Source organism: Copadichromis virginalis, linkage group LG3, assembly GCF_057382275.1.
Source record: "Copadichromis virginalis isolate Kocher_CV1m ecotype Utaka linkage group LG3, C_Virginalis_male_GT1.1, whole genome shotgun sequence".
NCBI lineage: Eukaryota > Metazoa > Chordata > Actinopteri > Cichliformes > Cichlidae > Copadichromis > Copadichromis virginalis.
In genome coordinates, this window is record NC_140620.1 from 15,447,708 (window position 1) to 15,519,796 (window position 72,089).

At 42.6% G+C, this 72,089-nt stretch overlaps 2 protein-coding genes and 1 long non-coding RNA gene across 4 annotated transcripts in view; all 3 read right to left on the reverse strand.

Moving 5' to 3' along the window:
• Positions 1 to 14,948: 14,948 nt before the first annotated feature.
• LOC146713012 (uncharacterized) lies at positions 14,949 to 37,013 on the reverse strand. Its single transcript, XM_085446386.1, has 3 exons — positions 36,711 to 37,013; positions 21,329 to 21,431; positions 14,949 to 20,066 (listed from the first exon to the last, which is right to left on the reverse strand). The coding sequence occupies exons 2-3, from the start codon at positions 21,344 to 21,346 to the stop codon at positions 19,080 to 19,082; spliced, it is 1,005 nt and encodes a 334-aa protein (XP_085302512.1). The 5' UTR covers positions 21,347 to 21,431; positions 36,711 to 37,013; the 3' UTR covers positions 14,949 to 19,079.
• A 9,121-nt stretch (positions 37,014 to 46,134) lies between these two features.
• LOC146713013 (paraneoplastic antigen Ma3-like) lies at positions 46,135 to 49,293 on the reverse strand. Of its 2 annotated transcripts, XM_085446376.1 has the most exons (3): positions 49,157 to 49,293; positions 49,024 to 49,082; positions 46,135 to 48,692 (listed from the first exon to the last, which is right to left on the reverse strand). In XM_085446376.1, the coding sequence occupies exon 3, from the start codon at positions 48,022 to 48,024 to the stop codon at positions 46,408 to 46,410; it is 1,617 nt and encodes a 538-aa protein (XP_085302502.1). In that variant the 5' UTR covers positions 48,025 to 48,692; positions 49,024 to 49,082; positions 49,157 to 49,293; the 3' UTR covers positions 46,135 to 46,407. The 2 variants fall into 2 exon arrangements, with proteins under 2 accessions (XP_085302502.1, XP_085302494.1); XM_085446368.1 differs by having other exon boundaries at positions 46,135 to 49,082.
• Positions 49,294 to 65,123: 15,830 nt separating this feature from the next.
• Positions 65,124 to 72,089, reverse strand: part of LOC146713014 (uncharacterized) — an 8,834-nt gene continuing 1,868 nt past the window's right edge. Inside the window, exons 2-5 of the long non-coding RNA XR_014917588.1 lie at positions 66,511 to 66,679; positions 65,908 to 66,152; positions 65,671 to 65,779; positions 65,124 to 65,552 (exon numbers count right to left, since the gene is read on the reverse strand). This is a non-coding gene — a long non-coding RNA (uncharacterized LOC146713014). The remainder of the gene's footprint in view (positions 65,553 to 65,670; positions 65,780 to 65,907; positions 66,153 to 66,510; positions 66,680 to 72,089) is intronic.

The window sequence follows — 72,089 nt, forward strand, 5'->3', positions numbered from 1 at the left end:
GTTCCTTCTTTTCCTTTTAAATGGTCTCCTAATGGATTTGTGTATTTGGAGATCTTTATTACCCCATCTCTCGACCAATTGTACAAAGCCAACTTCACACCCTTATTTGGCAAACTCAAACAGGACCTAGAGCGGTGGGCGTCACTTCCTGTCTCCTGGCTAGGACGCATTGCCCTGATCAAAATGAATATGCTGCCCAGGCTATTGTATCCTATCCAAATGATCCCCGTCTTGTTCTCTAAGAGAGTACTGAAGGACATAAATGGTTGGCTTACCTCTTTCATCTGGAACAAGAGCAGACCCAGACTCAAGATGGCAGTGTTGCATCTGCCAAGCTCCAGGGGCGGCTTGGATCTACCTAATATTAGATTGTATCAGCTTTCTGCCCATTTAAGATTTGTGAGCGACTGGGTTAGGGGTAAAACCTCAATCTGGTCGGATATTGAGACAGCTCTGTCACAATGCAAACTGAGCGATCTATTATTTTGTAATGATTTTAACGGAATTAAGGCCCTTTGTACAAATCCTGTAACAATCAACACCCTAAAAGCGTGGCGAATTGTCCGCCGTCTTGAGGGAAGATCGAGAATAACATCAACCTTTACCCCTATAATGAATAACCCTGCTTTCCCTCCGGGTTCCTTGGACCCCGGCTTTCAACGATGGTCTGATAAGAATATTAAGTCTCTTGGTGACCTTTTCTCGGGTGGTGAACTCATGTCGTTTGAACAACTTACCAACAGTTACGGCTTGCCTAGACAGGTTTTCTTTCGTTTTTTGCAAATACGACACTATATCACTCACAGTACAACCCTTGCTGAGCACCCTGAAGTATCTGATGTTGAGAAGGTTTTGTTTAGGCAACAGCTGAAGGTGTCTCTGAGTTCATTTTATCATGTGCTTAATGCTTTGACTACCACTGATGCGCAGGGGATTAGAGGTGTGTGGGAGAGGGAACTGTCAGTAACCATAGATGAAGATAAGTGGGATACCGTTTGGTCTCTCGCAAAAAGGATTTCAATTTGTACTCGGACAAGAGCAATCCAATTTAAGATTTTACACAGATTACACGTATCCCCTCACCGCAGACACCTCTTCAACCGCTCTCTTTCCCCTGTGTGTCTTAAGTGCAAAACTGATGTAGGGACTTTAACTCACTGTTTTTGGTCCTGTTACAAGCTTCAAGAATACTGGGCTGACATTACAGGTGAACTGGGGAAAATCTTCCACGTTGATATAGAGATGGACCCTTTATCCCTGATTCTAGGTCTTCCAAGTGACCGCCTAAAAGCGGCGGCCAACAAAAGATTGTATAACACTCTAACATTTGCAGCCAGGAAAAATATCCTCTTACAATGGATCAACGATAGGACTCCCACTGTCTGTGGCTGGCGCAAAATAATTTTTGAACTGATTCCTCTGGAATACCTCACACACGTTATACACCACAGTGTGGGTCAGTTCTATGGGATGTGGCACCCCTTTTTGGACTATATTGGACCGGACCTTTCCGCTATCTTATTCAAAGGACTACTATGCACATGATCACCACCCGGGCGCTGTAAGACTGACTCACCACCTCTTGTATGTTATTTTTTGTATTTTGTATCTTGTATTATGCCTTATTTAAGAGCTGTTGTGTACGTTTTGTGTTTGTACTGTTTTGTTGTTCTGTGTCTAATGTCAAGACACTGTCGTGTTAAAGGAAAATCTGCAATAAAAACAATGATGAAAAAAAAAACTGCAATAGCCGGTGGCATGACAGCCACAGGAAGCCGACGGATAAAGAGTTCGGTTGTTATCGGATTACGTCGTTGAAGAGAAATTGTTCGAGCCATGTTTCCGAAGTAACAAAGAGCCACGGATGGCCTGGATTGCAGGCGTTCGAAGACCAAATATAACGTCCCAGACCACTCCAGCTCACATGTTAGTCTGCTCCAAGCATTTCCACAGAGGTCAGTCTGCTGTTGTAGTTAATGCGTCATTTTTCTTAACATAATTGGTGATATTGTTTACAAGCAAGTCTGGCGCTGAACAGAAATTGTCGCGCTTTGCTCCTTTGTTTATTGCGCGTAAATAGTGAATTTCCTGACACAAAATTGCGTTTCACTTCTGTTATTACCATGGTACACTGACAAAAACATATACTTTTATTCACAGGATAAAACAGGGTTTTTTTTGTATCATTAATTGCCCAGTACGATTACAGCATACAATATTATTGTCACTGCTACATTTCTGTAACACGTACTGTTAGAGTGAATTGTTAAATGTTGTCATTTCTATGCTTGCCAATGTAGCCGGTCTGGCCTTAAACTCTTATTGCTGTTAGTTCTCTGCGTTGTGTTGTGCGAATGACCAGAGGAGTCAGCTCTCACTTTGCCAGCTGGGTGGATTTATTCTCCCAGAACTGTTTAAAATAAAAACAAAACAGTACAGCAACTTCACTTTACTGGACTTCTGCATGAACACCTCTCCTCAGCGGGGCCTCTCGACGACTGAGGTGCAACATTACAACAAATCCAATTACCAAATAATACTGCTAAAATGTATTTATATTCATATATAACAAACAAAAATGCACTGCATCGTGAACATATAGTGACAATTACCTCATCAACAAAATTATACTTTAGGGAGACTTCATTTACCAGTGGCAATTTTACATATTTACAGTAAGTTGAAACAGTGAACATGAATCACAAACAAGCAGAAGATATAACCAGTTCACATGACACAAAAATAAAAGAGGGAGCTCACATACCTGTTTAAAATAAAAACAAAACAGTACAGCAACTTCACTTTACTGGACTTCTGCATGAACACCTTCAAGGGAGAGAGAAGGATAGCGGACCACATGAGAAGCCACGTGCATGCTCCTATGCTCTCATCTGAGACATGCTAACTAGCATGTTACAATAAAGTGCTGTACTCGACAGACAAACAATAATTCACGCTAAAACATCAAACAGAACTATGAGACAAAATGCACAAAGGGAACGAGCAGTGTTTGAATTACTTTTAGTTACTTTAACTGTGTTTATTCGCTCTGTAACTGAGAACACTAGCGTACGCTCACCTCTCCTCAGCGGGGACGACTGAGGAAAATAGCACGCAGCTACAGGAAGTGACTTCGTGGGAAGTCAAAGGTCACACAAACAAAATAAAAGCTCCCAAAATATAAATACAGAAAATAAACATATATAAATAAACACATATACATAACCAATACTGACAAAGCGAGATAACACTGCAGGATGGATCTTTGGTGAAATATAAATTATTTTTTAATACACCCGTTACACCAACTCTGATGAAAGGAATTCCACTGTCCTTCCCCCCAGATTCTCGAGGTTCTGGGTGGGGGGCTGTAGTGTTTTATTGCAGATACATCCTATCTGGAAGATCTGCTTCTTGTGATGTTGCTCCTGCTTTTATGACCACACGCACACTGTTTTGAGTTTTGTTCAAAAAAGAATTACTTCATATAGGGAAAAATATATATCACATATGCAGGACACCTTAAACTAGTTTTTTAATTAAGCAGCAAGGCGGAACAAAGTTGGGGCTGCATCAAGACACGAGGACTAAACCCCAATTCAACCAGACCCAGAACTGATCCGGAATTAAAACAGGACTACAACAGTTCGAAATCAGGACCACTTAGGATTTAACCAAGACAGAACCAGAATCAGAACTAGATGATAATGGATTGGATTGATATAGCGCTTTTCAAGGCACCCAAAGCGCTTTACAATGCCACTATTCATTCACTCTCACATTCACACACTGGTGGAGGCAGCTACAGTTGTAGCCACAGCTGCCCTGGGGTAGACTGACAGAAGCGAGGCTGCCATATCGCGCCATCGGCCCCTCTGGCCAACACCAGTAGGCAAGTAGGTTAAAGTGTCTTGCCCAAGGACACAACGACCAGGACAGAGAGCCCAGGGATAGAACCGGAGACCTTCCGGTTACAGATGCGATTCCCAAACCCCTGAGCCACGGTCGCCCCAAATGATGATAGTAGCACAAAAAATCATCATAGACCTGCACTTCACTTATTTTTTTAATTCTACCAAAGTCCACTATTTAGATTGAGAAAAGTTTATATAATTATTTACCCTTGTTGTGCAAACAAGCCCCCCCCCCCCCCCCCAACCCCCCCAAAATAAATAAATAAATAAAATAAAAACATCCCACATGCATACTACCTTTAGGGCTAAGCCCCGGGTGTTTCAAATGTCTGGCTCTGCCTCTGATACAAAATATGAGTAAATGTATCCGTTACAGTTACCGCTCAATAAGTGATATTGAGAATGCATTTACTTTGTTGAAATAAATGGATTACATGGCGGTATTTTCCTGTTTCATATGTTAGGCTATGGCCTCTCTATTTTTGGTAATTCCACACCGGTTGAAACCCAAACAAAACACGCAATAAGAGCCTCTAAAAATTATTATATAAAAGTGATTTAATATGAAGGCAATAGCAGAGTGTTACAGGCATCGCCCTAAACAATGTAGCCTCATGGGCAGTGTAGTCCGTGCTGCAGGGAGAATGGACTGCCATACACGTTATGTGTCTGTGAGCGAGGGAGGGAGAAAAAGGAAAAGTATGAGCTGTCACGGAGCAGAAACGGGAGCTGGAAGCATGTAAATATAATAATAACCACTAAAGCCAAGAAGAGTGCCTGACGAGCCCAGCTGTAAGTAAGCTGTTAAGATTCGACTGTACACCGTGTTCATGTTTTCCTCCGAAACAATAAGCAGCCTTTCAATGCCTCTCTCTGTCTCTCGCTAGCTAACTTGACCCAGACAACAAAGTAAAGCTAGTTTTCAGCTACGAGCCCGACACGAACCCGACGTATCAGCCAGAGGTCCCTTTACGGTTTGGAGCCGCTGACCTGTTTTATATACGCGCTGAATAGTTTTCTACACGAGATCGCTGCAAAAAGTGCAGCCTTACCTAATGTCCACCTACTGTTACTCATTTATATTAAGATTTTAACATCTAGTTGGTATTGGTATGGCGAGTAGCCTTCAGTAATAGTAATAAATCACACAGCAATAGGACATTCATGTAGTTGTAAAGTATTCAGAATACATTACTTCTATAATCTTTGGTGGAATACATTTTAAAATTAACCTTCCCAACACTGTCAACAGGTTAGCACCTCATACCACAGTGCATCAAAGCAGTCTCATGAGTGCTGGGAAGGACGAGCCCAGAGCCCAAAACAGACAGTGCAGGAGATGACAAGGTTAGTAATTGAATGGTGAAAATTATACTTTGTTATCTTGATTGGCAAAAGAAAAGTAAATACAAAATCTGCTTCTCACATTTAGGGCATTTCCAAGATTTTTTTTTCAAAACTTCTTCAACTTCTTTCATTACAGCTGTCCTGTGCCAGAAGTTCTGTTGACCCACAGTGAGAGGCATCATTTCAGAAACACCAGGAAGACTGAAACTCATCGCCAGGATCAAGCAGGGCTCGTGATCTTCACCAGCAGCTCCCTCACAAGAAGGATAAACCCAGCATTTCATGAACACTGATGGAGACCATTGCTTTGTGTAATGTTAGAAGTACTCAGATAATCCTCAGAGGGTCTGGACTTTTACATAATATAATAGCTTTAAGTCCTGTAGAAAGTTAAATATATGTTTCCTTCTGGTTACTCTGGTATTTATGACTCTGAATTACTTACTAAATAACAAACTATTGTCAAAAAACAGCTTTGTGAAACACCAAACTGAGATACTGTTAATGCTGATGTATAGTGACACAGTTACAGGGGTGATTAATCCTTTTGTCTTTAAATTTATCAATAAAACAGCTGCAGCTTTCACTGACAGCACATGTGGTACTTTAACCTTTGTACTGTTTTCTTCAGTTAATTTTGGAGTTACTACAAAGATTGAAGATATAGGATGATCTGTCTGCTGTCACTGGGTGGTGCTGAGGTCTGAATCTGAGGACAGCTCCTGTAATCACAAACAGAACAGAATCATCACAAACTGAAATATAAAGTTTATCTATCAAAACTGAAATAGAGCTGATCCTTCTCTGTCCTCACACACTTGGGATCTGAAGTTGTTCAGTCCTATAGTTCTGCCAACAGCTGTTTATTTTTTTATTTGTTTTAAAGGCTTTACTAACACATTTTCTAATATCATGTTTACCTTTGAGTTGTTGATGCTTTATAAATGGACATCTGCAAAGATGAGATGATGGAGCAGGTTTCAGCCGAGGTTCAGTCTGCTGCTGCATCCTGGTCACAACATACAGAGGTGTTATCAGCAGTGGTATTGAACAAGAAATATTAATGTTTCAAATTATTTGTCCTAAAGGATGCAAGCTGTACAGAATACTGCACATGTGACTTTGTGAACATAATTCATTAAAAGTAATTTGGACAGTTTTTTAACCTGAATATTTGTAACAAACTCAGTAAAAAAAAAAAAAAAAAAAAAAAGCTGAAAAAAATAATCAGGGGAAAAATGTAACATTTTAACTTAAGCTGACAAGCGGAAGTAGTTGGTTTCAGAGGGGAATTTAAAAGTTGGCGTTAATGTCCTTGCACATGTGGAAAGCGACAGAAAACATGCTGCTGTTTGCACATATTTAATAATCAGCTCTGCACAGGAGCAGAAGCAGAGTCCAGCCTGTTGCTCTTACAGTATAATAAAAGTACAGTAACAGTGGTTAGTCACTAAGCAGCCCGGTGCGTTTCTCTTGACTTCTTTAGTCAGGGTAAATTCATTCCCCTGCACGGGTTAGCTAAACGAACTTTACAAAACATGTTTCCCCTACAGCCAAGTGCTCATCTTATCTTCCAGCGCCGCTCTGAGCTGGCAACCAGCAGCTCCAACCTGACCGAGTCCTTTTTTCTCTTTAATATATGTTTCTCTGTTGTTTTGTGTTTTTGTTTTTCTATTGTGGACTGCTTTCTCCCACAATGGAGCTCAGAATTCTATGGACAATGGTATTCTTAATTACATTTTTTACGGCGTCTTTGTCCGGAGAGCGCGTGGAGGTCCGATCTCCCAGATCACAATCTGGTTCATCTCCAGCCTGTGTATAAACCTCTAGTACACAGAGAACCAGTTGTGAAACGCACAGTAAGGAAATGGTCGGCAGAGACTGAAGAGGCCCTGAGGGACATTTTCTGTTCTACTGTGTGGGACAACCTCTGCAGCCCCCTGGAGGATGACCTCAATAGCATCACAGACTGCATTACGGATTACATGAACTTCTGTGTGGACAACACCGTAACCATCAAAAAGGTATGTTGTTTTTCTAACAACAAGCCATGGATAAATCCTAAAATTAAGGCTCTCCTCAAGCAGAAGAAGAGAGTCTTTAGATCTGGAGACAAACAGGAGCTGAGAGTTGTTCAGAAGAAGCTGAAATGGAAGATAAGGCAAGGAAAGGATAACTATAGGAGGAAGATGGAAGAGCAGCTGCAACAGGACAACATCAGAGGGGTTTGGAACAGCCTGAAGACAATCTCAGGACAAAAACCAACCCCCCAGGCTGAAGGAGACTTGGGGTGGGTGAATGACCTAAATAAATATTTTAATAGGTTTGATCAAACACCCACCCCTTCCACAGCACCGTCCCCCCCTGCTGCAATCTCCTTCATCTTCAGGTACTGCCTGTCCTTCATCTCAGGACTTCACACCTCCCAGCTCCTAGTCATTACACCCACCCCCGGCTTCTGTGGACTCCAACATACACACCCCTCCCCCAAAATCCACTGTTTCTATCTCAGCACTTCAAGTGAGGAACGAGCTTCGCAAGATCAAGGTGCGGAAGGCTGCAGGTCCAGATGGTGTCAGCTCCAGACTCCTGAGATGCTGCGCAGATGACCTGTGTGGCATCCTAGGTTATCTGTTCGACCTGAGCCTGTCACTGGGGAAAGTACCACAGCTGTGGAAGACCTCCTGTGTGGTACTGGTACCAAAGACCCCCCATCCCAAGGACCTCAGCATCTGATGAAGACCCTCGAGAGGTTGGTTCTAAACCATCTGCGCCCCCTGGTAGGTCTTCATTGGATCCGCTGCAGTTTGCTTACCAGCCTGGCATTGGGGTGGAGGACGGCATCATCTACCTCCTGCACCGAGCTCTGACTCACCTGGAGAAGCCTGGAAGCACTGTGTGGATCATGTTCTTTGATTTCTCCAGTGCTTTTAACACCATCCAGCCACGACTTCTGAGAGACAAGCTGGAGCTATCAGGAGTGGACCACCACATGTCCCAGTGGATACTGGACTACCTCACAGAACGTCCACAGTATGTGAGGTCACAGGATTGTGTCTCTGACAAGCTGGTCTGCAGTACGGGGGCCCCACAGGGAACTGTGCTGGCACCGTTCCTCTTCACCCTCTACACTGCAGACTTCTCCATCAACTCCCCACGCTGCCACCTACAGAAGTTCTCTGACGACTCTGCCATAGTCGGCCTCATCACAGGTGAGGACGACTCAGAGTACAGACAGTGGACTCTGGACTTTGTTGACTGGTGTCAGCAGAACCACCTGCTGATCAGCGCCGGGAAAACGAAGGAGTTGGTGGTGGACTTCCGGAGACACAGACCCACCACACTGACACCGGTGAACATCCAGGGAGTGGACATTGAGATAGTGGACTCTTATAGGTACCTGGGTGTTCACCTGAATAATAAACTGGACTGGAGCCACAACACTGATGCTTTACAGGGAGGGTCAGAGCAGACTCTACCTGCTGAGGCGGCTGAGGTCATTTGGAGTCCAGGGAGCGCTTTTAAAGACCTTCTATGACTCTGTGGTGGCATCTGTCATTTTTTTACAGTGTTGTATGTTGGAGCAGCAGTTTATCGGCAGCTGAGAGGAAGAGGTTGGATAAACTCATCAGGAAGGCCAGCTCTGTTCTGGGATGCACCCTGGACCCAGTGCAGGTGGTGGGAGACAGAAGGACTCTGGCCAAAATAACATCTCTGATGGACAGAGTCTCCCACCCCATGCCGCAGAGCTCCTTCAGTGACAGACTGCTGCATCCTAGATGCATGAAGGAGCGTTTCCACAGGTCCTTCCTCCCTGCAGCTGTCAGACTGTACAATCTGAACTGCTCCCAACAAACATAGATGTTTACATCAATGCTGTAACGGCAATAAGTTAGTTAACCAATTCACACTACAACCTGGTTTGCCTCTTAGCTGTAATTATTTTTATTTAATTTAATAACTATAGAGTAGGCTACTCTCTGTTTATAGTAACCATTGTCCTTAATGTAAATATGTAAGAAAAATTGTGTATGTTTCTGTTCCGTGTCCTGTGTACTGTTTGTTTGTATATTTGTCTTTTTGGCTGCTGTTACAACCAAATTTCCCCTTGTGGGATAATTAAAGGACTATTCTATTCTATTCTATTCTATTCTATTCTATTCTATCTTAGCTAGCTGGGTAGCTAGAGGACCTTAATTACGGATTATCTTGTGAATGTGAAAAAAGTAACACCCCTGCTTGTGTCAAAATTTGATTGATGACCCTAGCCTTGACCTTTTGACCCTACTGGAAGTACTCCGGAAGTGTCTAATCGATTCCATATGTGTGACTAATCGCATCCAGTGGGAATCGCGGAAATGCGAGGCAGCTGCTGAGTTTGGGCAGGCTGGGCTGATTATAGTTTATCATTTTAATGAATTATAGTTGATATAGAGGAGTCCGCGGGAAACAGCTTCATCACATCATCACTGGAGACGTTCTTACCATGGGAACATCGGACGTACAGCTCACCTGTGAGAAGCTGTGGTGGATTTTTTGTCGAGCTTGTCCAAGAAGTTTGTGCTTTGGTTTTGTGAAGTGCACTTGAGGCTGCAGCTGGAGTGCAACTTAACCCTGAAAAAAGACCGGGCTCCTCCACCAGCCTGAGAGGCTAGCTGCAAGGCCAGGCCGGGCTCCACCACCAGCCAGAGCAGCTAGCTGCCAGGCCAGGGCAGGCTCCACCACCACCAGCCAGAGAGGCTAGCTGCCAGGACCCGCCAGGTTCCACCATCAATAGGTGAGGCCAGCTGTCAGAACATGTCAGCCATGAGCACCAGCCAGTGAGGATAATCGCCTAACCCTACCAAGCTCAACCACCAAACAAAGCTCAGAGGCAGGCTGGGCCACGCACCACCAACAGCCAGTGAGGCAAACTACCAGGACAGGCCCGGCTTAGGCAAGCCACAAGGGTGCTTCTCAACTAATAGGCCTTAACACCGAAAAGATGGAGCAAAGTCAACAAGGAGGAACTGGAGGACATAAAGAAATCCCCCATTGAAGCTTCTCGGATGAGAGGTGAAATGTCTTCAAGCAACTTAAAGAAGTCCAGACGCTTTTCTTTCCAAGCTATTTGGAGGACATAAAGAAATCCCTAAACTTTATGTCAGAAGAACAACATTTTAAAACAACAAAAACTGATACTTAATTTAATGGAGGACATTAAAGAACTAAGAAGGCAGACTGAGGAAAAAGACAAGAAGATTGCTATGCTGGAAGGAAGGGTGTCAGATCTGGAACAATATTCAAGAGTAAATGATGTGATACTGACTGGACTAATTAATTAAAATGTGAAATAAATAAATAATCATAAATATTTATGTAATTAATTATTTCCAATTTTAATTTATTATTGCCATATTTAATTAATTATTTAATGGTGTATTTAACTAATTCATTATGGCAGTCCTGCCGTTCCATAATATTGTGGTGGGGCTTGTTTATTTGTTTTGTTTATTTATTTGTTTATTTGTTTTGTCTTTGTTTTACTTTTCCTTTATATGTTGTTTGTTTAATTTAAGGTTAAAAGAAAATAAAATCAATGAGAGGTAAAATTTGAGGGGTAGTGACTAATAAGTGTATACTTCTGCCTACTCCTTTTCAAACAAAAGAATGGAACTATATTTGTAATGATTGTGAATGCACATGTTTGAAATAAAAATGAATTGAACTGAACTGAACTGAAAAAAGGAGGGGTTGTTCCTGGGGGGGATGATTCTGATCAGAGAGGGAGGGGTTCCTGGGGCATGGAGCATTCGGAGGGGTGACGCAGCAGATTTCTGTTGAGTCAGTCTGTCAAAAAGACAGAGCAGCAGTTAGTTTTTCCACAGACAAACTCATAGTTTGATTTCTGTTAAAATGTTTCAGTATTATGACAATGATCTTGATATCCTTTTTTTCGGTAAAGAGCTATTTCTTTTTTCAATAGAAATAGCTTTATTTCAATAGCTTTATTTTGCTTTCTTATATTAACCTTATTACAGACGCAATAAAATAAAACCTTTAAGATTATCCGACTAGTAACGGATTGCATTAATATAACGCTTTGTGGAGGCAAGCTACATCCTTGTATGTGTTAAAACAATAATATCCCTTAGTGAAAAGAGCACCGCGCACATATTCAGAACACTGTCCTACTTGAACAATTAAAACACCCTGATGAGGTATTTTGGTTTTGTGCAGACACTCCTTCCCAGACCAAAGTAAAGAGTTTTTCTTCATTTTTGAGCTACTTTTACAACAGGGTTTCTCAATAGAAAGAAAAACAGAAACCCTAAAAGAAAATGACATCAAGATGTCAGACGACCGTCGGTTCATCCCAGTCAATTACCTCCGAGTCCTCAGGATGCTTCAACTTCCTCCATAGGATACCATAAGCACATAAGAAAAAATCCCCAGAAAAATTATTATTTTTCAAGACACACAGAGAGAGAGAGAATCAAGCAAACTTTTCCACAACACGTTATACCACTCCGGGTCAGGAGGGGCGATATAGCACAGACCACTCAGACGACTACGCCAGATGGAAGCATAACCGGAAGCGTCCCGAGGACTGTCCTTTTGATCCTGCTCCATGATAAGCCGTTAAATGTTTCCTCAAAATTGCTGTAATGTAACAACAAAGTTCGTTTTTTAAGAACAGACAGGGTTACAGTCCCAAAACATTCCTTACACATTCCCACAGTCACCTAATTAGCATCTGTGAGACAAATAAGCTTCAGGGACTGACTTTTTTTTTAGAACCGACCTTAAGAGGCCTTTGACACATGGATGCTGGCTTAATTTTTCCCCAAAGAGAAATTTGACCCCAATGAAAAAAAAAAAACCCTCGATACTGTGGTAACCACTTACCTCAACTTTGATGGATTTTTTTCACAGCTATTTATTTTGAAAAAAAGTGAACATGTTACAAGGACACAATGCACATTGCAGAGTACATGAATAGGATGTAGGAATTCCTCCTCTCTGTACTTACACTCCTCCCTAACAATTGCCAAGTCATCATTTCTATATTGTGTGTCCCACTCTTCAAGTTTCATTGGAGTATACTCAAGTGCACAAGATGTAAAAACAATGTATTAGTTTTTTAAGTCATTCACCAAGTCCCTGTCAAGATGCTATTCATTTAAGAGACTAATAATTTTTTGAATTTAAATTGTGCCAAATTCAACGCAGTAACATTAAAAATAAAAAAATATCAGAACCCATTTTTGTTGGACACAAGAACAACTCAAGCATCTTTTTCATTTGTGAATTTACTAATTTGTTTTTTAACTGCAGTTTTCACAAACTGCAGATGATGAAATCCTCTGTATTGTAGAAAATATCTTTAAACTATCGCTCTTCCTACTTACTCAGTTTCTGAGCTACTTCTTTACTATGTGAATAAACAATTTGAACAAGAAAGGATTTAAAGACACATCTGAATTGAAGCAAAGGCAAAAAAATTGTAATGAAATTTATGTGACCATTCTTCTGAAATCCGGCAGAGAGTGAAAGTCCAAGAGCTGCTGCAATCCCCTGCATTAATGATCTTTCTGTTTCTCTCCTTCTGCGTGTGTGTGTGTGTGTGTGCGCGCGCTCTCACAGAGGGGAGGTCACGGCAGGAGTTCCCTGAGTATGAACCATAAAGTCAGTTTGGACTGAGGAGCATTTGGTAAACTAAATTTAGTGTATACAAAATTACTTTTTTATCCAAAGCATGCACAAGACGGTGGAAAAAAGATGTATGTCTCTAAGGAAGCTCTTAAGACTAGCTGGAAAGTCTATCAGAGAGCAGTAAAGGCTGCCAAGCACTCCTATTTTTCCCAAAGTATTGCTGCCAGCTCGCATAACCCTCGTGGTCTATATAACACTATAAATTCTGTACTTAATCCGGAAGGCTATATTCTTTTGCACTCTTCTGCGGTTATGTGCAATAAGTTTCTTACTTATTTTGTGGACAAGGTTGCTAGTTTGAGACATCCGACTCTATCTATTGCCGACCCAGCCATGCATGGTTCTTGCTCAAGTTTGTTCTCTGCCTTTCTACTAATTGTTTTATCTGATTTAGAGAAACTTGTGTTGAATGCTAAACCGTGTGGCTCTCCAAATGACGTTGTTCCTCCCCGTTTTCTTAAAAAGGTATTTCCTATCATCGGACCACACATTCTGAACATTATTAATACTAATCTTTTGTCTGGTCAAGTAATTTAAGCATGCAGTCATACATCATTTACTTAAGAAACCGGGCTTAGACAGTTCAGTCATATCAAATTTGTTGAAGCCCCATGTCCCCACTCGTTCCCTTCGGTCAGCTGAGCAGTTGCTGCTTTCGGTGCCAAAGTCACGGCTGAAACTTAGAGGAGATCGAGCGTTCTCTGTTGCAGCACCGATGCTTTGGAACAACCTTCCTCTCCATGTTAGACAGGCTACATCAGTGCCAGTTTTTTTAAAAACTGGCACTGATGTAAAAACCTATTTTTATTCTCTGGCTTTTAACTCTGTGGGTAACTGATATATATATATATATATATATATATTTTATTGCTATGTTTATCGCTATGTCTGTTTTTTATTACTATGTGCATATTAGTATTGTACAACACTTTGGTCCACCATGTGTGTTTTTTAAAGTGCTACATAAATAAATAATGATGATGATGATGATGATGATGATGATGACAAGAGTCCAAATCTCTGTATCACAATGATTTCAATAAAGCCTTATTATTTTATGGGGGAAATATCACAAATTACCGTAGTTCATTAATAGGGAACAGAAAAGGAGGATCACATCAGCAATGGGAGACAGAAGTCTTGACACGTGTTTATAACTTAAAACACAAAAAAACCCAGTTACACCTGGTAAGATTTATGGTATAAAGCAGACTTTCACAGTCTGCATCTTTACAGGGGGTTTTCTGCTTTTGTTCACTCCTGGTGTGATTAACAAACAACAACCACAAACACAGAGCCCGCTAACTATTAGCCGTTTTCTCCCCTAAACAGTCAGTTGACTGAGAGAAATGCAATCCATTATTCTGAACGCTGAAGGAGATGTGCTCCATAGTCAAACTTATATTTCCTTCTTGTTATATTTATTATTATCACAGTACCGTATAAAACCGTGCGCTCACTTCTTAATTACCTGGAAGCACCTTAAAGACAACCAGCCCCTCTCAACAGCTGGGACAAATCATCTGGCAAACAGATAAGCATAGGAGACCAAACACTGAGGAACAAATCCTCATTACATCCTATGATAACAGCATTTTCACCATTTCAGCCAATTCCTTTCGCACAATTTGTCTCTTCTGCTCTGGCAACTTGTAGGGCCATGAACGCACTTTCACACCAGGCTGGGTTTCAAATTGGTGCTGCATGAGAGTCATGCAGACACGCAGGGGGGACAACACATCTGCAAATGGCTCTTGCAATGCATGACCTTTTTGTCCTTGAAGATCATTTCAGAGTTTTTAATGAGCTGCAGGAACCGTGTTCACTGTGAGTGGAGAACAGCCAAGTCTCCTCCTCTGATAAAGCTCCACATGTACCACTGAAAACAGTTAAATTAGTTTGAATCTGAAATCATGGCTCAAACTACTTGTTGTGAGATCATTTCTTTATTTTTCACACCAAACTGTTTAATAAGACAAACTATACACCGAGTTCATCAAATATAAGTAACACTTTAATATTATCAGGATTTCATTATAAAAACTTCAAATCAACAGGAAAACAGCTGCAGAACATGTGGATCAAAATGAATTCATTAAAAACAACACGTGGACTTCAAAAACACAGTAAATATACTAAAGTGAAAGGAGGAGTCAAAAATAGAGCTTTAATAGAATTTGAATTAACTAAGAGTAGTCATCTGTGATCTTTAAAATGGTCCTGATGTGTGCTGCTGTTTTTAACTTTTAACAGTTCTTTGCTGCCACTGTGAATAAGGTGTTTTTTTTCACTAATTAAACAAAGGTTACACAGCCTCACTGCTCCATCTTCTGGTACAAACTGGTATTACATGGAAATACAGCCCCAAACCAATTTAGCTTTTGTGGACATGAAGTCACAGCAGGTGTTGTTTCAAAGATGGTGGACAGATTTAGTTCATTTTAGAAGTTTTAATTGCAACTGCTGTGTAATTATTTGCAGTTTTTGGAGAAAAGGATTTAAGAGAAGATTTTACCACAGCAAAAGTTTAAATATGAATGAAGGATTGAAATTTAACTTAGGTGAAACATAAAATGAATACATACCAAAAGAAGTTAATTTGGAAAAAATAAGAATGTTCAAATAAAAGAAATTGACATACATATCCATATCTGCAATTTTGATACAGTATCAGTTTGGTAAACAAGACATACCTATAACTTTAATAATACAGTAAGTACAACTACAAAAAACTACTGTGTCCTAAGGGAACAAAGATTAAACTGTAATAGGGATAAAATTTTAGAGAATTAAAATCCCTCAAAGGAAAAACCATAAACTCGATATACATATCTATACATGCAGGTAGGGCTGGGCTATATCATACCATTCACGGTAATACTGGTGTAATGTTGGGCAACAATAAGAAAATGAAATATCGTAATAGAATATGGGTAAAACGCGCATGCGCAGTGTCTTTGTTTACATACACACATGGCGGCGACGCAGAATGAGAAGAGTGAAAGCGGATCGTTGAATGAAACGGATGAACTAGAATTGGTTTGTAAAAATGCTGCAACTTCAGTGGTGTGGAACTGGTTTAGCTTTCGTCCCTCAGATACACAACAAAATACTATTTTTGGTAGAGCATGCTAGCGGGCCATCATTATTACAGTGTTTTTTGGAAAATACGGCACACTTAAAATCAATCCTTTGATTTTTCTGAAAATCGACAGTGCCCCTTATAATCCTGTGTGCCTTATGTATGAATTCTGGTTGTGTTTACTGACCTCGAAACGATTTTATGTACACGGCGCTCGAAAATCTGTCAAATGTTTCAGTACGACTCTGCTAAGCTACGAAGCCGCACCGCTTGATGGATTGTCGGAGCATTACGGCTATCGTAGGCAGGAGCCTCGCGGAGTGATACGTACTGTGCTTCAACATACCGTATTTTCACAACCATAAGGCGCACTTAAAAGTCTTAGATTTTCTTCAAAAAGTACGGCGCGCCCTATAGCGCAGTGCGCCCTGTGTGTTGTAATGAGGACGTAGTAGAGAACACCATGAGAACGCTAAAGGGTGAAGTGCGTGCGTTGACTTCATCGCACATACCTGTATAAAAGAACAGGTATGTGCGTTATGCAGGACATCGTTGTTTTAACAACCCTGAAAATGGCAAAGAGACACGCTTATGAAGCACAGTTTAAACTGAAGGCCATCAGCTATGCGGAGGAACATGGAAATCGAGCAGCGGCGAGAGAATTTAAGATTAACGAATCGATGGTTCGCAAATGGAGGAAGCTAGAAAACAAGCTCCGGCAGGTCAAGAAAACGCAGCTGAGTTTCCGCGGACATAAGGCAAGGTGGCCCGAGTTGGAGGAAAGACTCGAGCGGTGGATCATCGAGCAAAGAACGAGCGGGAGAAGCGTTTCGACGGTCATCATTCGGCTAAAAGCAGTTTCACTAGCTGAAGAGATGAACATTGAACATTTCCAAGGAGGTCCGTCTTGGTGCTTTCGTTTTATGAAACGGTGCCATTTTTCCATCCGGACCAGGACTACGGTAGCGCAGCAACTTCCAGCGCATTATAAGGAAAAGCTGGCCATCTTCTGCTCCTACTGCAGCAAACACATCGGCACAAAAACATCCAGCCCAGCCACATCACAAACATGGACGAGGTCCCGCTCACTTTTGACATCCCAGTGAGTCACACTGTGGAGAAGAAGGGGACCAGCACGGTAGCGATACACACAACGGGGTATGAAAAGTCTTCTTTCACTGTTGTGCTTGGCTGCCATGCTAATGGACAGAAACTGCCGCCTATGGTGATTTTTAAGCGAAAGACTTTGCCTAAAGAGAAGTTTCCAGCAGGAATCATCATTAAGGCAAATGAAAAGGGCTGGATGGATGAGGAAATGATGAAAGAGTGGCTGAGGGAGGTGTATGTAAGGAGACCAGGTGGTTTTTTTCCACGCATCACCATCGCTCTTAATCTGTGACTCTATGCGTGCCCATCTCACAGCCGATGTGAAAAAACTAATGAAACAAATGAACTGTGAGCTTGCTGTCATTCTGGGAGGCCTGACAAAGGAACTCCAACCGCTGGACATCGGTGTGAACCGCCCGTTCAAAGTAAGGCTGCGAGCGGCCTGGGAGCGATGGATGACCGATGGAGACCACAGTTTCACCAAGAGTGGAAGGCAGCACCGGGCGAGTTACGCCACAATTTGCCAATGGATTGTAGATGCTTGGGCTAACATGTCTGCTGGCACTGTTGTTCGAGCTTTTGCAAAAGCCGGCATCATTTCCGAGGAGCCGCACGGCACGGAAAGTGACTCTGACAGTGACGAAAGTGAACCTGGCATGTTTGATGGAGATTTAGCGCAGCTGTTCAATTCAGACACAGAGGATGAGGACTTCGATGGGTTTGATTGATGATAAAAATGTGAGTACCAAACTTTGTTTTGCTCCTGCTTAATTTTTAAATACGCACATTTGTATGCTTGTGTGTTGTTGATGATGGCGATTACCGGTAATAGAAATGTGAGTAAAGTACCGAACTCAGGATTGCTCCCGCTTTATTTTTAAATACGCATACGGTACTTGTATGCGCCCTATAATCCAGTGCGCCTTATGTGTGTGTTAAATACAGTAATGGCACACATAACTGAGACTGCGCCTTTTAGTACAGTGCGTCTTATGGTCGTGAAAATACGGTAATATTACCGTATTGTGTGTGTGAATAACCTCTTTTTAAGTTTTGTGGATATTATACATGGTTATGCTGAGGATATGTCAGCCAGTTTCCACTTGAAATGCCTTTTGGTTAAACTGTCAGCAAGGAATTTGTGTTTGCACTGTTAATTTTTATATAATTTTAATGCAGATAAAAAAAAACAGCTGCTTGTTTAAGTGAAAATACATTGATGGGGTTTTTACAATACCACTATTCATTCACTCTCACATTCATACACTGGTGGAGGCAGCTACGGTTGTAGCCACAGCTGCCCTGGGGCAGACTGACAGAAGCGAGGCTGCCATATCGCGCCATCGGCCCCTCTGGCCAACACCAGTAGGCAAGTAGGGTAAAGTGTCTTGCCCAAGGACACAACGACCAGGACAGAGAGCCCAGGGATCGAACCGGCGACCTTCCGGTTACAGATGCGATTCCCAACCCCCTGAGCCACGGTCGTCCCACTAATCACAGATGTGCTTCATCACCACACTGTGGAAGAATTTGTGTATTTTAATGTACTTGGTGTGTGGAAGCCTCTGCCACATTCTTTGTAATTGTTCATTTTGTCTCCAGTGTGTCTACATTGATGTGGTTTTAGGTCCCATAATTGATTGGACGGTTTTCCACAAAGCTTACAAAGAAACTCTTTCCCACCACCACAGTGACGACAGGGTTGAGAACTGGATCCATCTGTGTTGCTCTGCTTCTAATCAATATATTATAACACTGAGCTTACCGGGCGAAAATGACTCTTCATGTTTCCAAACAGTTCATTCAGTATAACAGTTCATTCTGTATAACTCCATAAGTTTACTGATCAGACTTGTTCCAAACAATCAGGTTAAAATAACAAGATAAAAAAAAAAAATCCATACCTCACAGTAACTGCACTTGTAGAGTTACTTTCAGGAGTGGATCTGTTGGTGTTTGTTCAGCTGATGTGGAGCTTTAAACGTCTTCTCACACAGGTCACATTTATAAGGTCTCTCCTCAGTGTGGGTAAACATGTGTTGTTGTAACTGTGCATCTGTTGCAAACAGTTTCCCACACTGATCACAGAAGTAAACATCATTTCCAGTGTGAATCCGTAGGTGAATATTTCGGTACCGTTTGTCGCTGAAACTTTTGCCACAAAAGTCACAGCTGTACGCCTTAATTCCAGAGTGGGTAACTAGATGCCTCTGTAAGTTTCTATTTCGAGCAAAAGACTTTCCACACAACTTACAGCTGTAAGGTTTAACTCCACTGTGGATGAGTTGGTGTATTTTTAAGTCTCCAGCCTTGGTAAAAGACTTTCCACACAAGTCACAGCTGTAAGGTTTAAATCCACTATGGATTAAGTGGTGTGTTTTTAAGCTTCCAGCCTGGGTAAAATAATTTCCACACAAGTCGCAGCTGTAAGGTTTAACTCCACTGTGGAGGAGTTGGTGTCTTTTTAAGCTTCCAGCCTGGGTAAAAGACTTTCTACACAAGTCACAGCTGTAAGGTTTAACTCCACTGTGGATGAGTTTATGTTTTTTTAAGTCTCCAGCCTGGGTAAAATACTTTCCACACAAATCACAGCTGTAAGGTTTAACTCCACTGTGGATGAGTTGGTGATTTTTTAAGTGTCCAGCCTGGGTAAAAGACTTTCCACACAAGTCACAGCTGTAAGGTTTAAATCCACTGTGGATGAATTGGTGTGCTTTTAAGCTTCCAGCCTGGGTAAAAGACTTTCCACACAAGTCGCAGCTGTAAGGTTTAACTCCACTGTGGATGAGTTGATGTTTTTTAAAGTTTCCAGCCCGGGTAAAAGACTTTCCACACTCATCACAGCTGTAGGTTTTCTCTCCCTTTCTTCTGTGAGGTTTGTCGGCCTCCTGAGAGCGCTGACTTCTTGCTGCATGTTGGTCCTGCAGTGACAGAGATACAAACAGAGGCAGTGAGTGAAATGCAGTCGTGGAACAAACTGAAACTCCCTCCGTTGGTGGATTCAAACATGTCAACAAACACATTGATTGTGTGTTACCACCACCTTCTGGTCATAGTATCACATTACAATGATGTGCTTCAATGAGAGTTGAAAATGACATTATTGAAGAAATATTGATCAGTCGAGAAAATCTTTCAATTCATAAATAATTGTGAGTTGAACTGATGATATTTTTTTATTTGTGTGCTGATAAAATATGACCTTTGTATGTTCTTTTAACTTCTGCGGTTTTTGGTTGAGAATGTAGATTCAGTATAGAGATTGAAAATACGACATAAAATGGGAATCCGACGAGTAAAGAGATCGGTTTTTATCAGATTACATCATGGAAGAGAAATTGTTTAAGCCATGTTTCCGAAGAAACAAAGAGCTGACGGGTGGCCTTGATTGCAGACCAAATATAACGTTTCAGAACACTCTAGCTCACATGTTAGTCTGCTCCAAGCATTTCCACAAAGGTAAGTCTTCTGTTGTAGTTATTACGTAATTTATAATAACATAATTGTTGATGTAGGTTACAAATAAGTCTTATATTGATTTGAATTGAATTTGTTGCGCTCTGCTGCTTTGTTCACTGTGGCTTTGCGGGCTAAAGTTTGTTGTGTTTTGTTGGAAAACCAGCCTACAAAGTGCAGGAATGTACAAATCACCAAAGTAAACTGGACTTGGGCTTGTTGCAGGGATCTGAAGTTACTAAACATTTTGTGAGTGTATGCACTCACACTTAGGACTATATAATAATAAATATGTGCGTGATGAAAGTTGGGCAGCACAGTAACATCCTTATTCCACTCTGTATGCTTGTATGGGTCTAACCCTTTCATTCAGATATTTTCCTTGTACTTTTTTTTATGCCTTTTCGTCAACTCTGTCTTTGTACAGACCTGCCGTGTTCACCATCATTTTGTACATAACTGTTTTTGAGGCTAATAAAATGCAAGTTGGGATTAAAAGCACAAAATTTATGATTACAGGTGCTGGAAATGCTAGTGCTTGATGCGGTGTATTGATTTTATTGCCACTCGTACCCACAATGAAATGCGCAAAAGTCACATGGTCTGTCAATCTCTATATATGGATGAGCCCAGGATGGAAATATAAAGCTGGTGTTAAAGGGTTTTTAAAAACCAACCAGCTGTGCACACAGTTTCGATAACAATGTAACTGTGATATTTTTCTCACCTTTTGTGTTGAAGTCATTGTTTCCTCTGTAGTGGCTGAGCTGAGTCCAAATGGCTGAAATTGTTCCTCTGCTGCTCCACCAGACTCTTCTGCTGTTACTCAGCTGGGGCACAAAAAAGTATATATATTTATTTTATTCCTGATAAAAAAGAAGCAGAGCAAATAAACATTACTACACTCCTTAGTGACAACAATACCTATGAAACTTCAAGGTGAAAGCCCAGAAGCAGCTATAAAAAGAAAGTCATTGTAGGCAATTGATGACTTTTTCTTGATGACTTTTTCCTTTTCAGGTGCTTGTAGGCCCTACAAGCACCTGAAAGGATAAAAGCCACTGACTGTCCTGTATGTCACCGCCTTTACCCAGGGGATGCTACACCCTGTATATACGGACTTCCATAGTTCCACAAAGGAGTCCCGCTCAGACTCATTGGTAGCAGTATAAACTCAGCCACCTACAACATTTCCAAGCACCTCATAAAACATTTCAAAAATCTCTTTGCTAATGTGGAATTCAAAAATGACTTTACAAATGCAGAATTTATTCTACAATTCATTATTTAAGCACAGAATTCTGTTTTTGAAGTGTGTGGCTATTGTATTCCTCCATATAGGGGGAGCAAAAATCAGATAGGAAGTGGCACACATCATGAGGGGGTACCTGTTAACAACAAACAGTGTGGTTGGCTAAGTTAACTCGCAAACAGGAGTTAGCTGTGCCTGACTACGATAGAGACTTCTTTCTTTTTTAATGTTAATGAAACAACAAGCTAGCAGTAGAAACTTAATTCGAAATAAGAAGTTCTGCTATCAGCAATAAAGATATAGAGACTGACTGGACTGATAATGGGGACAAATGTTTGACTGACTTTACACTGATATGCAAGATTGCAACTTCTCCACCCACACAAGGAAAAGGGTGGATGTATGCATGTTTTTCAGGAGCAGGAAGATGACAGCAACATCCTAGGGTCGCATGAGCTTGTGGGCCATGCAGACTTAATCTTGTAGTTGTTCATTTCTGTCTGTATTTACCAGCGGTATGTTATTCACGGGGCGATCGTGGCTCAAGAGTTGGGAGTTCGTCTTGTAATCGGAAGGTTGCCGGTTCGAGCCCTGGCTTGGACAGTCTCGGTCGTTGTGTCCTTGGGCAAGACACTTCACCCGTTGCCTACTGGTGGTGGTCAGAGGGCCCGGTGGCGCCAGTGTCCGGCAGCCTCGCCTCTGTCAGTGCGCCCCAGGGTGGCTGTGGCTACAATGTAGCTTGCCATCACCAGTGTGTGAATGGGTGGATGACTGGATATGTAAAGCGCTTTGGGGTCCTTAGGGACTAGTAAAGCACTATATAAATACAGGCCATTTACCATTCATGATGTGGTGGCAGATTTCTTTTCTTATGTATTAATCAATTTTCACATTAGTAATAGTGCTATTATTTCCTCACTTTAGTGTTCACCAGTTGTATTCATGCATGTAGAATGCTATCACAAGTGGACCCCTTGTTATTGCACCTTCACGGTGGACCCATTGTAGACTGGAAGATCTCCAGACATCCTGCTTTAAGTGAGGTTACGGGTGGTCATAACCTTTCTAAGAGATGGAGAAGGTCAAGGATGAGCTGGACTGAAAAACCCATCTCCATAGAGACTGTGTCAGCTCCCAAAAAGACAAAAAACAAACTAAAAACCAGCAATAAACAACTTAAACATAAACAATTACAAAGAAAGAACAATACAGTATCCACATCTGAACCAAAGAGTAAAACAGTGAAAAGTGGATTATTAAATATTAGGTCTCTCTCCTCCAAGTCTCTGTTAGTACATGACTTAATAATTGATCAACAAATCGATTTACTCTGCCTTACAGAAACCTGGTTGCAGCAGGATGATTATGTTAGTTTAAATGAATCAACACCCCCGAGTCATTCTAACTACCAGAAATCCCGGGGGGGGGGGGGGGGGGGTGTGGCAGCAATTTTTCACACCAGCCTATTAATTAATGAAAGACCAAGACAGACTTTTAATTCATTTGAAAGCCTGATGCTTAGCCTCGTCCACCCCAGCTGTAAAACTCAGAAACCAGTCTTACTTGTTATCATCTATCGACCACCTGGGCCTTACACAGAGTTTCTGTCTGATTTCTCAGACTTTTTATCTGATTTAGTTCTCAGCTCAGATAAAATAATTATTGTGGGTGATTTTAACATCCATGTAGATGCTAAAAATGACAGCCTCAACATGGCATTTAATCTGTTATTAGACTCAATTGGTTTCTCTCAAAATGTAAAAGAACCCACCCACCACTTTAATCACACTCTAGATCTTGTTTTAACATATGGCATAGAAACTGAACATTTAACAGTGTTTCCTGAAAACCCTCTCCTGTCTGATCATTTCCTGATAACATTTACATTTACAATAATTGATTACACAGCGGTGGAGAGTAGACTTTATCACAGTAGATGTCTTTCTGAAAGCGCTGTAACTAAGTTTAAGAATATAATCCACCCACTGTTATCATCTTCAATGCCCTGTACCAACATAGAGCAGAGCAGCTATCTGAACGCTACCCCAACAGAAGTCGATTATCTTGTTAATAATTTCACCTCCTCACTACGTACGACTCTGGATACTGTAGCTCCTGTGAAAACTAAGGTCTCTAATCAGAAGTACCTGACTCCGTGGTATAATTCTCAAACACGTACCCTAAAGCAGATGACTCGTAATCTGGAGAGGAAATGGCGTGTCACAAATTTAGAGGATCATCATTTAGCCTGGAGAAATAGTTTGCTACTTTATAAGAAAGCCCTCCGCAAAGCCAGAACATCTTACTATTCATCACTGATTGAAGTAAATAAGAACAACCCCAGGTTTCTCTTCAGCACTGTAGCCAGGCTGACAAAAAGTCAGAGCTCTTTTGAGCCAACCATCCCTTTAACGTTAACTAGTAATGACTTCATGAACTCATCCCACAGATGTAATATTATCTACAGCTACTCTTAGTACCATTGATGTTAAGTTAGACTCTTTTTCTCTAATTGATCTTTCTGAGTTAACTTCAATAACTACTTCCTCCAAGCCATCAACGTGTCTTTTAGACCCCATTCCTACAAAACTGCTCAAAGAAGTCCTGCCATTAATTAATTCTTCGATCTTAAATATGATCAACCTATCTCTAATGATCGGCTATGTACCACAGGCCTTCAAGCTAGCTGTAGTTAAACCTTTACTCAAAAAGCCATCTCTAGACCCAGCAGTCTTAGCTAATTATAGGCCAATCTCCAACCTTCCTTTCATATCAAAAATCCTTGAAAGAGTAGTTGTCAAACAGCTAACAGATCATCTGCAGAGGAATGGTTTATTTGAAGAGTTTCAGTCAGGTTTCAGAGCTCATCACAGCACAGAAACAGCTTTAGTGAAGGTTACAAATGATCTTCTTATGGCCTCTGACAGTGGACTCATCTCTGTGCTTGTCCTGCTAGACCTTAGTGCAGCATTCGATACTGTCGACCATAATATCCTATTAGAGCGATTAGAACATGCTGTAGGTATTACAGGTACTGCACTGCAGTGGTTTGTATCATATCTATCTAATAGACTCCAGTTTGTTCATGTAAATGGAGAGTCCTCTTCACACACTGAGGTTAATTATGGAGTTCCACAGGGTTCAGTGCTAGGACCAATTCTGTTTACATTATACATGCTTCCCTTAGGCAGTATCATTAGAAGACATAGCATACATTTTCACTGCTATGCAGATGACACCCAGCTCTATCTTTCCATGAAGCCAGATAACGCACACCAATTAGTTAAACTGCAGGAATGTCTTAAAGACATAAAGACCTGGATGGCCGCTAACTTTCTGCTTCTTAATTCAGATGAAACTGAGGTTATTGTACTCGGCCCTGAAAAGCCTAGAAATATGGTATCTAACCAGATACTTACTCTGGATGGCATTACCTTGGCCTCCAGTAACACTGTGAGGAACCTTGGAGTCATTTTTGACCAGGACATGTCCTTGAACACACATATTAAACAAATATGTAAGACTGCTTTCTTCCATTTGCGCAACATCTCTAAAATTAGAAATATCCTGTCTCTTAGTGACGCTGAAAAACTAGTTCATGCATTTATTACTTCCAGGCTGGACTACTAGAATTCATTATTATCAGGATGTCCAAAAAACTCACTGAAAAGCCTTCAGCTAATCCAAAATGCTGCAGCAAGAGTACTGACAGGGACTAGAAAGAGAGAGCATATTTCTCCTGTTTTGGCTTCCCTTCATTGGCTTCCTGTTAAATCCAGAATTGAATTCAAAATCCTGCTCCTCACATACAAGGTCTTAAATAATCAGGCCCCATCTTATCTCAATGACCTTGTAGTACCATATCACCCTATTAGAGCACTTCGCTCTTGCTCTGCAGGCCTACTTGTTGTTCCTAGAGTATTTAAAAGTAGAATGGGAGGGAGAGCCTTCAGTTTTCAGGCCCCTCTTCTGTGGAACCAGCTTCCAGTTTGGATTCGGGAGACAGACACTATCTCTACTTTCAAGATTAGGCTTAAAACTTTCCTTCTTGCTAAAGCATATAGTTAGGGCTGGACCAGGTGACCCTGAATCCTCCGTTAGTTATGCTGCAGTAGACATAGGCTGCCGGGGGATTTCCATGATGCATTGAGTTTTTCCTTTCCAGTCACCTTTCTCACTCACTATGTATTAACAGACCTCTCTGCATTGAATCATATCTGTTATTAACCTCTGTCTCTCTTCCACAGCATGTCTTTTATCCTGTCTTCCTTCTCTCACCCCAACCGGTCACAGCAGATGGCCGCCCCTCCCTGAGCCTGGTTCTGCCGGAGGTTTCTTCCTGTTAAAAGGGAGTTTTTCCTTCCCACTGTTGCCAAAGTGCTTGCTCATAGGGGGTCATATGATTGTTGGTTTTTTTTCTCTGTATCTATGAAGCGCCTTGAGGCGACTTATGTTGTGATTTGGCGCTATACAAATAAAATTGAATTGAATTGAAGTAACTGAGAACAAAACACAGAAAAACATGAAGGAGACTGGCCTGACTTTCTATAGCAGATAACCGTACATTCTGCAATCTTCTGCATAATTTTAAAAAGTTTAAATTTGTTCAGTATTGAACAGCAGAAAAATTAGGCTTTCTTGTCCGAGGCCATTTAAGTGAAAAAAAGAAAAGAAAAAGACAGTGGCTGACAGCGCTGTAAACAACGGTAGACTGGTGGGTGATAAGCGAATGAATAATGCAGAAAACAGAGATTTGAGATGGGAAACTGTTCTTGAAGTACAGAGAGAGAGAGAGCTGTGCATGAAGTGTGATTTTTACCGTGGTGGAAAAAAACTCAGAGGCAAAACTCATGACGACATTGATCAAATGTCAAGCGCAGTTTGCTGCTTCTTTTGCTGCTGGCTTGGTGAATTTTGGTTGGAGAGAGACAAAACCTGCAGTTCAGAATCTGTGTGGAATCCGTGTACCTCATTTGCGGTGTGGTGGTTGTAGTTCATTTGCTCATTTGCTGTGTGGTGGTTGTTGAAATAGTTCTGTGAGCTTTAACCTGAGAATCTGGTGTTTCTGGTAAAACACAGTTATATTTAAAAGTCAATTCAGGATTTAATGAATCGATATCACTTTATTCAAACTACTCACCTGCACTTTCAACTGGACCACGGCCAATCAGAGAGGTTCCGCCCCTGACCCTCTCTGATTGGTTTATGCCACAATAGGGGAATAATGTGTGTCTGTTGTTGACCACACGGAGAGTTGCAGAGATTTTTTATTTATTTTTATTGTTTTTACCCGAACAGTTGGTCGCACCGGTGCAACCAAATATTTTTTTTAGTTGCACCACAAAAAAATTTGGTCACACTCTAGAGCCCTGTATATATATGTATTTTATCCCTGACAAAAAGAAGCAGAGCAGATAAACTACACTCCTCAGTGACAACACTACCTGAAGCTTCAAGGTGAAACCTCAGTACCAACTACAAAAAGAAAGTCATCAGGTGTATTCAAGAACTTGAAAGGGAAGAAGCCACTGACTGCCCTGCACATCACCGCCTCTACCCAGGGGATGTTACGCCCTGTATATATGGACTTCCATAGTTCCACAAAGGAGTCCCGCTCAGACTCATTGGTAGCAATATAAACTCAGCCACCTACAACATTTCCAAGCACCTCATTACCATCCTAATGAGGTTTTTAAAAAAACATTTCAAAAATCACTTTGTTAATGTGGAATTCAAAAATGACTTTACAAATGCAGAATTTATTCTACAATTCATTATCTAAGCACAAAATTCTGTTTTTTGAAGTCTGTGGCTATTGTATTCCTCCATATAGGGGGAGAAAAAATCAGATAGGAAGTGGCACACATCATGAGGGGGTACCTGTTAACAACACACAGTGTGGTTGGCTAGGTCAACTTGCATGAATTTAGTTGTGCCTGACTATGATAGAGATTTTCTTTTTTAGATGTTTCTAAAACAAGAAAGTGTAGAAAACAGTTTTGTTTGGGTAAAAAAAGGGGGGGGTAATTAAAATTACATACATGAGCACAAAACGTATCAATCCTACTAACACATACACACATGCAATGAAGCTCATGAAGACCAGATGATTTTAAGCATGTTTTTCTAAATTTAATCATCTTGCTCGGTTCACTTAGTGCAGGGGTCTCAAACTCAAATGAGCCATGGTCCACTTCTAGCTTAATTGGAGGGCCACTTTAGTGTCCAAGTAGTACAACAAACAAACAAACACGAAAACACCCACAAAATGTACCACCCATTCCTAAAATGTAGTGTTTTGTTTGTTTTATTTAATTCCAAATATTGTGTAACAAGACAAAATTGCAAACATGAGCACAATTTTTTTCTCACTCTTAACTATCTGAAGCCTTTAAGTTTCATTTGTCATATGCAAGTTAGCACAGGGTAGGGCTGGGCGATATGGCCTAAAATTCAAATCGCGATATAATTTGAAGCATGTGCGGTAACGATATATATCACGATATATTCTTTTCTTCTTTATAACGTATTTTCCACACTATAAGGCACACTTAAAATCCTTTAATTTTCTCAAAAATCGAGAGTGTGCCTTATGTATGAATTCTTGTTGTGCTTACTGACCTCGAACCGATTTTGGCTGCAGAAATCTGTTAAAAATGTTTTAGTACAACTTTGGTAAGCCCCACCGCTTGATGGATTGTCAGAGCATTATGGCTGCCGTAGTGAGGAGCTTCGCAGAGTAATCTGGGTCCAAAACTCCGTCCAATTTAGGTCCCAAAGTCAAACGAACACTAAGAGTTAAAAACAGTCTAAATTATTTCATCTTTAATTAAATCATCAGCGTTGCTGCTTTATCGAGTGTAACAATTAAGTTAGCACAGTGAAGCTGGAGGATGAACGCCAACTTTTTTTCCACTCGATAAAAGTTAACGTGACGGATTCTGGTGGTTAGGGACAAATGATATCACATAGCAGGATGCTGTACATGGGCCAAACTGCAGTCAGGAGAACAACTGAAATTATTCATCCACAATATGAGGTTAGTTATTAATATACTGCAACAACATGGGAATAGAACAGCTGTGAGAGAATTCAACATTAATGAATCAATGTTACGGAAGTGGAGGAAGCGCAGTTTTTGGCTTTCCCCATATTTCAAAAGTGCTTCATGTCTTTGCTACGACTGTTGCCCGGCATAATTTGCAGATGATAATGGTTGTAGCTGCTGCGATGCTTTCGACCAAAACAAGCGCAGCTTGATGCCATCGTCAACATGCGCTATCGCGATATAGTCAAAATCTCTATCGTTGGCCAAATTTATATAGTTTCTATCGTATATCGTTTATATCACCCACCCCTAGCACAGGGTCAACATTGCAATGAAATGTATTTGGCGAGCAGATGACAGTCACTCAGCAGTGCAGTACAGTAATTTCATTGAACTACCAAATAAACAACTCTTTCTGGCCAGACATGCGGCAGCACTTTTGCTACAATTTTGTTTGTATTTAACAAAATAAAACTGCAGGGATAAGCGTACACATTAGTTTTCAACTGTAAGTGAAAGCTGTTTTCTTTCCAAAAAAACTCTCAATGAACTAACACAGCCAATCCCTCAACATGTTTGCACTCTCTTGTTACCTCGGCCAGGTCTGCGGCTCCTAACTGTGGTAAGGAGATCTCGGGCTAATACGTTTGGTTCCGTGTCGGGCTCGTAGCCGGGAACTAACTTTATTGTCTGGGGCTGTGTTCAAATTAAGAGATCGCACGCTTGAAGCACGCATTTTCAGCCCTGTTAATTCACAGCGACACAACGACGGCTGTCCCAATCTGAGGTATATACCAAATGCGTACTCAAAATGAACCGTTGATTTTCCCCAAATATCAATATTGTGGTCCGGCGCACGCTTTGTGGTCCCATACTTCCCGCAAATCATAGCGTGGCCGTGAGTGTGGATAATTTTGCCGCAAAATAGAGATTGAAAATGTGACGTCATTCAGGGGTAAAACCGCACAGGATTCTGGGAATGAGTGGCAAGCGGTACTAGCGCAAGGAGGCTTTCACATGAAAACAGTCACACAGCGATAAAAAGAAACACAAAAAATGGCAAGAAGCTGTTGTATTGTTAACTGCAATAGCCGGTCGCATGACAGACATGGGAAGCCGACAAGTAAAGAGATCGGTTGTTATCGGATTACGTCGTGGAAGAGAAATTGTTTAAGCCATGTTTCCGAAGTAACAAAGAGCTGATGGATGGCCTTGATTGCAGACACTCCAGCTCACATGTTAGTCTGCTCCAAGCATTTCCACAAAGGTAAGTCTTCTGTTGTAGTTATTACGTAATTTATAATAACATAATTGTTGATGTAGGTTACAAATAAGTCTTATATTGATTTGAATTGAATTTGTTGCACTCTGCTGCTTTATGGGCTAATGTTTGTTGGGTTTTGTAGGAAAACCAGCGTACAAAATGCAGGAATGCGATCCAGGCTGGACACCCTCTATCAAGCTGGGTCATACAGAGTTTAAAGCTGCTACCACAGTGAGATTTGATCGGTTAAGAGAGAGCGCAATATCAACACAGCCACGAAACGTCCCGCATATATGTGCCCAAGTGTTGTATTGAATCAATCAAGTGATGAATAACTATTTTCCAGTATGTTGTTTTGATAGGTTTTTTTGGCATTGTTGATTCGTCTTTTTAACCAATGTAGCTAATAAAGCACAATGGAATACAATTTTGTCTCTTTCTTGTAAGATTCTATAATAGAATGAAATAATAATGGCAGTTATAAATAAAGACCATAAATTGAATGAATTATGAAACACTTATTTTATTTCTATTAGATCTGAAAATTTTGTGTAATACTACAACCTGAAACGACAAATAGATAAAGAAAAAAAAATTAACAACAGCTGTGAAGTGGAATAGTCCAAATCACCAAAGTAAACTGGACCTGGGCTTGTTGCAGGGATCTTAAGTTACTAAACATTTTGTGAGTGTATGCACTCACACTTAGGACTATATAAGAATAAATATGTGCGTGATGAAAGTTGGGCAGCACGCTAATGTCCTTATTCCACTCTGTATGCTTGTATGGGTCTAACCCTTTCACTCAGATATTTTCCTTGTACTTTTTTTATGCCTTTTCGTCAACTCTGTCTTTGTACGGACCTGCCGTATTCTCCATTGTTTTGTACATAACTGTCTTTGGGGCAAATAAAATGCAAGTAGGGATTAAAACTGCAGAATTAATGATTACCGGTGCTGGAAATACTAGCGCTTGATGAAGTGTTTTGATTTTGTTGCCACAGGTACCCACAAAGTTTTGCGCGAAAGTCATGTGGTCTGTCAGTCTCTATACGAGAAGGGTCTTGTCACTACCCAATCCGGAGATGAGATGAGATTTATTTGTCAGTTGCAGTTGGCCGCAACTGAGATGACAATACACAAACATCATATTGGGGAGACAGGTCAGGCTAGGTAGCAAGGGGAAAAAAAACATCGAAATGTGTAACACAAAAGGATAATACAGGAATGCCCAGATATCAACACACCATAGCACAATAAACACAGACAAGCAACATGGGAGGGTATTCCAGTGTGTACAGGTGATCTGGGACCGCTGCAATCTTTGATTGCGCCTCCACCTGATCCGGTGTCCAGATCGGATGGAAGGTAAGCATGGGAGGAGGAGTTGGATCCGGGGTAGGGAGCGTGATAGTGAGGGTGTATTAGTGTACGTGTTTCGTGCGTGTGCATGTGGAGGGGGGATGAGTGAGTGCTTATTCAATTAAATTCAATTTTATTTATATAGCGCCAAATCCCAACAAAAGGTTGCCTCAAGGCGCCTCATAGATACAGAGAAAAACCCAACAATCATATGACCCCCTATGAGTAAGTACTTTGGCGACAGTAAGAAGGAAAAACTCCCTTTTAACAGTGTCAATAGGAAATTGTACTTAGTAGTCAGTATAATATTTTAATGATATAAGTTTGCATATGGTAGAATACTGCATGTAATCATTTGTGTTTAGAAGCATATAGTTGGTGACATATTGAAAGAATGTCTCATCCTAGGGGGCCTGAAACATTCTAAGGTGTTCTAGCGTCCACCCCCACATCCTGGGAGCATGGGAAGAGGTCGTACCTTGTCTTATTGTTTTACGGTAGGATTAACGTAGCTATGTCAGTTTTAGTCTAAGTGCTTTTTTACATATACAGGGAGTGCAGAATTATTAGGCAAGTTGTATTTTTGAGGACTAATTTTATTATTGAACAACAACCATGTTCTCAATGAACCCAAAAAACTCATTAATATCAAAGCTGAATGTTTTTGGAAGTAGTTTTTAGTTTGTTTTTAGTTTTAGCTATTTTAGGGGGATATCTGTGTGTGCAGGTGACTATTACTGTGCATAATTATTAGGCAACTTAACAAAAAACAAATATATACCCATTTCAATTATTTATTTTTACCAGTGAAACCAATATAACATCTCCACATTCACAAATATACATTTCTGACATTCAAAAACAAAACAAAAACAAATAAGCGACCAATATAGCCACCTTTCTTTGCAAGGACACTCAAAAGCCTGCCATCCATGGATTCTGTCAGTGTTTTGATCTGTTCACCATCAACATTGCGTGCAGCAGCAGACAGAAAGAAGGACAGACGCAACAACATTTTCTGATACACCGGCTACATAGGGGATGACAAACTCAGGAGGGTTTTCTCCAAGCAAGACATCCCGGTGCATTTCAGACCCAGCAACACGCTCAGACAAAAACTGGTTCACCCGAAAGACAAAACGCCAAAACACAAACTTAACAACGTGGTGTATGCTGTACAGTGCAGCGAGGAATGCCCAGACCTCTACATTGGAGAGACCAAACAGCCACTTCACAAGCGCATGGCACAACACAGAAGAGCCACCTCCACAGGACAAGACTCAGCTGTCCATCTGCATCTTAAGGATAAAGGACACTCTTTCGAGGATGCCAATGTTCACATTTTGGACAGAGAGGACAGATGGTTTGAAAGAGGAGTGAAAGAAGCCATTTATGTCCACTGTGAGCGACCATCTTTGAACAGAGGCGGTGGTTTACGACACTAACTTTCTTCCATTTATAATTCAGTTTTGAAATCCCTTCCCAGACGCCCACTCACATCCTGGGCCATCTGATCTCAGGAATTTGCATGATAAGGTGGGGCCAGGTTTCACAATGAACTCACCCAAAACTGTGGCTGATTGGGACCCACACCCAGTTTCACACCTTGGCTCCGGCGATTAGAGGATCATCAGGGGGGTCCTTTTGTCCCTCTGTGGGGGGATACTCCCACTAGGTTTATATCTGGGACTCTCCACCATTTGACCTTAGAATTGAAGAAGCTTCTCGGATGAGAGGTGAAACGTCTTCAAGTAACTTAAAGAAGTCCAGACGCATTTCTTTGCAAGCTCCTTTGACTACGATGACCTGGATGACTGAGAACCTTCACAGACAACGCATTCTGTACTGTACAGCAGCGGTGTCCAACCTTTTTTGCACCACGGACCAGTTTAATATCAGAAAATATTTTCACGGATGGGCCTTTAAGGTGTTGCGGATAAATACAACAAAATAAAATGATACAGACAAAGACAAAAACTGTGGTATTTTGTAAATATAATGAACGCAAATTCAGCTGTGTAATTGGGCAACTTTATTAGCATTGTTCTCCTGAAATGCACCAACAGCATCGAGAGTAACATCCTCCTCTCTGCTTCTTGACGCTCTCTAGTCACTATAGTAATGCGTAAATAGTTCTTTCAAAATAAGATACACAACTACAACACGGGAAAAGACCCAGGGAACCAGACTTAACGATTAAAAACCCTGAAAACCATACACTTCACACCCGAGCCTCAACTCTCGCGACCCGGTACCAAAGGAGCCCGGATGTTGCGGACCGCTGCTGTACAGGAGACATGGCACTAGATTGATTGACAATGGTCTACAGCAATCAGAATGCACAACACAATGTGCTGTAAAATCCAGTTAATCTAAGCGCCAGATCTACTGCCGTTTAGATCGACTGGCGTTGGTCGAACAGATGTGTGGCAGACTTGCGTTTCAGGAGCTGCTACCGACAAATCAGCAAAAAAAAAAACAAAAAACGCCAAATGTGTCATCTGTGACACTTGTGAGGTTATCTCAAACACACTCTGTCAGTCTTGATGCTGTTGAACAACACAATGTTTAAAAATGTGGCGACTTTACCTGCTAATATCCTCATGCGCGACACAATCACGAAAACAGCAAACAATTAACACCACGCCGATGTTGTTCACAGGACAGCAGGAGTAAACGAGCGGGAAACTCTTGTCGTCGTAATCGTCCCCCTCGCACGTTTTATTTCTCCGGTTTCAGCGTTTTTGCTTCACAACTAAAGCGAGCAGTTTACTTTGTGCACTAATATGGACTCGAGTCAACCAGCGCCACCTCTGGCCAAGTGCCACAGCCTACAGCCAGAACAACTTGTGACACACATCTGCAGCACGTTTGAATTCGTTTCTTGCACAACACATTTGATTGCCTATATTTCTCTGGAAATGAATATTTCCAGCCAATATAGGCAATCCTTCAACATGGCTGGAGAGTTGGTAGTTATATACAGTCTGTATAAGTGTGGTTAATCTAATGAACATTTGTAAGGAGATGGCAGTTACTGTGAATTCACAGCAGTTACACAGTGATTAGTACTAAACAGCCAGAAGAAGAAAGAAGAAGAAGAAAGAAGTGTACTTTATTGGTCCCCGTGGGGAAAATCCCTCTCTGCATTTAACCCATTCACTCAGTGAAACAGTGGGCAGCCATTGGGCGCCCGGGGAGCAGTGTGTAGGGACGGTACCTTGCTCAGGGGTACCTCAGGGTAGCTGTTCAGGGGAATCGAACCCCCGACCTTCCGATCATGGGGCCGCCACTCTACCCACTGAGCTATCCCTGCCCTACAGTGAGGGTGAGTGGATATAAGAAAGTCAGTGACTCAGGTGTGTCGCTTGGTTTGTCATCTGTTTGTGAGACTGGAGGAGACGTAGAAATCTTTTGTTTTAAATCTTAGGAAAGTTCCTGTTTTAAAACAAGCACTTTTTGTGAGAAATGCAAGAAGTACATCTACAGAAAGCACACAGTTACATTCTGTCCATCATGTCGACAAAACTGAAAATGTTGAACATTGAAAAACTGAGAACGCTGGGCAAGTTCAAAAGAAATGTGTTTGTAAGAACGAAAAACCAAATTGTTCCTAAAATAGTTATGGAAAGTCTAACTGTTGTATGTCTTTGTTCTACATGTTTATCTCATGGGAAATAAAGTTGCTATTGTTTCAGTGCAGTTTTTTGACAATTCTGAGTGGATTGACACAGTACAGGTCAAAATGACCCGCAACAAAATCAATGTCACTTTTTTGTTCTTCAACATAATACAAGGGTTAACCCTGGTACATCCAAATCTACCCACAAACATGTTGAAAGATGCAATCCCAGCAATGTGGATTGTCAACACTAAAAACAATCAGTAAGCAAAGACAACAGGGATCAATTTTCTCTGTTTATTTAGCACCCGCAACATTTGTAGTTGCCTTCTGCACAAGGGAAGTCCACACACACTGTGTGGTACCACTTTACGCAGAAGGTGCAATCAGTCTGCAAGATTGAATGAGATTGTCAGAGTCATTGTCTGGCTGTTTATTACTAATCACCTGCTGTACATTCACAGTAACTGTCATCTCCTTACAAATGTTTATTAGATTAACCACACTTATACAGACTGTATATAACAACCAGCTCTAAAATGTTTGTTCGCAGAGAAAAGACGCAGACAGACTGCGCTAACAGCATGTGATGTTACAAAACTAGTGAAATATTAGTGTCATTTTCAAAGGTTTATTTGCATGACGCACAAACAGACACAATTGAAAGGTACAAATGTGCATGAAACGAATTCAAACGTGGTGCAGATGTGTGTCACAGGTTGATCTGGCTGTAGGCTGTGGCACTTGGCCAGAGGTGGCGCTGGTTGACGCGAGTCCATGTTAATGCACAAAGTAAACTGCACGCTTTAGTTGTGAAGCAAAAACGCTGAAACCGGAGAAATAAAACGTGCGAGGGGGACGATTACGACGACAAGAGTCTCCCGCTCGTTTACTCCTGCTGTCCTGTGAACAACATCGGCGTGGTGTTAATTGTTTGCCGTTTTCGCGATTGCGTCGCGCATGAGGATATCACCAGGTAAACTCGCCACATTTTTAAACATTTTGTTGTTCAACAGCATCAAGACTGACGGAGTGTGTTTGAATTAACGTCACACATGTCACAGATGACACATTTGGCGTTTTTTTGCTGATTTGTCGGTAGCAGCTCCTGAAACGCAAGTCTGCCAAACATCTGTTCAACCAACGCCAGTTGATCTAAACGCCAGTAGATCTGGAACACCGGGTCTAAAGTAGCCTGCGTTTAATATGGCTTTTGTGCTGTTAACATGTTTAATGTTATGTAGGAACACGGGCCGATTTTTTAGTTTGTTTTTTGTTAAGTCCTATTCTAAAGGCTGATTGCCCTCCCCCACGCTTGTACCTGTGGCTTTCTGTCCTGGGGGTGGGGGCTGGTTGTTCTCCTGCCCTGCACCCAATCCTTTTGTTCATATTCAAAGACTGTTTTTCTGTATGTATTCTTACCCCCTAAAAGCCATTATAATGTTGCAAGCAATCACAAACTCTACAGTCTAACTCCAGTGTATACCAAGCAATCTATTATCCTCAACAGAGCTAAACTCAACATAAACTGCACCCACATTAAAGTTAGCTCGGTGCTTACCTTTAGATGAGCCCACAAACCGAGAGAAACTTCGTGATGAAGCTGGAAGTTTTTCCAAACACAGGGAGCAGAGACCCACGTGATTCACGCTGATCTCAGCTACGATCCAGGAGACAAGGGTGTGCAGATCGATGCAGATATCGATCCAAACGTTGCTAGTGGTATATGTTCCTGTAAGTTCACTACTTTACTCCCGTTTCATGAAAAAGCAGCTCTCTCTGCTCGACTCCTCCGCCTCCTTTCTTCTTCTTCTGTGTGTTTAACGGCGGTTGGCAACCAACGTAAAGGAGCATTACCGCCTCCTACTGTTGGGTCAGACCAATGGTTGTATCCCAATTCAGGGTCTGCAGCCTTAAAGTACGCAGCCCCAACGATCCTCAAGGGCCGCGTACTTAAAGACCGCTAAGGCCGGAAGTCCGAGCCTTGTGAAATGGGACGGTCTCCGTTGCGCTGCCCAGGTTGCCTAGCAACCATGATACTAACAGCTGGAAACGTGTCATACAGCTTTGTTTGACAGAAATGAAGGAGAAAATCTTTTGTTCATTTGTTTGTTTGTTTCTACATGAGCTTTGATCATTCTCTGTAGGATTAAGCTCAGCTATTGAACGGCGTGTTAGGTTTTGTATTGTTGATTGTCATTTATGCTTAGAAATATTTAACCATATATGCTTAGAGGTGTATAATCAATTGTGTAGTGATAGGACTGTAATCTTTAGCAGGCTGCAAAGGCTTGGTGTGCATTCTAGAGTGGAATGCACACCCACATCCTAGGAGCATAAGAGAGGTCCTATCTTCTCTTTGTTGATATAGCAAACACACGTATATCTCTCTAAATATAAGAGCCTTTTGTTCAGATGGACCCGCTAGACTCCTGGCACCAGCTTTGGGGAGTCTTCACAGGGTCACATCTTGACCTCACACAAATCACTTACACACACACACACACACACACACACACACATACACAGTATTCTTTCTTCACATGTATACCTATGTAAGATGTTATATGTTAATGACCCTATGCATATTCATGTGACCACAATAAAAGGAGTGCTATGGGGAACCTGGCTGAGAGTCTGACGGAGGTCAAGTGGTGGAACGACACTTGGCTCCAGGCAGGTCTCCCTCATGCATGAGTAACATGAAGATCTTTGCCTACTTCGGGTCTTGCTTGCTGTGTAATTATATTGTCCTCAACGTTCCAGCGAATAGGTTCAAGCTACAAACCTATCACGGCGTATATTTTAAAGTAAAGGCTTTAAAACCAAGTTACCGTATTTTCACGACCATAAGACGCACCGTACTAAAAGGCGCAGTCTCAGTTATGTGTGCCATTACTGTATTTAACACACACATAAGGCGCACTGGATTATAGGGTGCATACAAGTACCGTATGCGTATTTAAAAATAAAGCAGGAGCAAAACTGAGTTTGGTACTCACATTTTTATTACCAGTAATCGTCATCATCAACAACACACAAGCATACAAGTGTGCGTATTTAAAAATAAAGCAGGAGCAAAACAAAGTTTGGTACTCACATTTTTATCATCAAACCCATCGAAGTCCTCATCCTCTGTGTCTGAATTGAACAGCTGCGCTAAATCTCCATCAAACATGCCAAGTTCACTTTCTTCACCGTCAGAGTCACTTTCCGTGCCGTGCGGCTCCTCGGAAATGATGCCGGCTTTTGCGAAAGCTCGAACAACAGTGCCAGCAGACATGTTAGCCCAAGCATCTACAATCCATTTGCAAATTGTGGCGTAACTCGCCCGGCGCTGCCTTCCACTCTTGGTGAAACCGTGGTCTCCATCGGTCATCCATCGCTCCCAGGCCGCTCGCAGCCTTACTTTGAACGGGCGGTTCACACCGATGTCCAGCGGTTGGAGTTCCTTTGTCAGGCCTCCCGGAATGACAGCAAGCTCACAGTTCATTTGCTTCACAAGTTTTTTCACATCGGCTGTGAGATGGGCACGCATAGAGTCACAGATTAAGAGCGATGGTGATGCGTGGAAAAAACCACCTGGTCTCCTTACATACACCTCCCTCATCCATCCAGCCCTTTTCATTTGCCTTAATGATGATTTCTGCTGGAAACTTCTCTTTAGGCAAAGTCTTTCGCTTAAAAATCACCATAGGCGGCAGTTTCTGTCCATTAGCATGGCAGCCAAGCACAACAGTAAAAGAAGACTTTTCATACCCCGTTGTGCGTATCGCTACCGTGCTGGTCCCCTTCTTCTCCACAGTGTGACTCACCGGGATGTCAAAAGTGAGCGGGACCTCGTCCATGTTTGTGATGTGGCTGGGCTGGATGTTTTTGTCGCCGATGTGTTTGCTGCAGTAGGAGCGGAAGATGGCCAGTTTTTCCTTATAATCCGCTGGAAGTTGCTGCGCTACCGTAGTCCTGGTCCGGATGGAAAAATGGCACCATTTCATAAAACGAAAGCACCAAGACGGACCTCCTTGGAAATGTTCAATGTTCATCTCTTCAGCTAGTGAAACTGCTTTTAGCCGAATGGTGACCGTCGAAACGCTTCTCCCGCTCGTTCTTTGCTCGATGATCCACCGCTCGAGTCTTTCCTCCAACTCGGGCCACCTTGCCTTATGTCCGCGGAAACTCAGCTGCGTTTTCTTGACCTGCCGGAGCTTGTTTTCTAGCTTCCTCCATTTGCGAACCATCGATTCGTTAATCTTAAATTCTCTCGCGGCTGCTCGATTTCCATGTTCCTCCGCGTAGCTGATGGCCTTCAGTTTAAACTGTGCTTCATAAGCGTGTCTCTTTGCCATTTTCAGGGTTGTTAAAACAACGATGTTCCACATAATGCACATACCTGCCCTTTTAGACAGGTATGTGCGATTGTCCGGTATATACGATCAACGCCCACACTTCACCCTTTAGCGTTCTCATGGTGTTCTCTACTACGTCCTCCTTACAACACACAGGGCGCACTGCGCTATAGGGCACGCCGTACTTTTTGAAGAAAATCTAAGACTTTTAAGTGCGCCTTATGGTCGTGAAAATACGGTAGTACAAACGTCACTAATGTCACATAACTTTGCCGACATGTGGCCAACAGTAATGTTTTAATGTTCTTCGTTATTAAACATTTGCACATAAATAAGTGACATAATATTCAGTACTTTGTAACACTGATGTAGCGCTAATGAGTTAATACAGGCTAGGGATTGAGTGTGATTATTATTAATCAGAAGATTTAGGAATGCTACTGGAGCTGATGGGCAGTAATTAAATACACACAACACAAAATGCTTTTGCAGGTACCATGTATTTAACCGAAAGCAAAGAAAATTAAGAAAAGAAAATGAAAGCTTAAATAATCATTCCTGCTGTAGCTATTTAATTAATAGAAAAACCCAGTGGGGGTGCACAAAAACAACTAAGCAAATTCTTCTGGCTTATACCAAGCAATATAGATTCTCAAAAAAAGTTCCCCATAAATAACACATGTTAACATCGAAAACACTGATCCACACTGAAGTCCATGAGTTTTATCTGAATATCCATGAGAGATGTCCAAGCGCTATTGTCCATAAACGGGGGAACTGGTGTGTATGATTGTGGAAATCAGTGTATTCGGAAATTACGGGACAGAGCGTCGCCTTTGATAGCTTCCTACCAGTCCAGTGGAAGCTTCAATGCAGAATGAGTCCTGCTCCTAGTGTAACCGGTGTGATTCTGCGTTGTGTCTGATAAAAAAAGGTAAAAGAAAGAAAGACCTCCAAGTAAATAATTTGCCCACTCCAGCTCCTCTCCCACAGGGGAATTGTAGAAAAAGGGCTGGCATTTATTTTTTACATTAAACATAAAATATGCATTTACACGTAACATATTTGACATAAGATAAAACAAAAACAACATGAAATCTGACATACCTGATAAAAAAAGGTAAAAGAAAGAAAGACCTCCAAGTAAATAATTTGCCCACTCCAGCTCCTACGACCAAATACAGACAGTGGGGAAGAGGATTAGCTCAACCCACCACAGCTCCCAAGCTAGCAAGGAATACATATTCATGCTATCATTTATGGCGCCTAAAACACATTTATGACACACACATACTACACACTTATAACATCTTACAAAAACAGGCTCAATAATGACAATAACTGAATTAAAATCGCAATCATAAACATCAGGGTGGTTAAATATGAATTATGTGTGCTTTAAGGTGCTGGAAAGAAATGACACCCACCTCTCCCACAGGGGAATTGTAGAAAAAGGGGAGAGGCAAAAGGGGTACACTGTATTTATAGTATTGCACCAAAGAAGAAGAAAAGAATGAGGAGGGGCTCTAACTGATAATGAACACAACTACAGGCTTGGAGGTCCTAAAAGTCAGGTATAAAAGGAGAAGTTTGGGGGTTTAGAACACATTTTGTGTAATTATAACAATGTTATTTATGACTCTGTTACACTAGCCGTTCATTGGCTCGCCATCCTTTTCCATACCCAAAAAAGGTTCACCTGGCCTGCATTAAATAAACAAGGCCAATAAGAAATCACAAGAATAACATACAAAAATGTCAGCCAATTAAGCTAAATACATTAAGTTATTCTTGTTCCTGTGTACACAATTTATAAAAATAAACAAACAATATATTGGTTAAATATAATATTTCTAACCAATAAGGATTTAACTGAAAACATTTCAACTGCTACATACATACATACTATGTAGCTCCACAACATTTGTTATTCAACAACTATCAGTCAAATCAAAATCAAATTGTTTGGACCGGCAGCAGCCGATTAGGGTCAGCTGGTAGCAATACAAACAGTCAATTAAAAGTTCAAACTCACCAATTCCGTTCTGTTCAGTGCACAACAACATTATGGCTCTGGCTCACAGTAATCAGCATCTAAGTTGCATAAGTTAGTTGGTGTTAAAAAAAATGCATTAAAACGGGAAAAGCAAATGTTTGCCAATACACACCTGCAACAGCTCTGTCACCTGGCTTGCCTCCACGCATCTGACGGGAGGAAGCCGGGACAGGCTTACTATGACCTACATGCCATTCGATTGGCTGAGCAAAGTCATGTGGTTGGAGTCATGCATTTGTGATGCGTTCAATGGCAGGAAATTACTCTGGGTTACACCCTCCCCCCTTGAGTACATGCACGTCCCGTTGCATGACAACACTACACAATATGTACGACCGAAGGGTTAGAACTGGTGGTTGCGGTGGTCAAAGCATCTGACAGACTATGTAACAGAGACTGAACAACTGATATCAATGGATTGCCTAAGCGGGCATACTGCAGTCGCCTAGGTGGTGATCTGTGACGCGTTGACCGCCTCAGAGGGGGGTCAATAACCGAATCTGAGCAATTAAGAGTTGGTAATGTCACAGGACTAGGCTCGGCCGCTAAGTTGTCAGAGACTCCAGGATCGGACAAGTCTGTAGACACGGTTTCAAGAATGGGTTCGGGTAAGATTTCAAGCAAATCTTCCCCCGATGTCTCATCAGCGTCAAACTCCAATGGGTCTTCCCTCTGGGATCCTGACAGAGCTTCTCCAGCTGATTCCATTTCAGGTGTAGATGTTGGAGGAAGTCTTTCCTCCTCACCACTGGGAAAAGACTGTAGGGGGTTGAGAGACTTCTCCACTCTAAACTCCATTGGGAGCGGGGCAAGGTGGACAAAGGTCGGTTCAAATACATTCTCTTCAACAAAGTACTCAGGAGATTCCTGTTGTTTCTTGGCCTGTTGACGAGTTAAAGAGGGTGTGATTGGAATAGTCTCATCTGATGGTCCTGACTCTGTTGCAGGAAGAAACCCACACGGAAGAAGGAGATCTCTGTGCAATGTGCGAATTGGGGCGTCTTTGCATTCTGGTTTTACAGTGTAGACGGGGAGATCTTTGGCACATTTCAGCACTACAAAGACATCTGGTTCCCATTTGTCAGCAAGTTTATGTTTGCCCCTCAGCCTCATGTTCCGTACCAAAACTCTGCTTCCAACTTCTAGCTTGGACGGTATAATACATTGGTCAAATCGAGTCTTGTTCCTCTCAGCGTTCTTTGCAGCATTCTTTGAAGATAGCAGATAACTTTCTTTCAACCTAGCTTTTAAGTCTTGTACATACTGTGAATGTGTCTGTTGTTTTTTCTCACGTACAGGAAGATTAAAAGCGAGGTCAATGGGGAGACGAGGACAACGTCCAAACATTAGTTCGTATGGGGTGTAGCCAGTGACTTCATTTTTGGTACAGTTGTAGGCATGGACAAGTGGTTTCACAAACTGTTTCCATTTGGATTTCTGTTTGAATTCAAGAGTTCCCAACATGGCCAGTAGAGTGCGATTAAACCTCTCTACTGGGTTTCCTCTTGGATGGTACGGTGTTGTGTGACACTTTTGGACTCCCAACAGGGCGCATAACTCCTTTATCAATTTCGACTCAAAGTCTGGCCCTTGATCTGTATGGAGTCTTTCTGGAATTCCATAATAAACTATGAAGTTTTCCCAAAGACAGTTAGCCACAGTTTTTGCCTTTTGGTTTGGTGTTGGAATGGCAAGGGCATATTTGGTAAAATGATCTGTCAGTACCAGGATGTCTTTGGTGTTGCTGGTATCGGGCTCGAGACTGAGGAAATCCATACAAATGAGTTCAAGCGGACGTGATGTCCGAATGTTAACCAGAGGAGCAGCTCTCTCCGGCAAGCTTTTCCGGCGAATACACCGGCCACCGGTTTTTACTTTATTTTCCACATCCACTGCCATGCTTGGCCAATAGAACCGAGTCCTGGCAAGGTCAAGGGTCCGTTCCACTCCCAGGTGGCCCATATCATTGTGGAGGCTGTGGAGAACAGTTTGCCGCAGTTCTGTCGGAAGGACCAGTTGGTATGATGGTTGTTCATTTTCATATCTTATCCTATAAAGGATACCATCAATCAGCTCCAATTTGTTCAGTTCGCGAAGGAGAAGAGGAATTTCAGGAAGCTCTTTCCTGGCTGTCAGAGGAACTTTTTCTCCTGACTCCAACTGGTGAATAACCTCCTGAAGAGTTGGATCAGTTCTCTGTTTTTCATAAAGCTCAGAATGGGATATGGTGGAAATAACAGGAAGTCCATGTGAATCTTCTGAGTAATTCTCAGGAAGCACTGCTGTGTTGATGGACAGGGATTCAACCAAACTATTCTCAGCTTGGGTCCTGACAACACCACTTTGGCAAATCGCATCGACAACTTCAGCTGATATTTCACCATCACTGCTGCTTGAGAGATGTTGTTGAGTAAACTGATTAATTAGCTCCTCATCTTTTTGAGCAGGTTCCCCAGAGGAAGTACCATCATGGGGCAGACGGGAAAGTGCATCTGCATCCAGGTTTTGCTTGCCTGCTCGATACTGTATCTTGAACGAGAATGTAGAAAGAGCAGCCAGCCAACGATGGCCGGTAGCATCCAACTTTGCTGATGTCAAGATATAGGTAAGTGGGTTGTTATCCGTGACCACTGTAAAGCTTGCTCCATACAAGTAATCATGAAATTTTTCTGTCACGCTCCACTTCAGTGCCAAGAATTCAAGCTTGTGAGCTGGGTAACGACTTTCACTGGATGACAACCCCCTACTAGCATAGGCTATCACCCTAAGTCTCCCCTCTTGCTCTTGGTAAAGGGCAGCGCCCAATCCGTTGGTGCTGGCATCTGTGTGGAGAATGTAAGGCAGTGCCGGATCAGCAAAACCTAGAACTGGTGCAGTGGTAAGTTTGTCAATGAGGGTATCAAAAGCCAACTGACATTCAGGACTCCACCTGGAACCAAAGGAGTGCTTGGGATCAAACTGTGAGCTCTTAGAAGTCTCATTTTTGGAGCTTTTGTGTGTGGATGGGTATCCACGTGTGAGGTTGTTGAGTGGCTTGGCGATCATGGCATATCCCTTAATAAAACGCCTATAGTAGCCAGCGAATCCCAGAAAAGATTTCAAGGTCTTCAGGTTGGTTGGAATTGGCCAGGATTTCAAGGTGGCAACCTTTTCTGGGTCTGTCTCAACACCATTTTCTGAAACAATGTGGCCCAAGTATCGGACGGATGTCTGAAAGAATTTGCATTTTTCTGGAGAAAGTTTTAACCCAAATTCTCTCAAGCGATTCAACACCCTCAGCAAACGGTCTTCGTGCTCCTCAAGAGTGTTGGAGAATATGATCAAATCATCCAAAAACACGAGGACCTCTTTCAAGTGCAAGTCTCCCATGCACCTCTCCATGAGTCTTTGGAACGTTGAAGGTGCATTAGTAACTCCTTGAGGCATTCGGTTGAACTCCCAAAACCCAATTGGCGTTACAAAAGCGGTTTTGGCTTTATCAGCTTCATCCATCTCTATCTGATAATAACCAGATTTGAGATCAAGCACAGAGAACCATTTCGATCCAGTGAGTGCTGTAAACGATTCCTCCAAGTTGGGCAATGCGTACACATCCTTAATCGTTTGCAGGTTGAGTTTGCGGTAGTCAATACATAGTCGAATGTCTCCATTTTTCTTCTTGACAACCACTATTGGTGATGAAAATGATGACTCCGACTCCCTGATAACACCAGCATCTAGAAGCTCTCGAAGATGTTTACGAACAGCTTCTATGTCCTGGGGATGAATAGGTCTTGCTTTGTGTTTAAAAGGGGTATTGTCATGGAGCTTGATGTGATGCTTCACTTCCTTAGTGCAACCAAAATCCAAGTCATGATGTGAAAAAACTTCAGACATGGCATTTAGTTTTGTTGTGATCCGTTCTCTCCATTCTGCTGGTATTGGTGACTCGCCAAATTTGAAAGTGAGTGGTGTTGACACCATCTCCCGATCTGGGGGGTTGGTCACACTGTGCTCAGAGACTATGCAGTCATAGGCTCCCAGCTCTGCAATGACACTCAAAGCTGGTATGTAGATGTCTTGCTCTGTTCTGTTTGACACAACAACTGGAACCTGAGTATGTGTACCACCTTTAAGAGCGACTAGACAATTACTGACACACAAACCACCCGGCAGGCCTGAACCCGGGTGCTGAATGACAACACATTGACTAGCTGGGCTGAGAAGCTTGGCAGAACCCTCGACCACAACTGTGCAGCCAGCTGGAATTAGCACAGGAGATTTACTAAGGGTCGTCACAACACCAAGATGATCAATCCAATTCTGTTGGTATGTCACTTGGAGAGTTTGCAGAACTGCTCTGTACCCGTAAGAGGTAGGCTGGAATGATGAACAGTTACTAGAAGAGAATTGTTCATAAAGAATTTCAAGTGTATTCATGCCAACAAGTACTGAGGTTGGATAATCAGGTCTCACATCAGGAACAACAAGTGCAAGCGTTTGAACTGGGAAGTCACTCCCAAGAAAGTCTTTTGGAAATGTCATGGCAACCTCAACATACCCAAGGTATGGAACACATTGACCAGCAGCCCCCTCCACATGAAGAAGCTCATTCAATGGGTGGACTGGCTGATCGGAGAGATGCTCATTATAGAATGAAACTGGAATTGTGGTAACCTGGGAACCAGTATCCAGTAGACACGGGCAGTTGCAACCTGCAATGTTGACTTCTGCTGTACATCTGGATCCAACTAATCCTGGTGGTAATCTAGTGTGGATCTTTGTCTGCGACTTTGCACACTTGGCATGCTTTTTGTTCTCAGCGGGACAAGGTTGGTCCAGCTCAGCTCCTGTTTGCCCCTCAACAGGAACTGGAACTAGTTTAAATCCTCAGAAGCAGAGGACTTTCGCTTCTGCCACTTTTGTTTGCTGTCAAATTGCTTCCGCTTGGCACTCACCAATGCTGAATTGGGTGCATTTTCACATTGTGGCTTAATGTGACCATCTTCTCCACAGCGGAAGCAAAACCCTGGTTTAGGGCTGGAGACGCTAGGTTTTGGATTCTTACCAACCTTCTTTGGCCCATAGAGCTTTGGAGCTGGGCAGGCAGCAACCGGTGGTTTGACATTACACTGCTGTGCTGTCAAAGCTGAAAGCTGCTGTTGTATAGCTGCCATCTGTTGTGAGAGCCGTTTAGTCAGAGTGGTTAGCGCAGCACAGAGGTTAGTTTCTTCTCCAGTATTGGCAAACTGGGCATTAGTGGTGGCTTTCTGTTTTGTCGGTCCCAAATGCTGTTTCATCCTTAATGTCTTTGCTGCCTCTCTGTCCTCTTCAGTTCGAAGGAGTAATAGAAGCTCAGTAAATTTGGGGGGGTTGTGCTTCTTTTGCTTAAGTTGGAGTTCCGATATTAAATTGTTATCCCAACATCCCCTGCAGAATTGATTCAACAGTCGGTTGTCTATGTCTTTCTCTAAAACACCCCCTCTTTTTGCTGCATGCTGTAATACCACCTGCAGACGTTGCAAATAGGCCGAAGGCTTTTCTCCGCTGTCCTGGAAGGTGTCCATGAACTTGGCGTATAACTCATCTCCATCTTGCACAGTGCCATAGGCTGAGTCAAGTTGTTTCATATAGACCTCTGGTGGTGTGTCAAGGCTGAGATGTTTTACCATATTACAGGCAGGAGGCAGTAGACTGTCACGAATCAGTCTGGTGCGCTGCAGATCAGATATAGATGGATCTTTCAGGGCTAATTCGACCCCTGACCGCCATATATCATAATCTGTCTCTTGAATTGGCCTGGGCACTTTACCAGAAAACGCTCTCAGTCGATGGAATGCATGCAGCGAGCTGTCCCCACTCCGAACAACGTGTTCCACAACATAGCGTTGTACTTCAGGAGGGTTGAGATCAGCCGCTGGAATGGAGGCAGAATGCCTCTCTCCGCCGTGCGCTTCAGCACTACTGGCAACAGAAGGGGACTTAGATGGAAGAGGGGCTGGTAGTGAAGAAGGAAAGACTGAATCGGGAGGGTTTGAATCTTCTAGTTCTGGTTTTGCAACCACTGGAGTCTCTGGGTTGAGCTCTGCAAGGGACCGGCGTATCTGGGTCATCCCCTCACTGAGGACTTCTGCATAATCCCTCCCAGATAATTTGGCTATTCTTTTTAAGTCTGCCAAGTAAGTATTTGTCTTGGAACCACTAACTCTTGATGCATAAACTTCAGATAGACTTTCAATATGGAGTTTGTCACCTGAATCTGACATAGATGTGTGCGGTAGCAACTGAGACAACCGCGTTAAAGATAAACCCGAAGCGTACTCAGCGACAAGCATGTCATTAAATTCAGATTCTGGTGAATCTATAGTAACCTTGCGAGCTATGTCACCATACTGTTCAAGGAAAAGTACAACTTCATTAACTGAGTGCTCAGTTACTCCGTCAACTAAAACCGCATTTGGGATCTTAATGGCAAGTGTCTCAAAAACTTCCATTATGGGGAAAAATGAATTGGTGAGTTTGAATATATATTAATTACTAACCAAATCAGCTCCCAGCTGGCTCGCCAAGAAATGTAACACTGATGTAGCGCTAATGAGTTAATACAGGCTAGGGATTGAGTGTGATTATTATTAATCAGAAGATTTAGGAATGCTACTGGAGCTGATGGGCAGTAATTAAATACACACAACACAAAATGCTTTTGCAGGTACCATGTATTTAACCGAAAGCAAAGAAAATTAAGAAAAGAAAATGAAAGCTTAAATAATCATTCCTGCTGTAGCTATTTAATTAATAGAAAAACCCAGTGGGGGTGCACAAAAACAACTAAGCAAATTCTTCTGGCTTATACCAAGCAATATAGATTCTCAAAAAAAGTTCCCCATAAATAACACATGTTAACATCGAAAACACTGATCCACACTGAAGTCCATGAGTTTTATCTGAATATCCATGAGAGATGTCCAAGCGCTATTGTCCATAAACGGGGGAACTGGTGTGTATGATTGTGGAAATCAGTGTATTCGGAAATTACGGGACAGAGCGTCGCCTTTGATAGCTTCCTACCAGTCCAGTGGAAGCTTCAATGCAGAATGAGTCCTGCTCCTAGCCGTTCATTGGCTCGCCATCCTTTTCCATACCCAAAAAAGGTTCACCTGGCCTGCATTAAATAAACAAGGCCAATAAGAAATCACAAGAATAACATACAAAAATGTCAGCCAATTAAGCTAAATACATTAAGTTATTCTTGTTCCTGTGTACACAATTTATAAAAATAAACAAACAATATATTGGTTAAATATAATATTTCTAACCAATAAGGATTTAACTGAAAACATTTCAACTGCTACATACATACATACTATGTAGCTCCACAACATTTGTTATTCAACAACTATCAGTCAAATCAAAATCAAATTGTTTGGACCGGCAGCAGCCGATTAGGGTCAGCTGGTAGCAATACAAACAGTCAATTAAAAGTTCAAACTCACCAATTCCGTTCTGTTCAGTGCACAACAACATTATGGCTCTGGCTCACAGTAATCAGCATCTAAGTTGCATAAGTTAGTTGGTGTTAAAAAAAATGCATTAAAACGGGAAAAGCAAATGTTTGCCAATACACACCTGCAACAGCTCTGTCACCTGGCTTGCCTCCACGCATCTGACGGGAGGAAGCCGGGACAGGCTTACTATGACCTACATGCCATTCGATTGGCTGAGCAAAGTCATGTGGTTGGAGTCATGCATTTGTGATGCGTTCAATGGCAGGAAATTACTCTGGGTTACAACTTACTTAAAGTTTACTCTCCGGGCGCCCCTCATCCGCCGTTTTTTTTCGGCAAAATTATCCACACCCACCGCCGCGCTATGCATTCTGGGATACGTTGGGCCATGAAGTCTACACTGCCACGTCCTTAAAATTCAGGGAAATGAAGGACGCATTTGAGGGCCGCATTTCGATCAGCCTTCGAATTGGGACAACCTTTGTCGCGTCGCTGTGACGCAATCGGCCTTAAAATGCGGCCTTAAAGGCTGCAGACCCTGAATTGGGATACAGCCAATGGCTGTGTCCCAATTAAGAGACTGGATGCGGTCGATTTCCCCAAATATCAAGCGTGGTCCGGTGCATGCTTCGTGGTCCCATATATCCCACAATTCATAGCGCGGCGGTGGGTGTGGAGAATTTTGCCGCAAAATACGGCAGAGGGAGCGGCAGAAGAGGTTGTTTTTTTTTTCCAAACTTTATTAAAATCATAAAGCGAACAGTCAGTCATTCCAGTTCAGTTAGCACAGTAGACATACAAGGCAAATAAGAGTAACAATATACAGTACAATGAAATAAGATGGATAAATAAATAAAGGAGAAAAAAAGAAAAAAAGAGGGGAAATGTGACAGACAGTTGTGACAGGTCATTCGTTAAACATTTCTGAATGAATTTCAATCAATGATAAACCTTTTTTATTGGAAGTTAATTTAAGAGAGTTTAAGTAATATTCAATTTCAATCAAAAACAAATTAAATGATGCGGTTGAGTTTTGAAATTTACATTTATGTATATGGCATTTCCCTAATAAGATGGAGCGGCTGAAGAGTGAACTGTCGAAAGTACTGAATATGACGTCACTTATTTATGTGCGAATGTTTAATAATTAAAGTCAGTTATATATCCACAAACACAACATATATATATATATATATATATAGATATATATATATATATCTATATATATATATATATATATATATATATATATATATATATATATATATCATAAAAATCTGACAATACTATAATATTGGCCATACTATATTTACATTGCCACAGTGAGATGACTTTAATCTCATGAACAACATTAACTAATTGTTATTTACTAACTAATCTTAAATGACTGTTCAGCACAGAAATGAAGCCCAACAATCATGTTTTACAGTCCTGTGGTCTCAGCCTCAGATAATCAACTAATCAAAGTGATGTCATGACAAAAATGAATGACCAACAAAACATTTTTCTCCTTCATTTCTGTCAAACAAAGCTGTATGTAACGTGTCTCGCGGTTCGTATCATGGTTGCTAGGCAACCTGAACAGCGCGACGAAGCGTATACCGTCCCATTTCACAAGCTTCTCACTTCCGCACTTCTCGTACTTATAGTACGCGCCGTACGTAGTACGCGTAGTGCACGTACTTCAAGCGTGCAGACCCTGAATTGGGACACAGCCAATGACTGTATAAAACATGGACGACGCGACAGCTCCCCAAGAGTGACGCCAAAACATCTCTATCGCCCCCTGGTGTCTGGCTACAGTATAGGTCATAAACCCCGCCTCCTCCATGTTAGCGGATGGGACTGGGGTCAGACTAGAATAAATTTATTCTCCTCAGATAATTTTTTTTCCAAAGATTCTTTCTTTTGTTATCAATAGTTCTCATCACGCTGATTGATGTCCAAGGGGTCTCCTCTCCCATAAGTTTGATTCTAATTCCTACCGCGGTGATGTTAAATTGGGGTGGAACGTCATCATTACAGCTTTGACTGGCAGCTGCAGTCACGGATAAACTTGCGTATCTCTGCTCGGGAATAGCAGATAGAGCTTAGGCTCTGAGAGGAGGACCAGCGTTTACGCTACGAAAACACGACCGAGTGTTTTAACCTGACAGCCTGAGGTGTTCTTCAGTAAACTGGACTACCCGACAGAAGGACCCAAGGCCCTGCTGCACTTTTTCGGTAAGTTAAACGTGTTTGTAAGCTAATCCGTAACTAACCTACACAAGTGTCTCATTGTTGTTTATTCACCTGACTGTTTGTTAACTGTAAATCTCTGACAACCGTCCTTAGCTCGGTCCTGAGACCTAGCTAGCTAAGATGAGGACTCGGCTGTCAGGGTTTGTTTAGCTAACCCATGCAGGTGAATGAATTTACCCTGACTAAAGAAATCAAGAGAAACGCTCCGGGCTACTCAGTCACTAATTACTGTTACTGTACTTTTGTTACAAGTATTATACTGTAAAAGCAACAGGCTGCATCCTGCTTCAGCTCTTGTGCAGAGCTGAATATTAAATATGTGCAAACAACAGCATGTTTTCAGTCTCTTGCCACATCTGTAAAGATAGTAACTTTTTTTTTTTAAAAGCTTGTACCTTGTAGCTCCTCATTAATCAGGAACTATGGATTAATGTACTGTAGTGTACTGTAATACTGAAAAAAATGTAAGAGAAGAACTTCAGATCCTGAGTGTGTGAGGACAGAAGAATCAGCTTTATTTCAATTTTGAGGGATAAAATTTATATTTGAGTTTGATGGTTCTGTTCTCTTTGTGATTACAGGAGCTGCCCTCAGATTCAGACCTCAGCACCACCCAGTAACAGCAGACAGATCATCCAACATGTTCACATGTTAACTGCAAAATGAACTGATGAAAACAGTACAAAGGTTAAAGTACCACACGTGCTGCAGTGAAAGCTGCAGCTTTATTGATAAAGTTGAACACAAAAAAACAAAAGGATTAATCACCCCTGTAACTGTGTCACTATATATCAGCATTAACAGGACCTCAGTTTGTATCTCAGACCTGCACAGCTTCCATTTTAAACACTTGATGTACTCAGCTGCATGAAGAGCACATTCGATTTTCTCTAACACAATTAAATAAAACCTGATGAAGGTCAACGGTCGTCACTTGTATGTTGAACTACAAACAGTTTTTTTGCAGATAGTGTGTTATTTACCATAAAGTGATGCAGAGTTATTCATACCAGAGTAACCAGAGAGGATCATATATTTTTAAATATATAACTTTCTACAGGACTGAATATAATATCTTTATGTAAAAGTCCGGAGCCTCTGGGGAGTATCTGAGTATTTATAACATTACACAAACCAGAGGTCTCATCACAGTGTTCATGAAATGCTGGGTTTATCCATCTCCTGGGGCGGGCCTACAGAGGAGTGCTGAAGATTTCCCTATGAGGGAGCTGCTGGTGAAGATCATGAGTCCTGCTTGATCAATGCGATGAGCTTCAATCTTCCTGGTGTTTCTTAAATGATGCCTCTTTCAGTGGGTCAACAGAACTTCTGGCACAGGACAGCTGTGATGAAAGAAAGGGAAGAAGTTTCTCCAAACCTCTGGACCCAGAAACCCAGCTTAGTCCTGATGGTCTCCCTCACTAATTTCTCTCCAGGGTGAATGTAGCTGTTATACATAATACGGATTATTATTAAATAAAAAAAACACATTAGACTACACTACTGAAACCTTCTGCTGCTGTTTTTAAAGTTTCCATGTTACCAGGCTGTAGACTTTTTTTTTTGATATACAATTTTTATTCGTTATCAAGAATAGCATAAAACATAACAACCAAACAGAAAAGAAAGAAAAAAAATTTACACATCCCCACACACACACACACACATATAACATATTTTCACTCAATTACCCACAGATATAGAAAGAGAAAAAGATAAACTCCAAGAATGAATTGTCCTTTACACTTACTTCCTATTTAACTGAGAACATCTTAATCGCAACCACCCCCCCTCAACAGTTGGGACAAATCATTTGGCAAATAAGAAAGCAAAGGGGACCAAACATTGAGAAAGAGACCCTCATTTCCTCCTAAAATAGCAGCAGTTCTTTCGTGAGGAATAACTTTAAATAATTCTCTGTACCACAACGTCACAGAGGGAGGTTTATCCTTAACCTGTCAGAGGTTGTGTGTGGAGGCGTGGAAGAGATGACCCAAACGCTGGACTCACGGTGCAGAAATGAAGAGGATTTATTGGAGGGTGAATGAACAAAGCAGGAACGATGGAGTGACTGGCTGGCTGAAAGACTGGAAGGATGGCTGGCTGACTAGCTGAACATACAGACGGAGACGACGACATAACATCAATGACACGACAGAGAACTGGTGAAACCAAGGAACTTAAATACACAGGTTGAATGATGACAATGATTGGAAACAGGTGAGTACAGAGCTGAACATAATCTGACTAATGACATGGAAGACAAGCTGACACGGGGAAAAACAGGAAGTGAGAATATTAATGTGGCGAACTAAACTGAACATGAACAAACTGAAATCACTGGGTCAACGACCCAGGAACCCTGACAGTACCCCCCCCTCCAAAGGCCGGCACCCGACGGCCAAAAGAGAAAGAAAAAAAAACAGAACAGGGCGGGCGGAGGGGGCCCAGGACGGAGGGACGGAGTCCACACCAAGACAGTTCAGGTGGGCGCCCCCGTGGCCGAGACGAGACAGTCCAGGTGGGCGTCCACGCGGCCCGTGGCCGAGACGAGACAGTTCAGGGGGCCGACCGTGCGGACGGCAACGGCGATAGCACTGGTCCGGGGGCCGACCGCGCGGAAGGCAACGGCGGTGACGTGGACACAGTTCGGGGGGCCGGCCGTGCGGAAGGCGACGGCGGCCACTCAGGCGAAGGCGGTCCGGGGGCCGGCCGCGCGGAAGGCGACGGCGGCCACTCAGGCGAAGAGGGTCCGTGGGCCGCCCACGACGGCGAAGGCGCCCGGCCAGTGGCTCAGCCAGCGGTCTAGAAAATGGCCGTTTAGCTCCAGACCCAAACGAGGCTGGGCCAGGCGAGGCTGAAGGCTCTGAGGCTGCAGCAGACGAAGGCTCTGAGGCTGCAGCAGACGAAGGCTCTGAGGCTGAGGCCGGGCCGGGCGTGGGTGCAGCTGAGGCCGGGCCGGGCGTGGGTGCAGCTGAGGCCGGGCCGGGCGTGGGTGCAGCTGATGCAGAGGCCTGACCGGGCGTGGGCGCAGCTGATGCAGAGGCCTGACCGGGCGTGGGCGCAGCTGATGCAGAGGCCTGACCAGGCGATGCAGGCGCGGAGGCCTCTGGCCGGAGACAGGCAGGGCCAGTAGGCGCGGAGGCCTCTGGCCGGAGACAGGCAGGGCCAGTAGGCGCGGAGGCCTCTGGCTGGAGAGCGGCCGGGCCAGTAGGCGCGGAGGCCTCTGGCCGCGAAGCAGGAAGGCTCACAGCTGGCTCTGGGTGCTGTGGCTGCAGGTCCGGGAACTGAACGGGATGGTGGACAGGCGACTGGGAAACAGGAGGCGACTGGACTACAGGGCACTGGGCGGCAGACTGGACTACAGAAGAGTGAACGACAGACTGGACAGGCTGGAGGACGGGCGACTGGGGGACAGGAACAGACCGGACTGACTGGACAGGGGACTGAGCTACAGGAGACTGGAGGACAGGAGCAGACTGAGCTACAGGAGACTGGAGGACAGGAGCAGACTGAGCTACAGGTGACTGGACTGACGGGGCTGGAAGCTGAGCAGCAGGTGAGGGAACTGACTGGAGTGAAAGCTGAACAGCAGGTGAGGGAACTGACTGGAGTGAAAGCTGAACAGCAGGTGAGGGAACTGACTGGAGTGAAAGCTGAACAGCAGGTGAGGGAACTGGCGGGAGTGGAGATGCTAAAGGAGGAACAGAGGTAGGCGAGGCTGACGACGGAGCTGAGGTTGGTGGCTGAGCTGATGACTGGGTTACCGAAGGGGACAAAACTGCAGCCTGGGCTAATAAAGCTGGGGCCTGAGCAGGGGACAGTTCAGCTAACCTAACTAGGGATAGTGCGAGGGTGTGAAAGGCTGGGTCAGGAGGTGGATGAAGTGGTGAGGTAGCCGGTGGACCGGTTAGCTCTTCCAGGCCTCCAGGGAGGTCAAGCTGGGTTCGGGTTGCCCTCAACCTGGGCGCTGGGACGGGCATGGAAGGTGGCTGGACACCAGTCACCCCCACCTGAGAAACAGAAGCAGGTGTGGAGGTAGACCGGGTCGCAGCTGCCCTCCTCCTGGGAGCTGGCACTGGTGTGGGCGTAGACTGGGCCCCCGTGCTGGTGGGAAATGGCTGAACACTGGGTGTGGAAATAGTGACGGTGTGTGTGTTACTGGCAGGTTTATTGGCGATTGTTCTGGTTTTCCTGCCACCACTATTTACAGGCTTTGGAGAAGAGCAGAAAAACTCTTCCCAGTCCACGTCCTCGTCTAGGAGGGAGACTCCCCATGAATCAGAAGTGAGTCTATGGTGCGTTTCAAGTGAGTAGTCAGATGGTGAGTGCGAAAAACAGTCACTGGAGCTCACCATCGGGAGTGGCTGAAAGTAGTCCGTTTTATGGCGACGTGTGCGCCGCTTTCTCCGGGAAGAGGCAGCAGGCGGGGTACACAGCCGAGCCTCTGGCACGGGAGCCTCCATTGAGCCGAGGTGGTAGGCGGAGCCGCTGTGCCATGGCGAAGTTGAAGGTCCGGTGAGTAAAACGGCTGGCGGGCGAGCGAGGAGCGGAGCAGCGGGAGAGCGAGCGGCCGAAGCTTGGCCTGCGACGCCCACTCTCCGCGGCGAATGCTCCGATGCAGGTGAGGCAGCAGGTGGAGGACCGCGGCGTCTCCGAGGTCCGCCCAGAGCCAGACGAGTCCCCTCAAAGACGTGCTCCCTCTCTGAGAAGAGCCGCTGTTTCCACCTGAGCTTCTCCGCCCAAATGGAGAGCGCTGCGTCCTGCCGCTTGTAAAGGTCCGAGTCCGCTGGGTCAAAAGCGTGTCTTCTTGGCACGGGTCGTGTCATTCTGTCAGAGGTTGTGTGTGGAGGCGTGGAAGAGATGACCCAAACGCTGGACTCACGGTGCAGAAATGAAGAGGATTTATTGGAGGGTGAATGAACAAAGCAGGAACGATGGAGTGACTGGCTGGCTGAAAGACTGGAAGGATGGCTGGCTGACTAGCTGAACATACAGACGGAGACGACGACATAACATCAATGACACGACAGAGAACTGGTGAAACCGAGGAACTTAAATACACAGGTTGAATGATGACAATGATTGGAAACAGGTGAGTACAGAGCTGAACATAATCTGACTAATGACATGGAAGACAAGCTGACATGGGGAAAAACAGGAAGTGAGAATATTAATGTGGCGAACTAAACTGAACATGAACAAACTGAAATCACTGGGTCAACGACCCAGGAACCCTGACATAACCCAATTAATGAGAATACATTTCCTAGCTACCAGCAATAGTTTGTGACATAATTTGCGCTGCAAGTGATTCAATGTTACTTCTTTTGAGGGTAGACCAAGAAGAAAATACCCGGGGTCCCTTTGAATCAGGTTGTTAAAAATATTACTTAGTTCTTGAGAAATGAAGCTCCAAAATCTTTTTATTAATTTACATTCCCAAAAGTAATGAAAAAAAGTGCCATTTTCTTTATAGACTAGAGATTTAAACAGTTTTAGATCCATTACACTCAGTCTTAAATGTTAAAATCTCAAAGGACAGCATTATATTTTTGATATTAACAGTAACTCTGGGCCTCTGTGGAGTGTGCAGCGGATCTCATTGCTGTCTAAAAATGGATAAAAAAAAAACCATAAGTGTTGAAGACTATTAAGAGTAACAGGTGTGTAGCATCGCTAACTAGCTAGCAACAAGCCTCCAACACAGTGCATATGCTAGCGGCTAATGTAGCAAACAAATTAACAGTGATTTTAGAACTATAAGATGATAAGCTGTGTGTCTTTTTTTATAACAGTGACATGGTTGTATTTACCTTAATTAAACGAGTCGTCAGTCGCGGAAAACCAGCAAAAAACTCGAACCACAGGTGCTACGTAAAAAGTGTAGGGGGCGTGTTTGCGGTCATGTCCAGCAGGTGTGTGGGCGGGAGTGTTACAGTCGCTCCACCTCAAGTCACTACTGTGCAGACTCTGGCTGTGTCCCAATTAAGAGACTGCACGCTTGAAGTACGCATTTTAAGTGCGGTTACGTCACCACCACGCAACGACGGCTGTCCCAATTCGAAGTGTGCTTCAAATGCATACTCCAAATGCGCCGTCGATTTCCCCAAATATCAAGCGTGGTCCGGTGCACGCTTCGTGGTCCCATATATCCCACAATTCATAGCGCGGCAGTGGGTGTGGAGAATTGTGCCGCAAAATACGGCAGAAAGGAGCGGCCGAAGAGGGTTTTTTTCCCCAAACTTTATTGAAATCATAAAGCGAACAGTCAGTCATTCCAGTTCAGTTTGTACAGTAGACATACAAGGCAAATAAGAGTAACAATATACAGTACAATGAAATAAGAAGGATGAATAAATAAAGGAGAAAAAAAGAAAAAATGGGGGGGGGGATGTGACAGACTTCATAACAACTTTGTAGTTGAAAGTTGTAACAGCTCATTCGTCAAACATTTCTGAATGAATTTCAATCAATGATAAACCTTTTTTATTGGAAGTTAATTTAAGAGAGTTCAAGTAATATTCAATTTCAATCAAAAACAAATTAAATGATGGGGTTGAGTTTTGAAATTTACATTTATGTATTTGGAATTTCCCTAATAAGATGGAGCGGCCGAAGAGTGAACTGTCAAAAGTACTGAATATGACGTCACTTATTTATGTGCGAATGTTTAATAATTAAAGTCAGTGATATGTGTGTGTATCACTGCATGCATGCATGCATACATGCATACATGCATACATACACACACACACACACACACACACACACACACACGTATATATTAGGGGTGCAACGATACACAAAATTCATAGTTCGGTTTGATACTTTGGTGTCACGGTTCGATATTGTTTCGATACAAAAAAATGTTTGTGCTTTTTTAATTTGTTATTTATTAAAATTATAAATATATATTTTAACTCAAAAGTACAGTTTTTAAATTTAATGTTGCTGAACCAATAAAGTAATAAAAAAATAAATAAATCTGATTGAGAAATCCCTCATCTTTGGAAAAGAGAGTTTATTACAGAGAAATGGCTCTTTCCAAAATAAAAGCTATACTATACGCTTCTTCAGGGCTATATTCTCATCAGCATATTAAACATATCAGGTCCCCATAAGAAGAATCGTGTGCTAACGGCTGTCTAAATGACTCGGGTAAAGTTTGTAGCATGCGTGCTTGCTTGTTTTTGTCTGCTTCCACTTGTCTTTGCACTAGGATGATGTCGGCGTAAATGTGCAGTCATATTCGTTGTTTTCCCGCTAGTGCTGTCAGCATTAATCTGAAATGACGTTAACGCCACAACACGGCAAATCTCCGTTAACGAGCTACCGCGGATTGCCCCGTGCGTGGGGCTGGACGGCCAACACGTTAACGAGCAAACTGCGCTAACGCAGTAGTTTCCACCCATGTAATTGAGCATTGCGCGGCACATCCAACATACTGTTTTACTTTTGTCCATGACGCGCATACCTTCAGAGTCATATGTCACATGAAGACCAAAATAGTTCCAAAGGCCAGATCTGAATGAGGGTGGGGGAGGTTCAATTTGCCATGTTGCAACCAATGACTGTATAAAAGATGGACGACGCGACACCGCCTCCTCCCATTGTGCAAAAATGAAGCCAAAATATCCCATTTGTGGAGGCTGCCATCTTGCAAATTTGGAGCCAGAGTCTGCACAGTAATGACTTGAGGTGGAGCGACTGTGTAACACTCCCGTCCAGCGACCGCAAACACGCCCCCTACACTTTTTACGTAGCACCTGTGGCTCGAGTTTTTTGCTGGTTTACTGCGACTGACGACTCGTTTACGGTAAATACAACCATGTCACTGTTATAAGAAAAGACACACAGTTTATCATATTATAGTTCTAAAATCGTTCTGTTGTTAATTCGTTTGCTAGATTAGCCACTAGCATACGCACTGTGTTGGAGGCTTGTTGCTAGCTAGTTAGCGATGCTACACACCTGTTACTCTAATAGTCTGTGTTATTGAAGGATCAGCACTCCTTAGTTTTTTTAACCATTTTTAGACAGCGATGAGATCATCTGCACACTCTACAGAGGCCCAGAGTTACTGTTAATATCAAAAATATAATGCTGTCCTTTGAGATTTTAACATTTAAGACTGAGTGTAATCGATCTGAAATGTTATAAATACTCAGATACTCCCTCAGATACTCCCCAGAGGCTCCGGACTTTTACATAAAGATATTATATTCAGTCCTGTTTGTGCCGAGACGAGGTTGGGATATAAAGTAAATACTCTTCAGTTTTAAAGAACGACAACGCCACCCTGGGAATCTCACCCAGAGAATACTGGAAATAACACTAAATCACCAAAAAGGCACTTAGGTTTGCTATACTCAATCCAGAGACGAGGTTCAATAATAAACAAATTGACAATTTATTGGTAATTATTTAAAACACCAAATAAAAGCATAATCATAAATATTCAAGTACAAAGATGCTTAAAACGCTGGCCCTCCTCTCAGAGCCTTCGCTCTATCTGCTATTCCCGAACAGAGATACGCAAGTTTCTCCGTGACTGCAGATGCCAGTCAAAGCTGTTATGATGACGTTTCACCCCAATTTAACATCACCGCGGTAGGAATTAGAATCAAACTTATGGGAGAGGAGACCCAATGGACATCAATCAGCGTGATGAGAACTATTGATAACAAAAGAAAGAATCTTTGGAAAAAAATTTATCTGAGGAGAATAAATTTATTTTAGTCTGACCCCAGTCCCGTCCGCTAACATGGAGGAGGCGGGGTTTATGACCTATACTCCAGACAGACACCAGGGGGCGATAGAGACGTTTTGGCTTCATTTTGGGGGAGCTGCAACATCGGCTGCAGACTCACCCACCCCCACTGCTGCTGTTCCACCTCAGACACTTCACACCTCCTCTATTCACCCTGCTCACTCCCCCCCACCCCCAACAACAGCATCCAATACACACTCAACACAAGGCTCCAGCCTGTCTCTCTCAACCACCCAGGTTAGGAGGGAACTGAGGAGGATTAATGGCAAGAAGGCAGCGGGTCCAGATGGCATCAGCTCGAGGGTCGTCAGGTCCTGCGCGGACCAACTGTGTGGGGTGATGGAGCACCTCTTCAACCTGAGCCTGAGGTTGGGAAGAGTCCCACAGCTCTGGAAAACCTCCTGTGTTGTACCAGTGCCAAAGACTTCACGCCCCAAGGACCTCAACAGCTACAGGCCGGTGGCTCTGACATCCCACCTGATGAAGACCCTGGAGCGGTTGGTCCTGGCTCAGCTTCGGCGCCTAATAAGCTCATCACTGGACCCACTTCAGTTTGCCTACCAGCCTGGCATTGGAGCGGATGATGCCGTCATTCACCTCCTACATCGTTCCCTCGCTCACCTGGAGATCGCTGGAAGCACTGTGAGAATCATGTTCTTTGATTTCTCCAGTGCCTTCAACACCATTCTTCCCTCGGTTCTAAAGGACAAGCTGGTGAACTCTGGAGTGGACCATCACCTCACTACCTGGATCCTGGACTACCTCACCGACCGACCACAGTATGTGAGGACTCAGGGCTGTGTGTCGGACAGGGTCGTCTGCAGTACGGGGGCCCCACAGGAAACGGTTCTGGCTCCGTTCCTCTTCACCATCTACACTGCAGACTTCTCCCACAATTCCACCCAGTGCTTCCTGCAGAAGTTCTCTGATGACTCTGCAATAGTCGGCCTCATCCCTGATGGGGACGACAAGGAGTACAGAGGCCTGACCCAAGACTTTGTGGACTGGTGCCAGCTGAACTACCTCCAGATCAACGCCAGTAAAACCAAGGAACTGGTGGTAGACTTCCGCAGGCACAAGCATTCTCCACTGCAACCACTGAACATCCAAGGTATGGACATTGAGGCTGTGGACAGCTACAGGTACCTTGGTGTTCATCTGAACAATAGACTGGACTGGACTCATAACTCAGACGCCCTCTACAGGAAAGGGCAGAGCAGGCTGTACCTGCTGCGGAGACTCAGGTCGTTTGGAGTGGAGGGCCCACTCCTGAAGAAATTCTATGACTCTGTTGTGGCTTCTGCTATCTTTTATGGCGTGGTCTGCTGGGGCGGCAGCATCTCTGCTGGGGACAGGAAGAGACTGAACAGGGTGATCCGAAGGGCCAGCTCTGTTCTAGGATGCCCTCTGGACCCAGTGGAGGTGGTGAGTGACAGGAGAACGGCGGCTAAGCTGTCATCCCTGATGGACAACATCTCCCACCCCATGCAGCAGACTGTGACAACACTGAGCAGCTCCTTCAGTGGAAGACTGCGGCACCCACGGTGTGGGACGGAGAGATTTCGCAGGTCTTTCCTCCCCACTGCTGTCAGACTCCATAATAAAGACTTTAACTGATCAAGCACACACATCCATACATATGCAATAATACTAAGTGCAATAATCCTTTCTGTCATCGTTGTATTTTTACTCAGTTGTATATAGTATTTGTATTTGTATTCTATTTTTATCTTATTGTATATTTATTTTATTTTATTCTACTGTATATAGTATTTTATTTTATTCTATTCTGTACAGTTGTGTACTGCATTTATTCTTATTGTATTATAATTTTTGCCTCATAACTTTTGCACTGTCCACTTCCTGCTGTGACAAAACAAATTTCCCACGTGTGGGACTAATAAAGGTTATCTTATCTTATCTTATCTTATCTTATCTTATCTTATGTCCTCCCATGTTTTATAGAGTCATTGGTTGCAACAAGCTTAGCTTCTGTCTTGCTAGCGTGTGCTGCGCTCAGTGGATCTGCGCTCGACAGTGCAGCATAGGCGGAGTAGTCGAACTCAGATCCACTGAGCTCTCAACAAGACGAGAAGACACAGACAGCATTGTCAGAAGAAAAGCTGATTACCCTCCCCCACGCTTGTACCCGTGGCTTCATGTCCTGGGGTGGGGGTTGGCTGTTCTCTTGCCCTGCACTCCATTCTTTTGTTCATATTCCAAGATAATTTTTTCTATATGTACTCTTACCCTCTAGCAACCGCCATATTAGAATATTGCAAGCAATCACAAACTCTACAGTCTCTCTAACTTCAATGTATAGTAAGCAATCTATTATTCTCACTAGAGAAAAACTCAACATAAACTAAAACCACATCAAAGTTAGCTCCGTGCTTACCTTTAGATGAGCTCACAAACGAGAGAACTCTGTGATTAAGCTACAATCCAAGAGACAACGGTGGGCAGATCGATGCAGGTATCGATTGAAAAGTAGGTAGTTGTATATGTTCCTGTAAGTTTACTACTTTACTCCCGTTTCACGAAAAAGCAGCTGTCTCTGCTCGACTCCTCTCCTGCACACGCACTTTGCTCCGCCCCCTTTACCCAGCTCTGCAGCGATTTTTTTGCTGTGCGGCCACGTGACTAAGCTGCGCAACGTAATCACGTGATGCGTTATTTCAAAATTAGCGCCAATAGCGCTCCTATGGGATCAGAACATTTGCTGTGTCTGAATTCAGGGGAAGGATGCTCATAAGGACACTACCCACCTACGTCACAAGGTAGTGTCCTTGGACAAACTGGTAGTCAGAAAGTGAGCGGCTGTGGATCGCCCCCTTTTTTCAAGAGCACCTGGCTGCAGCCACTGTGGAGCTCCACAGTAACCGGAAACACGTGACCTCCACAGTAACTGGAAACACGTGACCTCCACACTAGCCGTAAACACGTAACTTCGGTGAAATCGACTTTGACAGCGAAAACTAAATTGCGTTTTTGTTACTATTGATGCTGCTGAGAAATAAAAAATGGTTTTAAGTGGGGGTTCTTTTTAACACTCTGGGTTTGTTCAAAAAAATTCACCATCCCCTAAATTGTTCGTGGCCAAAAGTGACACTTGCTGTTTCGCTGATTTTTTTTTTACAGTACATCGCGTTGTGATTGCTGTAGACCATTGTCAATCAATCTAGTCCAGTGTCTCCTGTACAGGAGCGGTCCCTAACCGTTCCGCGAGGGTTGATCCTCCGGTGTGAAATGTATGGTTGTAGTTGTGTGTCTTATTTTGAAAGAACTATTTACGCGTTACCATAGCGACCAGAGAGCATTAAAAAGCAGAGAGGAGGATGTCACTGTCATTGTTGTTGGCGCACAGCTCAAGTTATGTTTATTATTACATTTAGAAAATACCACAGTTTCTTTTTTTTATTCTTTTGTTGTATTTATCCGCGACACCTTAAAGGTCGTTCCCTAAAAATATTGTCTGACATTAAAGTGGTCTGTGGTGCAAAAAGGTTGGGGACTCCTGCTGTACAGTACAGAATGCGTTTAGCTTGTCGAATTTACATAAATCTTCGATCGCTAGCAGTGTAACTCTGAAGTGCTGTACTGTATGTTTGGAAGTTTTCTCCCAAACAAACACAACAATGCCGACGAAACGTTTTGCACCCTCAAATGCACCTTTAGGTTTCATTCCATAATACTGGACTTATGTTTCTACGAAGGTTTGAACTCTAAGAGTGTTTAAACAAAAGAGAAAAGTGTGAAAATGTTCATGCCTGTCTGAGAAAAGTGTATAAAGCATGTAGTGAGGGGTTTTACAGTCTTAACATCTATAATAATTGTAAAAAATAAAGTTGGCTACTTCATGGATTTCACCTACCGCGGGTTATTTTTAGAACGTAACACCAGCGATAAACGAGGGGCTGCTGTATTATTAATAGTAGAGTCTGGGACATCTAATTGATTAACATCAACATTGATTATTATGCACTATTATTTTTGTTCAAGGAGAGCAAAAAATATAAAACTCTCTCTCAGCTTGTTTGTTGCCAAAAATGGCCACTTTTTGTGTATGTTCACAAAATGCTATAAAATGTAGATTTCTTAAAACATTTTTCTACTTTTACCGATGTGACTCTTTAAAATAGCACCAGTCCTTTTCATCAAAATCAAAACTGTATCTAAATGTTTTACTCTTTATAGCCAGTTAGGTTATATATTACCATTAACTTTTCAGATAAAACGGTGATAAAGTCCTAATGTTTTCATGAAACTTCCTTTTTTTTCCCCCATCTGAGCATCGGGGAAAAGGCTGTCTTGCAATTGTTGAGGTCACTAGTGTGTGCCCCGTTTCTTCCAGGATCACTCTCTTTATAGGTTTTAGTGGACTCCTAGTACTGCGAAGTGGTTTCATGGTACAAAGGGATTGTATTCCAAGATCTGGGAGACTGTAGAAATGAGCAGTGATGCCCTTCCTACCATCTTTCCAGAAAAATAAGTGATCTGGAAGCTGTTAGGCTTACTTACAGCAGCAGCACTTTCTGCACCTGCATAAACTCCAGGACACATTTACTAACGGTGTTTGTTGCTGTATGTGCAGCTTTGAATTTTTTAATAATATATATTTTGTTAATATTTTGGCTATGGTGTCTTGTTATGAAATGTAAAAGAGTAAAAGTGTTGTTAGCATGTGCTTCAAAGATAAGTTTGACTGGGAAACTCAAAGCTCAATTGGCTGTATCAGCAGAAATTCACTGCAGCCTATGTAATATTTCATGCATCATAATTTATTCTACTCTATCTTGCAAATACATATTTGTGTGGCAATGTCATGCACAACACACACAACTATTAGATCCTTAAGATCAAACCCGTGTCATTGTTTTGGTCCACTGCAGTGCAGTAGTAAAAAAAGAATAAGTGAAGTGTCCACAAATGGCCAGGATAGAGCACAGAGTGTTAATGTTTAAAATGTATAAAAATATTATTGATTACAATTCTTTACTGTTAATATCAACAATAAGCTTTTTATTTTGAAAATACAAGTTTAAAAAAAAATGCTGTTACATTTAATGCTGTTACACTGTAATCCTTTATTATAAGTATGGACACAGAATAAAGTGAACAACATTTTGAAATAAGTTTAATTGGAATTTTGTACTATGTAAAAAACAAAACAAAAAAACAACAACGACGACATATTAAACAAACAAACAAACACAGCCAGTGCCTTCATTTGTCCATTACATGTCATAGCACTGACCCTTAGTCCCTGCTCATCAGCACATGCTTTCAAAAAGAGCTCCATGTCCTCTGCAAACTGAAAAACAAAGAGGAACAAGTCCCTTGCTCCAGTGTCTTCTTCCTCTGACATGTCTCTTAAGACCCTCTGCTGGTCCCCTTGATTTAAGGACAGATATTTTGGCATTGTTACGTGTCCACGGAAAAGTGCCTTATTTTGGACAACCCACTGCACAGCAGGACGCAGATCTTCAACAACTGCTGGCTCCTGTGTCAGGCAAATGGGGATAAAAACATAGTTATTTCTCTGTTGCAGAACAGTTTTTAACAGTTATTCAAATGTCACTAACCATGTAATTACACTACTGTTTAAAGTGAATACTGACCTGACTGACTTCCTGGAACTTGTGCTTTTTCAGTCTGAAAATGGGCACGTGTTGTCCTTCAAGCACAGCTTTGGCTTCCTCTCTCCAGTGTGCAAATAGCTTGCCAGAGCTACGAAGAGTAAGGCCACAGTGAGGGCATGTCATTTTCATGGACTTTCCATCAGCTGCAGTTTTATTGAACACAGAGGGTAGAGCATATGAATGTTCTAACAAAGACTCAGAAAATGGTTCAGATACCGAAGACAAAACCTTGGGGGGGAGCCGGGGCTCCTCGAAGAGTACTGCCGGAGGAATACGGGTCTCCTCGGAGAGTTCAGCGGGGAGCAGTCCTGATAATGGTGGCTGACTTGGCATTGAAGAATGCTGACAAGACAATATATGCCTTGCCATATCCCCACGCCGTATGATTGTAATCTTACAGACAGGGCGGTGAAAGTGTCCTGTTGTCCTACGAGGCAGCCTGCACCGGCATATCATTTTATCTGTAAGAGAAAAACAAACAAACAAACAAACAAACAAACAAACAAGTAGACAGACGTAATTTAAATGTAGTTGTATAGAATGCAATCAATTTGTCTAGCAATCAGATTGTACATGTTAACAAAAACATCCAAGCCAACCTCAATAATGAAAGCAAAATGGTATGGATCACAAAAGTTATGTCAAGAAAAGTGGTGAAAAGTAAATAAAAATATATTTTATAAAAACACTATTTTTGTTGCAGATGAATGCACTGAACTGTACAATATCAACAGCAACTTTTATGTCAACAAAGATACTGCAGAAGTGCTTAAAAAAGTGCATATTTATAACTATAAAGTATATTTAATACAAACATACCTTTGAAAGGCAAAGCATTTTTTATATGCACACTTAGATGCTCCTCAATCTTTGCCCTGACAGTAGGGCTGAAAGTGGGGCACAGAGGGCAGTGAAAGAGTCCTCTGCAACACGTGTTGCATTCCTGCAATTCTGGCTTTAAGCCCGAATTCCAGATTGATATGTGCATCTAAAACAGAGAGAGAAACAGACAGACATATAACAGTCAATTGAACAGGGGCTAACTAAAATCTGGGCAATAAAAAAGCTGTACAGAAAAGAATGATGAATAGAAGTATTGATAAATATATAAATCTGTTTGTGACGAAATTTACAGTGTTGACGCTAACCAAAGGTGTCACAAGTACACACGTTCCTTACTACAGTTTAGATACCTCTGTTTAAAAAGCACTGACTCGACTTTTTAGTTAAGTCGAAGTAAGAAGTACAGGGTCTAAAATATAATTTATGTACAAAATTTTGAAGTAATATTGCGTCCAAAGCACGCGTGCGGGGGGCTGATTTACAAATGTACGGATTACAAAGTACAGATACACGTGCTAAAATGTGAGAAGTAGAAGTATAAAGAAATATACAGTAGGCACAAAAAAGTACAGCAGTAAAGTAAAGATACCAGAAAATTCTACTTAAGTACAGTATTGAAGTATTCATTATTTTGCATCTCTGACGCCAACAATAAATCATACTCTAATGCAAAATGTGTTTTTTGCTTCTTCTCGCCCACAGAAGTCGTTAATCCAGCTCTCTTACTTAAACCAGGCCCAGGAAAAAACATATCTGTGTGTTTCTCTGCCATGGAGCACGATGAAAAAACATTAAAATAAGGAGGAATGTTGTTGTAACGCAAAAAAAGTGGCAACATGATCATTGTAAGAAAACTAGACGATTCCTAGAATTATGAAATCACTAACGGCAAATTTATTTAAGAAAGACTTAACCAACCTTTGCGATCAACTTGTAAGACTTCCACGGTATCCATGCGTGTTTACGGCTAGTGTGGAGGTCACGTGCTTCCGGCTACTGTGGAGGTCACGTGTTTCCGGTTACTGTGGAGGTCACGTGTTTCCGGTTACTGTGGAGCTCCACAGTGGCTGCAGCCAGACCCTTCTCCCTTTTTTCAAGAGCGTCTGGCTGCACCCACCGGTGAGCGCCATATTGCGACCTCCACACTAACCAGAAACACGTGACCTCCACAGTAACCGGAAACACGTAACTTCAGTTAAATCGACTTTGACAGCTAAAACGAAATTGTGTTTTTTTACTATTCATGCAGCTGATAAAGAAATTTGGTTCTAATTTTTTTTTTTTAACAATATGGGTTTATTAAAAAAAATCCATCTCTTCGGCTTGTTCGTGGAAAAAGTGTCCATGTGTTATGTTTTTATTTCTTTGCTACTTTTTCTGCATAAAGGTTTTTTCATAAATATAAACTAGTCATTACTTTTTACATTTTTAATCCTTCAAACACCTTTTTCTAGTACAATGCACGTGTTTGAAGACAACCTCAAAACTCACCATTTCATATATCAGCAGTGCTACTGGAAATTGTTGTACAGTGGTCCCTATATATATGTTCTGGAAACGATATATCCATAAAGTTAATGTCAAACAGGAACTTTTGATATTGCTTTGTAGATGCTGGTGTTGCATGTTGACTGGTTTAGAAAGTCAAGAGTTTTTGTCTGCGATCATTTTCTTATGTGCTACTAAAAAGTTCAAAAATCTCTTTTTTCTTTGTTATAATACTTAAGGATGACATTGATGCTCGAAGGGAGGCCCTCATCAAAGTGCTCCACATGTGTGTGAAAGACAATTGCAACATCTTGGTGCAGGAGTTCATGGTGAGTGTTTTATGAGTAGATTGTGGCTTTGCAACATTTAAAAATGCATTTAGTTATCCACTTGATCCTCATTGGACTGGTTAGGACCAGTAGTCCTCTTTAATATTTGAAGTTCACATGAGGCCTGGTAGTGAACTCTTGAGGCCCCACCCCCACCCCTGTATTAGGGGTGGGGGTGGGGGTGTGAAAAAACTTTACATTTGTCATTCTAGTGAACAAAGGAAAATCCCACCAATATTTACATTAGCTTTTGTTTGAAAAAAAAAATGACCAACTGACCAACAGCTAACCAAATTGTGAGGCTGAAAGTCTAAATTCTAACATCTTCTGAGTGACATAACCTGGATTTCTGATGGGCCGGTGTCTTTCTAACAAAAACTAATGTAAAGCATTTTAAATTATTATGTTTTTCACTCTCTCTTAGAAACTCTGTTAGACCATGAATGGCAGCATGGCAGGCCACTCTTTGGCTATAGCTATTTACTATGTTGCTTGCATTGGTTTAAATTAATCTACCATTAGAACTGGTAGATTCAAAAGAGATGAGTTTAAAAAGGAATCTTAAAGAAATGTTTGTGTTTAACCAGGACTTGACTGAGGCTACTGCACAGATTGAGAAAACCACAATGAACATCTGTCTCCAGAGGATGCGCCAGGCAATGACTTTTCTGATGTTGGCATCATCATCGAGGGTATAGTAGTTCTTCAAGATCTGGATAACGTGACCTTTGCAGTAGCCATGCTGTTTGGACTTTTTTTATTCCTTCAATATGAGTTACCCATCACAAATCTGCTACATTTTTGAGGTGATTCAAAGGGTGTAATGGAGTAGCAACTCAGCTCTCAAGAAAAGCTCACAAGACAAAACTGCTCCTGCAAGGAAAGCTCACTGTTATGCATGTGAGGTGATCAGCTCTAGGTGAGAGGAGATTTAAATCTCACACTCGTTCTGCAGCATTTTTCAAGTTCAATTCCAGAAACAGATCGCAGGGTTCATTTTTATATACTCTGCAACTGCCATGAGGACAGGGCCATTTTTTTAGTTGTTGTTTGTTTTTCCTTTTGCTCTGTACAAGTTCTCTGTTTGTCTGTTTGTATTTTTCTTTCTTTTACTAGTGAAGAGATGTAGCGTGAACAGTTATACAGTCTAAATATCCCATATGGGTCATGTGAAATGGTATTTTCAGTTTCATTCGGTTGATGTAAAGAACGTTGAATATTTCTAAGTGTGCTGTTTTGAACCAAGATGTCACAGTATGATCAGTGCTGTAATTTTTGACAGTCACTGTATCAATGTTATTTTTGCGTCTCTTGAATAAAGGTTTTGACCTGCAAGTGCTAAATTCTTTAGTTATTGGGGTAAAATGGGTAATGTTAATAGGGAGGTGTTTGCCAATTCAGTAACCTAATTCAATGTTAATGGAAACTAACATTACCCCAAATTGTTTAGTTATAATTGTTGTTTAACTGAATCTTGATGTCACAGGCCTTAAATAGAATGTTTTGTATTGTTCTTTCCCAAGATGGTTACTTGCAGAGATGGGCAGTAACACGTTACTTGTAACGGGTTACTGTAATTCGATTACTTTTTTCAAGTAACTAGTAAAGTAAGGGATTACTATTGCAAAAACGGTAATTAGATTACTGTTACTTTCCCGTAGGAACGCTGCGTTACTCCGTTACTAAAACCGTGATTTTTTTGCGAGAATGTCTCATGACAGTGACGTAAGCAAGTGCAACGTTCACGACAACAGCTGTGTGCAGATCAACAGTGGATCATATATCAGTGCGGGAGAGGGTATGAGCGTGCAGCATTTAAAGCGTGAAAGTACTGACCTTATTTTAAGTTTGATTCCATAAAAATTGACAAAAACATTAGTGTCCGTTGTGGGTGGGAAGAAAACTTATTTTTACAGTGAAAAAAGCCCCCTAAACTTCCAAGAAAGCACCGAGTACGCAACAACGTAATGGGAAATTCACAGAGAAACTGCTGGATTCTTCCACTGACTGCTGCGGCACACCTGCACCAGGATAAACCTCCGCCTACCCTGCTCCTGCTTTACAGGTGAAAATAAGGCAACAGGACCGCTAGTCTTTGACTTTATTTATTTTCTGCTGTGTTTTACTTGCATCTATTTGAAAGAGTGAGTGTAAACACACAAAAAAAGATTTTATTTTATGTGCTGGAATGTGCAGAAAATAGGTTTAAATATTAAACAAATTTCTTCCAGTCAGAGAATGTTGCATATAATTAAAATTTTCTTGATGCATAAAGTTAAAAGGTTAAAACTAATAAAACAAGTTTCAAAAAGGGCCTTTTCCATTTGATTACATTTTGTAAATGGCCTGCATTTGTATAGCGCTTTTCTAGTCCCTAAGGACCCCAAAGCGCTTCACACTACATTCAGTCATTCACCCATTCACACACACATTCACACACTGGCGATGGCAAGCTACATTGTAGCCACAGCTGCCCTGGGGCGCACTGACAGAGGCGAGGCTGCCGGACACTGGCGCCACCGGGCCCTCTGACCACCACCAGTAGGCAAACATGGGGTTAGTATCTTGCCCAAGGATATTTGGCATGCAACCAGGAGGCAGCCTGGGATCGAACCACCGACCTTCTGATTAGTGGCTGACCTGCTCTGCCATCTGAGCTACAGCCACCCATGATGATGGATTATGGTACCGGCCTGCTTCAAATCCACCTCCATCGTCCCGATACCCAAAAACTCCAACCCATCTTGCCTCAATGACTACCGCCCAGTAGCACTCACCCCCATCATCACTAAGTGCTTAGAGCAGCTGGTCCTAGCACACTTCAAATCCTGTCTCCCCCCCACCCTGGACCCCCACCAATTCGCATACCGCCAGAACAGGAGCACAGAGGATGCAGTCTCCATCGCACTGCACTCTGTCCTCTCACACCTGGACAACAACAACACCTACGCCAGAATGCTGTTTATAGACTTCAGTTCAGCATTCAATACAATCCACCCCTCACAACTCATCAGGAAACTGACAGACCTGGGCATCAGTTCCCTCATCTGCAAATGGTTACTGGACTTCCTGACCAACCGCCCCCAACATGTCCGGCTGGATAACCACTGCTCATCTGCCATCACAATGAACACCGGTGTACCACAAGGCTGTGTGATGAGCCCTTTCCTCTACTCCCTCTTCACCCACGACTGCAGACCTGCTGATGGTTCCAACACCATCATTAAGTTTGCAGATGACACCACGGTGATTGGCCTCATCAGTGACAACGATGAGGCCGCCTACAGGGAGGAGGTGGATCATCTGGCTGAGTGGTGCGACACAAACAACCTGCTTCTTAACACCGAGAAGACCAAGGAGCTCATCGTGGACTACAGGAGGAATGCTGACCCACATCCACCCATCCACATTAAGGGGACGGCTGTGGAGCGTGTGAGCAGCTTCAAGTTCCTGGGAGTCCACATCTCCGAGGATCTCACCTGGACGACCAACTGCTCCAAGCTGGTCAAGAAGGCTCACCAGCGCCTCTTCTTCTTGAGGACTCTGAGGAAGAACCACCTGTCCTCAGACATCCTGGTGAACTTCTATCGCTGCACCATCGAGAGCATCCTGACCAACTGTATAACAGTCTGGTACGGGAACTGCTCTGCCTCGGACCGGAAGGCGTTGCAGAGGGTTGTGAAAACTGCCCAGCGCATCGCCGGAGCACCACTTCCTGCCATAAAAGACATCTACAGG

Coding starts and splice junctions, on each gene's coding strand:
- LOC146713013 (XM_085446376.1), bottom strand. CDS start 48,024: ATGGAAGTTTTTGAGACACTTGCCATTAAGATCCCAAATGCGGTTTTA.